We start from the raw sequence: 71,877 nt of genomic DNA, 5'->3' as shown, positions 1-71,877 counted from the left end.
GGGAAAGTCTGACAGGAAGAGGTCTGGAAGACCCAAAGCCACAACAGAATCAGAAGACAAGTTTCTGAGAGTCAGCAGCTTGGTGAGAGACGACTCACAGGACAACAGCTTCAATCACAGCTTTATAGTGGTCGTAGTAAGAAGTCTCAATTTCAACTGTGAGGAGAAGATTTGGAGCTGCAGGTTTGACAAGTCCAGTTGCAGCAAGATAGGCATTGCTGAGATGTTAGAATAAGAAAAAGAGGCTTGCCTTGGTCAAGAAACACCACCAATGGACTACTGAAGACTGGAAGAAGGTATTATGGACTGATGAATCAAAATTTGAAATCTTTGGTTCATCATGCAGGATTTATGGACGCTGTCGAGTAGGAGAAAGGATGGTTCCTCAGTGTGTGATATCAACTGTCAAACATGGAGGAGGAAGTGTGATGGTCTGGGGCTGTTTTTCTGGATCCAGGGTCGGTGACTTGTACAGAGTGAGAGGAACCCTGAACCAAAACGGCTACGACAGCATTCTGCAGCGCCATGCAGTAACCTCTGGTATGTTCCTAGTTGGTCAGGAGTTCATTCTACAGCAAGATAATGACCCAAAACATAGCTATGCCAGAACTACCTTAGGAAAAAAGAACAAGATGATGAGCTTGAAAACATGGAGTAGCAGCACAGTCTCCAGATTTAAACCCCATGGAGCTGGTTTGGATGAACTGGACAGAAGAGTGAAAACAAAGTAATCTATAAGTGTCACACATTTATGGGAACTTCTGCAACAGAGTTGGGAAGAACTTTCTGAATAATACTTGATTTCCATTGTGGAAAGAATGCCACGAGTGCATTCAGCTGTTATATCTGCCAAAGGTGGCTACTTTGATCAGTGCAAAGTTTAGAATACATTTTGGTTTCTAAATTGACTTTTTTTTAAACTTAATTTGTTTATTTGTTCTATGCTTTCATTTCACAGTACAATGAGACATTAACATGCAGAATTTCTAATCAAAAACTGGAAAAATTGGGATGTTCTAAAACTTGACTGGCAGTGTACATAGAGAGAAACTTTCCCCCTTCAGAAACCTTCCAGTGTTAAACTCTGCACATATTCATTCTGCACAGTGAAGCTCAAAGATACAGGAGAGTAAAAATAACACATTTTAGAGTGGAGGGTCAGATGTGGGCGTCATTCACCTTCTTACAACTAGATGGCAGTGTGTAACAATCCCACGAGATCAGGAGAAGGTTCAAGCCTGTATTAGCCAAGGAAAAACAAATATTTTTCCATCTGTTTCCTCTTGTATTTGTATAAATTATGACTATAATTCTCGAAAGACAACATCCAAATCATTTCTTTGATGCTTCTGTGTGAGTTGAACACTCTCTAGTCTTGTTTCTCCTTATTCCTCTTCTTTTATATGACCTGTGCATGTATGTTGACCTGCTCTCCATCCAGACCTCCTTCCTCCTTTACAACCTACTCTCAGTGTATCGCCTGTTAACACACACACACAGAGTCACACATCAGCCCGACTGTGTCTGCTCCCCAGATTGAGACGACACGCAGTGTAGGGCCTGTGACCTTCATGGTGGCTCAGATCTGCGGCTGGCACTGATTTCTGATTTAGTGTCGATCCGCCGCGCTTGTCAGGGGCTGCGAGGTGCTTTCCATGCGGTAATAGAAAAGCTCAAGGGCGGCTAGAGAGAGGAGGAGGGTTAGGGAGAGGGATTGGTTGAGGTGCACTGAATGGGTTTCTGATGTGAGAATGGGCTAGGCTCTGTTTGTTTAACTACAGTTGTCTGTCAGGGGTCTGAATGGATAGGTCAGATATGTAGATTCCACAGGAGTGTGTAGACGCTGTAAAATAAATACAGAAGATGTGAAGATATGTGATCCAAGCACAGGCATTGTTAGGCCTTAGCATTCAAGACTATAGACCTGAATGTTTTATCAGGAGCCCCAAAAACACTGAGATATTATTTTACTTTGAGTAGAAATCTGATCTGTTAACTAAAGTAAAACTATTTTTCTGTCTAATCAAATGTTTGTAGATTTGTGGATGTTTCCATAACTACATGCAGAATGTGGACTATCTGATCATTTAAGTAACGATATATGGTAACAGCAACAGTAACTGAGTATAAACGCTTTTTTGTTATATATTAAGTTTCTGTAGTTAGATATGTTATCGTTAGGCTTATAGAGTGAATTTTCAGTGTTTTTTCTTGGTGACCCAGACAGCAGATTTGGTCTGATAATTGTTGGTTATTTTCTTGGTGTATTGTGTTTTTGTATTTCCCTAAACCAGCCCCCCCTCAAAAAAATCAATGTCATGAGACCATTTTCCACTGCAAGAACTAGATTTTAGAGTGGCTCGACTCTTTGTGCATGTTATGGGTAGAAAACAGTACCTATTCCAGGATAAGTACTTCCGAGCAACCCTGAAAACTGCTGTGCAAGTCTCGACACTGTTAACACGGTCAGAAAAGACAAATGCTGTTTGGTTGAACTCAGATGAGACAACACGTACCATTTTTTCTGTACTCTCGTTAAATAGCAGTCATCCCTAGCATCGCTATCAACAATGGAAACTTCACCATACAGGCTAACATAAGAAACCTCCCTTGTTGCATCTCCCACGTGTCTAGAGCCCTGCAGTTCTGTCCAGTAACTAGTGTTTGTTGTTGCTTCGGTGCATTCAGATTTAACATGGTCAAAGCTATCAGAGCCCACACCGTAATGGAAACAGAAAGGCTGAAAGGGCTGAATACGCCATCGCTCCTGCTGTGATCATGGAGTGGAAAGTCACCAGTAGCTATCACAAAAGTCATCAAGACTGTGTGGGAACCAAATGTGTCTGTACAAAAAAAAAAATGTCGCCAGACCATAGTAGATCTTGAGATATTTCAACACATTTTGTTGAAATAAAAGAGAAAATGAACCAAAATCTGTAGTTTTCATTCTTCGGGGACCACGAATAGCTTAACCAAATTGCATAGCATTCCATCTGGCATTTCTCAAAGTATTTCAGGTTGGACCAAATTGCACCAACTGACAGACCACCCCTATAGTCATTGCAGTAGCATGGTTTAAAAGGACATTGAAAATTCAAGAAATCTGAAAAGTACAGCAAAGGAGGAAGGTAGAGAGAGCACAAAATAATTTAGGCAAGAGATTCAGGAGTCTAAAGGAAAAGAAATGCCAGAAAAGGAAGGAGGCTGCTGAGTGCAGTGACCTTGGTGTGGTGTAGAGGAGGTGTCAGATATGACCAATGGCAGGAATCAGCTATGAGGTGAAGTCATGATGCGACGGCCACCGAAACACTCACAGCACTAAAGACCAACCCAGAGCCAGAGAGAGAAAAGTCTGGCTGCTCCTTCTTCCTCCACTGTAGCGGCTGATCTCATCCCCGCTATCTCCAGCCTGTAAGGAAAACAAATGGTTATGATGATGGAAGAGGAATTAAGTTGTAATTTAACAATGGGCCAACAGCACTTTTCAATAACAGGCTCCCTCCCTTGCTGTTCAGAGGGGTCTTGTAGCAGAGAGGCTCATTCCTGACCAACACACTTCACTGTCCCTCTTCATCAGACTTTCACTGTGTTCTGCTTTACCTGCGGTTGCCTCTGCCTCCACTCAGGCCTCAGCACCACACCAGCACCTTTAAAGGTCCACAGCTACCCGCAGAGTTAGTCCGTAATTCCTGTTTCTTTATAACACCAGTATACTCAATGTATTCCTGTTCCCCTTTACTGTTTGAGACACTCAACCTGAAGTCTGTTTAGTCCATGGAAATCTTTAAACTCATAGTAGAGTTTTACTTTTAAAAATTTCACATCTGGGCTCAGTGGTTTTCCACTAATGTTACTCCAAGTGGAGAAAATAGTGTATTTATTGTGTTTTTTGTGTTTTCAAAAATAACTTTTTCAAAAGTATTAATATAAAATAATGACATAAATATGTTTAAAAATACTGTTATGTTCAAAAATGCTCAAAAACTGTAAACACCACAGAGTAAAGCAAATATTTGTAAAATAATGACATTTTTAATGATTTAAATACAGTAAGAGTGTTGCATTTTTTGCGTTTTTTTTTTTTTTACCATCACACACTGTAATAACTATTTCTAAAAATACATTTTTGGGACAGTTTTTGCTTGTTTGTTTTACAGTAAATATGTAAAATAATACCTTTGTTCTGCAATTTTTCTAGATATTATTTACCAAAAGAAGGAAATCTGCAAAATAGCAGTAAACTGTTCTAAAAACTATAATTGAAAAAAAGTTAAATATTTTATTTTTTTACAGTGTGGTAAGTATTTGCTGCAGCAGGACACTGTAGACTGTACTGATTTAAAAAAACTACAATGTGCTTGTCTGGTAATTAAGAAACACTTCACACAGTGTAGCAGTGACATGTTTTTAATAGCTTTTGGACAACAATGGAGATGAATAAATTACAATATGCTAGGCTTTCATAGACAATACTAGGACAGTTTTGGTCTTTGCATTTCATTTTTCTGACAGTGAAAGTTAGATTATAGTCTATATTTAGCATAATTATTAGTAACTGTTAGAATTCTTCTTTTCTATATTGGCTAATAAGGGATACAGACAGGTGACAATTAAAAGGAAGAAAACAATATGAAATGACTTGGTAAGGTGTTGGGCTGTGGAGATACATCTGGCTTTGTGAGACACCTGAACAGTGTAAATGTTCAAAGCTGAAAATTCACTCACTGATTAATATTCTCTATGCTTTTGTTGTCCTTGTACGATAATGACTATAAGGTGTCGGGCCACCATGTGCTGCCAGAACAATATCAATGCATCTTGGTATTAGTTCTCCAGGTCTCTGAACTTTATTTATTTTCTTTATTTAATCTTTATTTAACCAGGTAAGCTAGTTGAGAACTGATTCTCATTTTCAGTAACGACCTGGACAAGAAGACCTTGTATAAAATATGTTGATGGGGGGAAAAAGAATCTGCACCAGAGTTGAGGGAGTTTAGGGGAGCGATTCTCATTTACATATTGACATTGATTTGGTCGACTTTACTAACGAGATAAATACCATTCTTTCAAAAATATTCCCTAGTTTCGATGACACTGGTAGAAATTGCCATTGAACATATCAGTCCAAACTGGGTTGAGATCTTGTGACTGTGAGGGTAATAGCTTATGATTCACATCATTGTCATGTTTTCCCCTTCATTTGTTACCCCTGTCTATCTTTGAAGTCCCTCTGCAGTCATTCATTTACATCCAAAACACCTCCTCACTCATGGCAGCTCAAGCACACCAGCTCACCTACAACTCTGCTCACACACTGTAAAACTACTCTGTGCTACACGCTGGCAAGTTGCACTATTGGAGTAATTCAGTCAAACATGTTCAAACCAGAAACTGATTCTGTACAATAATGACAGAACGCTGCACCCTGCAAGTCGACAGGATTATTTCCTCAGGTTTGTTCCATATGAAACCCCAAGTCTGAATCTGTTTTTTTTTTTTTTTTTAAGACTACCATTGATATAATTCAGTTGTAAGGTGGAAATGCTCAGCTACGATCAGTGGCGTGCACAGATAGACACCAGGTGGTGCTACAGCACCTGCCCCTTGCCCCCAGTATCAAGCAGGGGCCCTCCGCGTCTTAACTTTTTTAAAAATTTAAACATTAAACACATACACACACACACACACACACACACACACACACACACACACACGACCCGTGCCTTGCCGTGCCACGACTCACCCCGCCCCATCTCGTAACGTGAACATGAGGAGCGGACACGCACATGGCAGCAGCTGCACAGCCCACAGGCATCTCCACCCTGACTGTAGCCACCAACCAGGTAACACTAAATGAATCCAGTTTATTGTTCATCAGCCTCACTTGCCACACGGTGCATTTATTGTCACTGTTGTGAAGTAGCCTGTCTCATGCAGCTCTAAACAACCGTGCCTAAATTAGCCAACTGCCCGCCTGCTTAACAAGCTTGACGCTACCCATAATAATAATCAATTAATCGACATAACGTGATGACAATGACCACACAACCAATGTTATTTGGTGAATCGGTACAGCATATGATCAGTATACTATAACTGAATATTTAGTTTGTGTAGGTTTATTATTAGCCTACATTAGGTAGAGGCAACACTTGCTGTGACTTATTTGGTAAATGACAAAAAGAAAAAGTAGCTTTCTGCCTTGTTGTAGCCTAATGTCAGGAATCAGTCTTGATGTTGTCGATCTCTTTAAATTTACCAATTGTTACGGTACAATGTTTTATTGACCCTTTATGTGTTGTTATTAAGATGTTAAAATAAATGCCATTACAGAAAATGTGTTCCTGATTTTTTTTTTTTTTTTCAAATCTCACACTGTTATATTAAGGCAGCCAGTGGTTCTACACCACACAAGGTGCCCTTTTTTTTTCCCACTGAGCACCTGCCCCCCAAAATGTTTGTGCACGCCACTGGCTATGATGTTGTTTTGGACATGATGTGTCTTCCAGCATATAAAAAAGCATATAGACATGATGACAAGTTTAAAAAAAACTGGTTGGAATCTTTCAGTGCGACACCAATGTAGGACAAGGGGACAAGATCCACAATCCTTGTTCTGTAAAAAAAAAAAAAAAAAAAGTGCTTCCCAAAGTTTAGCTGGAGCTTCAGCAGTCCAGTCTGATTTACACAGATTAAATTGGTATTTTCCATATTTGCAGCCTTTCCAGGACAAACTTTTCTTTCAGCAGCAAGGTGTTCTCCTCGAAGGAGTTCGTGGCGCTTTATTAAAAGGGACGGATGTGGAGAGGTTACGAGATAAATTTAGATCTGGCCTTCGCACAGCTGGACAATTTCTGAAGAAAAGAAGTAGATGTTAGTTTCAGAAAGCAGTGACAATTTATAGACACAGCCTCCTCTTTCGTCATCCTGATGTTAAAGAGAGAGGGTTTTAGACTTCACTCTGGGCACTGTCCCTCAACATATAGAGATATTTAGCCACGCAGACATGTGGACAGATTTTGCAGATGGGTCTTATTTGCAGGTTCACTGTATTTTCTCTGTATTTTTGTTGCCCACTGCAATACAAACTTCACCACAGCTTCTTTAACCTAAATCTTTGTCCTTGTTTTTCAAGAAACCGACTCACTGTCTGCAGATTTCATAATGAGAATAGAAAGTAATTCCAATGAAAAATGTGCTTTTGTTTGTTTTCCTTTAAATTTGCATGGTGCTATAAGACCTGATTAAAACAATATGAGGATGTGCATTTGATTAGAATATATCTGGCGCGTAATGATGGTCTGAAGCTGACCAGGAAGGAGGAGTGTATTCCAGCTTCTGTCACTTTGATTTGTCACATGAGCATGACTGTAATTGCTGTGTTTCAGTCATCATGGGTTAATTATGAGCCTTGACCTACAGTATTACATGCACACATATAGACACAGTTTAAACACAGGGATGGAAGGATTATTTCTACACTACACCCAAACTTAGGAGGCATTAAAGCTGCCAGTCCTCTTTTACTCTGCATTATCTTCTTCTCTGTTCAGCTGATCATCGCTGTCTCCGTCTCTCACCCCTCCTCCCCTCCCCGTCTCCCATCTCTCTCCCTTCCTCCCTCATTTGGTGACCCGCTAATGTTCTGTTCATTTTCTCTTATGAATAGATAATGGGCAAAAATCAAATCTCTTCATTTGCATGTAATACAATTAAGACCTTTTCAAACAATGACAAATGGAGGGAGCAACGAGATGTCAGTCAGCCTCGTCAGCGAGAAAGCAGAGACAGCATCGGCGAACCTCTCCATTTTAACGAAAATTAATAAAACCTTCAAATGGAATTTTCTCTCCACCATCTGGAATAACAATCACCAAGACACTGCTAGACTCGGCCTGTCAAATAAAATTAAAGATCCCATGAATTTGGATTCATAACGTGGATGTGAAGCCACCAATGTACCTCCACCCCTAAAACCCAAAGGATACCACGCTTTTCTAAAAAAAACAAAAAAAAAAAAAACCAACAAAAAAAACCCCAATAGTAATAATGTGTGGCCTGAATTTTCCTCCTTTTCTCACTGGTTGATTTAAGGACAAACATTGGAAACATGCACTTTTACTCTAATTACTGATGGTGTGCAGTTTTAATCATACAAGTAGAATGATCAGCTCCAGATCATGTGAGCCCTATGACTGACGACTTTTTAGGAAACATACACTACCGTTCAAAGGTTTGGGGTAACTTAGAAATGTCCTTATTTTTGAAAGAAAAGCAGTTTTTTCAATGACAATAACATTAAATTCACATCATTGTTCATGTGGTAAATGACTATTCTAGCTGGAAACTGCTGATTTTTAATGGAATATCTACATAGAGGTACAGAGGAACATTTCCAGCAACCGTCACTCCTGTGTTCTAATGCTACATTGTGTTAGCTAATGGTGTTGAAAGACTAACTGATGACTGGAAAACCCTTGTGCAATTATGTTAACACATGAATAAAAATATGAGTTTTCATGGAAATCATGAAATTGTCTGGGTGACCCCAAACTTTTGAACGGTAGTGTACACTTTTACTCTAATCATTGATAATGTAGTTTTAATCATACAAGTAGAATAATCAGCTCCAGATCATGTAAGCCCTATAACTGACGACCTTTTAGGAAACATATTCTTCACTTTCTAGTTGCATATATAACATTAAAACAGCCAGATGGTCTAAATTGAACCAAGTGGGCTTCCTGCAATTTTTGCCTTTGCACACCGTGAAAAGAAAATGTAATTAATAAAAAATGATAAAATGGTAATGATGTAATATTTTTCTTTTAATTTATTTGATATTTATTTTTGATATACATAAAAATATCAATATAATTCTATGTGTATGGTATGAAAAGAACTAGGGCTGTCAGAGTTAATGCAGATAAATCCATCATCATGATTAATTAGATACAAAATAATTTAATGCAGTTAACCTATCTGCAGTGCAGAATGACTCAAAATCCCCAAAAAGTGTCTGGCAACGCATTTCGGGCAGTTTGTCCAAGTAGACTTACTGTAACACCTGCTGCCGCACATGCACAAATGGGCAGTTGATGGTAGTGGCAGAACCAAGCAACTCCACATGGAAGACACTGAACAGCACATTGGCTATCTGGTAGGAAATGTGAATGCTACATATTTATATATATGTGAGAAACACAATCAATATAGATTAAAAATGAATTATATTTAATTGTGATTAATCTAAATTAATCCACATCAACCCTGTGATTAATCTGGTTACAGATTGTAATTGTTTGATAAGCACTAAAAATAACTTTAAAAACCTGTAACAGAATCCCCCCCAAAATCTGTTTTTCACATCATTATAAGTCTATAATACCTAAAAGCATTGGCAATCAATCCAAATACAGTTTATATACAGTAGATATCATTTATTATCATAAATGACAAGTGAAAATAAGTTTAAAGTGGCATGAAATGTAAATACACAAGTACTTCTGAAGTAAATGATCTTTACCAACCTGATAACCTTGAAAAGTGCAATGAAAGTGACCTAAAAGAGCTGCAACACCGATGCAGGCCAGAAAAAACAAAAAAGATTTATTTTTTGAATGAAGTTATCCATCCTCAATGCAGCCTTTTTCTATCATGAGGCTGTTTTTTTTAATTATGGGAACTTGCCAGCCGTTTTAAAGCAGCCTGAACCTTTGTGCATGTCCCAACTTCAACAACTTCCCCTCAGGTTTACCTGAGCTTATGGTAAAGACTGAAAATAGGCCAAACAGCTGGTCTGGCAGCATCTGTAAAGCTTAGTAATTACATCTAATTTTGCTCTGTACAAAACCTTAAATGTACAAACAAGAAGTCATGGACTATTTCACGGCCAGCACAGTGACATCCCAGAGTCTCATCATCACAAGAGGCTTTTTGTCCAGGTTAATTAAATAAGATAAAACAAATTAATCAAACAGCTTTACAGTTTTAACCTCAGACATGGCTGGGCTCACTGGTTCCCTCTGTTATCAGGCTTTAAGCTAAGCTAACTGCTGGTAACTTCATTGTTAATGAGTAAGTATGAGGTTTGTGGGCAGAAATGTGCCACTGGAAATAGAATTTGAATCATTTATGTTTGGATTTTAATTTCTCAGCTTGAAAATGTGTTTTTAAAAATCTCATTATTTTAATTTGAAATGCTCAATTGAAATACTTTATTTAAAATTTTTAATTGGAACCTCATCAAGCTGTAACTGATGTTCACTGAAAATCCAACTCTTTGTATAGCTCCATATCAGTTTTCAGAATTCAAATGCAGTTCATGTGATTCAAATTCAGTCTTTAAACACAATGGATTTCACCAGCAGTGAATGTAGCCAAGAGTTTGTCTCATGGTCAGTCAAAACGTTCTGCCTATTTCTGTGTAAATACTATTTTTACAGATAAAAAATGTAACATGCAATAATTCGGGCTGAGCAATTTAAATTCAATTACAAATAATTCACATTCAGTTACTAGTGGCACATGTTTCTTCCCGTGGAGTTGTATTGGTTTTCTCATCTAGATCTCTGTAAGAAAGCAAAGCAGCATATTTCCCAGAATGTCAAACTATTACTGTTGTTTTGTTTGGATAATTGCAAAAATGTGGACCTTTGCATGTAATTGTTTTGATTTGCTTAACAGCAGCCCGATTCATAAATATGAATGCAAATAATTTGATTCTGATATCCGTTTCTCATATACAAACACAAACATGCGGACGTAGACACAAGCACACCTAAACATACAAAACACACACACAAACCGTCTCTCTCTTGCACACACACACACACACACACACACACACACACACACACACACACACACAGGAAAATTAATGAGCTCTCATTCATAATCCAGGACAGAGAGAGCCATATTCACCCTTGAATGGTTTATTGACTGATTTCATTTATTTGTGTGGAATAATAGGAGGTAAACATTGGCTCACGCTCAGATTTTCCGCGACACACTCGCTGCACAGCATTCTGGGAGAAATGATCCCACCAGCAGCAGGGTCACTGATTGGCTACCTCGTCAGTGTGTGACAAATTACCCAATGAGAAATAGGTTACCCATTTCCACAAACTAATTAACCTGGGTGATAGTGAAACAAATTATTACATTTATGTAATATTATTTCACATCTGTCGCTAGACTGCAAAAATCTTTATCCCCGTGGCTCCCTGCCCTCTGATCGCTTCTTTGTGTTTCAAAAACACATGCAGACATCATGAAGGCTTTACACAGATTGTATGCATCTATAGAACACGTTATATGAGGAGGATTTAACTTTAAGTCAAAGCTTTGAAAATAAATTTGCAGTCTGACAAAATCTGCTAATTTTTAATTTTTTTTTTTCCAGCATGCACTGGTTTTCAACATGACGCTGAAGGCCCTATCCAGGGTCACAACATGAATCTAAGGGCTCACAACATCACTGCTACAACATTGCTACAAAAGAAAGTGAATGGAGAAATATTTAATACTGTTAACATCTCAAGTCTCTGAACAAGATTAAGACATGACAGTTATAGAGGGAAACCTGATTCTTTGGCTTAATTATTAACAATTTGGGTACATACTACAAACCACTTCTTGAGAATCTTATTCATGGGCTAAAACAGAAAGATAACTAGATAAAGGTAACCTAAACAGATTAAAAAGATGACATGAACATGTTAGTCCGCTGTCACAGACAGTCTTTTTAAAAATAGGTTATTAGTTGAGAAAATGTAGATTCTCAGTACAGCATACATTTAATGTGATGGCTGATAAAATGGTTGAACTATCCAGTTTCTTCCTCTCCAAATGGTTATATTAAGACAACATGAGTTTTCAACATGACCATCACATTCAAACTTAGTGTTTCCTTTGGTTTTTATAATAATAAATATTTTCTTATTTCATTCCAACTAGTTAACTATTCCCAACCAGAGGTGCATGTAACCTCAGAGGGTATTTCTGTAATTATCAGTGGGTGGTAGAAACATGGTGGAGTCGTTTGATTGGATGAAAAAATATACAGTATCCACACATTTGTGTTAGGGAGGAAAATCCACCCATTCATTATCTATACAATGCTTAATCATCATTAAGGTCATGGGGGGAGGGGAGGCTGGATTGTATTCCAGCTGATTTAGGGTGAAGGCATGGGACACCCTGGACAGGTCACAGTCTACCACAGAGCACCATGAAGAGACCAACAATCACACTCACATTCACACTTATTAATTAATAATAAACCTCAGCAGGTTTTTCAACTGTGGGAAGAAGCCGGAGAACCTGGAGAAAACACGGAGAACATGCAAACTCTCCAGATCCCAGGAAGACAGGGACGCAAACCAGGGATCTTCTAGCTGCAAGGCGACGGTGCTAACCACTGAGTCACTGTGCACACTGCTAAAAACAAGCAGCTATGATTAAACAGTTGCAGAAGACATGTCTTCTCCAAACTGAGTTAGTTGCAAACACCTTAACAACACACGATTCAGTTTAAACTGGAGGAATTTGCACATTGGATACAACCAAAAAAGCAAAACTCATACATTACTGCAGATTGGTCCTGTTGAGATATAATGACCTCTTTGTCAAGGGAAGCCTGGCCAAGACAGCAGCCTGAGAAACATTAAAATTGCAACAATTAAAAACAGACAACACCTACTTGCACAGCAAAAGAAATGCTAGATAAAAGCACAGGATTATGAATTTACAATAAAACAAGTGTGATAAGTAGCTGCTGCAAAATCTTTCATACGTTTTTTAAAAGTTCCAATGGTGTTGAGTTCCTTTAGATTCAGTGTCTTCTGTAGTGAGTTCCAGGCAACAGGTGCAGAGTACTTAAAACAGTGTTTCCCAAATTCAGAATGAACCTTTGGCCCGTTTCATAAGTACAAACCATTGGAACGTTGACAGTTGACAACGACACACTACCGTTCAAAAGTTTGGAGTCACCCAGACAATTTCATGTTTTCCATGAAAACTCACACTTTTATTCATGCTCTAACATAATTGCACAAGGGTTTTCTAATCATCAGTTAGCCTTTCAACACCATTAGCTAACACAATGTAGCATTAGAACACAGGAGTGATGGTTGCTGGAAATGTTCCTCTGTACCCCTATGGAGATATTCCATTAAATATCAGCCGTTTCCTAGAATAATCATTTACCACTTTATCAATGTCTAGTCTGCATTTCTGATTAATTTAATGTTATTCTCATTGAAAAAAAATTGCTTTTCTTTCAAAAACAAGGACATTTTAAGTGGTCCCAAACTTTTGAAAGGTAGTGTAGTTTCTGAAGCTCTGACCATTGTACTTCTTTAACTGTAGCCAGTGATAATAGGAGGTTTTGTATGGTCAGAAATATGTACCGCTAGAAACTGGATTGGAATCATTATTCTGAATGTGAATTGCTCAACTTGAATAATTGTAGTAGAAAATTGAATAACCCTAAGATAACTTCTTGTTAAGAAAAACAAGTCCATTACAAATTGAGCAAACTGAGTTTGAATTTTGAAAAACTGAAATGGAATTCTACAGGAAATAAAATTTTCAATGAGCATCAAAAACAGTCAAATAGATAGACTGATACTGAAGATGCACTTTTTTGTTTACAACATAATTCCATATGTAATCTTTTTGAGTTCTGATGTCTTCAGTATTATTCTACAATGTAGAAAATAATTAAATAAAAACCGTTGCATGAGAAGGTGTGTCCAAACTTTTGACTGGTACTGTAATTCAAAGTCGTGTTTGAATGCATCTTTTGAAGTTGAACAATTGAAATTCAAATTTCAAGACTCAAATTCATTTTTCAAATGTCATTATCCAATTCAACTAAACCCGATTCAAATATAAATTATTCAAATTCCGTTTCAAGTGGTACAAATTTGTACCCATAGCTTTGGCAGAAATGAGTTGACTGGTGATTGCTAAGAGGCCAACTAAATATCATTAACATCCTCCAACACCGATTTTAAAACAGATACTATACGTCCACACTGGTGCAAACGGGTCAAGCTCACAAATTGCGAACAAGAAACAGTGCCAGGTTGTCAAATGTGGAATTATTGCAAAAAAAAAAAGGGGCTTTCATCTTTCATTTTCTGCCATAAATCCTTGACTTTGTGTCTTTTTTATCAGAGTCAGTGCAGCTTTCATAGGACTATTCTCCTCATAAAACCAAGAGAGGATGTGTTGGTAAGCGTAGTAGTGCTGTTGTTGTCTCCTTTTCCCCATATTATACTGTTGTTTCCACATATTTGGACAGCTGAACAAAAACAGCGTGAGGTTTAATGATTAAAAATAAGTGAATTCTCTGTATCAGCCCAAAGTAAAATGTACCACTTATGTCAAGATCACACTGAAGAAGCTGAAGAATGTGCCTCACCTCGATAACAAAACTGAAACTAAATCTGAAAGTCAAAGCAAAAGATTCAGAAAATATAGTATAGTTTAATTAATTTAAAACCCCAACATTATGAATGATAAATCTATACATTTGCTGCTACTGTCCATGTCCTAAATCTCTTACTGTATTTGCTTCCTGCCAAAATAGTAACAGTAATCTGACACAGCAAACCTCACCATTATTTGGATTCAACCTGAAAAGAAGAAATCAGCAGGACGATTTACCAAATTTGTGTGAGGAAATACATGCATGAGCAGCTTGTAGGCAAGTATTCATGTTTGGCCTGTTTGCTGTTGTTTTATCAGTAATACATGTAAAGAAGTAGAAATATATTTTCAAATCTATGATTCATTGCTTCAGATGTCACATTTAAAAATATTCATTAAGAATACTGAACCTCCTGTAGTTCATGTTTTTGGTGATATAAAGGATGATTACTTTATATTAAGGTCTAGTATTAAGCCATTTTAGCCCGATATACATTTAATGAATGTACAATGATGTTGTGAGCAGATGCATCTATTTTGGAAGAAGTTTTGTCCTGCCTTGTACCTCGTTTTTATGAGGTGAGCATGGATGCAATATGTGGACATAACAAGAATTTTCTCGATCTGCTGGACAGGGTGTCACATGGAACTGTGGGCACTTACATCAAAATAATACAAAGCTAAAATGTCATTTTAATAAATTAATGGGTGTACAGTGGTAATAATAGAAAACATGTCTTCATAGGAGAAGTTATAACTAATAGCAATACTATACACTATTGTATTATAGAGTGCCAAAGCCAATTTATTGCACGTTTATGTACTGCATTTAAATGCCACGTAGGGAGATATACGTGTTAGCCTGTCATGCTAGCTGCACAGCTGTTGACTTGTCATCTTATTTGGGGTTTTTACAGTATATTAAGCAGGTCATTATTTTGTATTTTCTCTAAAAACTAATACAAGGAAGAAACGCACCTTTGGCCCTCTGCTAATTTGTCAGTTTGGTCCTTACTGAGATTGAGTTTGACACCCCTGATCCTGCCTAAATTACTCATTTGGATTTGAGCATTTAGTGGTGAGGTACTCCTCCAGGACTCAGTGTATACAGTACTTTTTTAAAAAATATATAATATGGCTGCTTTCCAGCTTTTTGAGGAGACTTTCGCCCACCTAAAAAAGAAAACTTAGGAGAGGGACAATTTTTTTTTTTAGTAGTTGTTCTTGTTTGTATGCATATTTTGGGTTTAAATCTATATGCTATAAGCTAAACATGCAGCTGTTTCATTGAGTCAACACACGATGTTCTCTTTTAAAGAGGATCAGATGGGCAGTCTGAGACTGCAGAGTGTAAAGCTACACCTTTACATGTAAAAGTCATGCATTTGTTGAAAGAACACAAGTATTATCAGCAAAATGATATCAAGAGTAAAAGTAGTAATGATACATAATGAATCCTTTTAGAGAGTTCACTGATTATCACTGAAATATTATTAATTAATGTACACAACCAGTCAAAAGTTTGGGCACACCTTCTCATTCAATGTTTTTTATTTAATTACTTTCTACATTGCAGATTAATGCTGAAGACATTAAAACTATAAAACAATAAATATGGAATTATGTTGTAAACACAAAAGTGTTAATCTTTAGTATTAATCTACAATGTAGAAAATGATACAAATAAATAAAAAACGCTGAATGAGAAGATGTGTCCAAACATTTGACTGGTAGTGTACATATACACTGTATTTCAGTGTTGAGGTGGGTCTGATTTTGACCACTTCAGAGGTTTCATTTTTAACAATGCACATTTTATTACTGTATAATAGGCTTTGTAGGAAAGTTATGACAAACGTATGCAGACTCTATGCAGTAAAGTATTATTAAGTACGCTATAATACTCAATAAAATAGTTCAAACATGCATTTCAGTAAATGTACTTTTCTGGAGAACATCATATGTTCGCTGCTAAAATTAATCTTATTATTGCTGTTTACTTTTCACAGATGATGTCATTCAAAGTCCTCATCTGACCCATAATATCATCAACTGAACAGAAAATTATCACCTGGTATTAAACATCAGGCACAGATACACATTAAAATAATATAGCATGAATTTGAGTAATTAACTCCACAACAGTGTGGTTTAAATTAAAGCTGCAAGCAATATTTTGTATAGCGTCACTTTCTAGTAAAAACTGACTCCCATTATTATTTACTTATTTACCAAAAAACTGACAGATTAAACTGTTAAACTGCTTCAAGAAAGGAGGGTTGATTCATGATGTGACATAATTGAAAATGATTTTTATTTGACCATTTACATTTAATTGATATAAACATGTCCATGAAACAAAAATGATTCAAACATTTAAGAAAGTCATATTTGAGAATAAGCACAGACATAATTTTGGAAACAGAAGTTATCACAAACTGACCAAATGGGAACAAGAGTGCTTCCGCTACACAAAACATCCTATATAACAGATTATAGTTAAGTCAGTTTCCATGTCTTAATTTATAGTATTTCCCCCGTTTTTTGCTTTGGACAGCACATGCATTCAAGTCTTTTTTCCTCTTTGTCCTGATTCCTGTCAAATCCTTCTCTCTCCTGGTGAATCTTTCATCTTCTCACTCTTTTAAACCTCCAGGTGTCTTGTTTCTGCACGTCCACTGTGCTTCCCTTTGGCCCTTTAGAGCTGCATGCTGTGCAGCAGAGGGGGACAATCTGGAGCCTAAGCTTGTATTTCAAAGTATCCACAGAGTTTGTCTTCAAAAACCGTCAGTCACCAAGCAAATGTCACTGAAAGCCCTGTAAAGGCAGGGCTGCCTGTGCCAAATAAATAAATAAATACTGAACAAACTCATTTTAAATAGACAAATAAATAGTTGACATAGGCTACATGCGAAATAATAAATTATAGCTTAAACAGAACCAGCCCTATGGTTAATAGAGGCCACACGGCCTGATGGATGACTCCCTCTGGTCTGCGGGTTGGGAGGGAAAGTGCCAGGTGTAGCTGCGATTTGTGGTTTGAACAAGAATCCTGGTTGTATTTCTCCCGGTGCACCGTTTGGATGGACTGGATGGATAAGAACTGAATGCAGAAGATCTCTGTGTGAGTGGAAGAAAAGCTCTTCGGCTCACTAAGTGAAACTCATGGATACTGTGTGCTCCAGCGCTTTGCGGCGCAGCGACGCGATGCTTGTCCCTCTCCAGACGTCACTGTCCGGGGAGCTACACAGCTGAGGCGAGCCGGTCACGTTGGTGGGGCCGGACAGGGACGCGGGTACCATTCCGGGGAAAGTGGGCTGGTAGAGATGCGACTGCAGCCCGGAGCCGTTCGACGACATGTTGGATAGACCCATGGAGTTGGGCGGCGGCCCGGCGCCGAGGCTGCACTGAGACAGGGACTGTGCCATGGCCTGCTGGCGGCCCAGAGCCGGCGGTAGCTGCAGCTGAGACACGCCGGGCATCCCTGCCGTGGCCCAGCGGGTGTCGTTGGAGTGGAAGGAGCAGAGGCTGTCGCCCATGGCCGCCGCTGCCGCCGCGGCGGACGGAAACTGGTGCAGACCGTGGTGCGTCGGCAGCAGCGTCCCCGGAGCGCGGAACACATTGGTGGTCTTCTTGCGCTTCTTCCACTTGGCGCGTCGGTTCTGGAACCAGACCTGCAGACAGAGAGGAGGTGAGGAGGAGCTGCACTGTATTGACAGGACTGTTAGCAGAGCTGAAGCGCACATAAAGAGGTTATGACACCAGGCTCCGATCACTGCTACCATAACGCCAACCATAAATCAGAGAAGAAAAACACTGACTTATGTGTTTTTCAAGCTCCCTGCAGCTACCACAGCAACTATTTACATTATAAAACGCTTCCAAATAACAAAAAATAAATGTCATGTTGGCTATTGTGTCCTTCTTGGTCATTATAGCACAACAAATTCCTCAATGCCTGCTATAATAAATATGTATTTTGATGCCAAACTGTGGCACAGTTTGTTACATTGAGGGTGAATTTGACAAAGTTTATTTCAGATCAGAAGCATTTCCATTGAAATATATCTGGCAGCATCAATATATTTATTTGTAATTATTTCAACTTTGAAAAGGTGCAAAAAATGGCCTGTATTTATTTTTTATTTTTGTGCGTAAAATAAAATATTTTTCTAATCATTTCACTGCTTTGGAGGGAAACCACGCGCTGACATAATAAAGATAATGTTACTGCTGAGATCAATACAGAGCGCTCTTTATTCCGGGAGTCCTTGAGCTTCAATAGGTTTGTTTGTTGTCTATGATTAATGTGGAGATTTGCTTGAGAAAGTGGCGCGCAGTAATAAGAACGGGACAATCTCACTCTCTTCCACCGGCCGGCGTAGCCAGCCGTGAAATCCGGCCTGAAATGCATTACACTTCAAAGGAAAGAAAACGCAATTTCTCATTCCCCTCTTTTTAAAAAAAAAGAAAGAAAGAAAGAAAGAAAAGACAGAGTGCACTGTGAGCGCGGGCGGCATTAAGATGCGCAGAGCGGTGACAGCAGCATCGCTAAACCCGAGGCCGGACCTGCTTCTTATTTCCAGTCCTATCATAATATCAGATGAGCGTCATTTCGCTAATTCTCATTTTATGTAAATGGTGTAGAAGCTGAATTGAGCCATGCCATAATAATAATGACTGTCAGGGTATTATTTCACATGTGAGCGGAGCCAAGCGCAATTGGCACCGCTGGCTAATAAGGCGCCACCGTCCCTGTGATGTGGCTGATATTTTTCATATTTTGAATTTGTGCAGAGTGGAAGCGAAATTTAGTGAAGCACACTCACTTTTCCCATCAGTGTTAATTCAGGACTGTTAAAGAGCAAATTAAATGAGTGTAATAATCAGCATTTGGTTCCCAAGACTGTGCGTAAAACAAAACAATTGATTTGTATCATAAAATACTTTTTATGTATAATCTCCCAAGGCGAGAGAATGAAAATAAGAGAAGGTGTCAGTATATCATTAAAGATGCTGCTTGCTGGAACAAATAAACTGTAAAGAGTTGGTGTAATGGGTTATAATAATGATTCCTGTCATATTATGTACAATATGAGGATGAACTATAATCCACAAGGTCGCCGATGTGAATCCGAGTGATGCATTAAATCTACACAAACCTGCGTTTGTAATACTGTAATATTTATATTAATAACAGTAATAATAATAATAATAATAATAATAATAATAATAATAATATAACACGAAACCAACAAAATAGACTCATTTCTGGTGTTTGTTGTCATTAAAAGGTCTTAATGGAAATTAATTTACAATATATCTTATTATTTTACTCCATATCTTGCAATTTATTTTCATTTGTTGAAAAAACAATTAACACTGAATCATAGCACGAACACATTTTGTTGTTGTTGTTTTTACACATTTATTTTAATATAGCGATATAACATCAACGCTATGAAACGATAAAAAAACAAATAATTTGGATTGTTTGTCATCATTCCATGATTTTAACGCGGACGGTTTTAATCATCTTTACATAAAAAATAAATTGCAATTTTCTTGAAATATTTTTTATAGTAATTTATAATAATTTCTTTAATAGAAATTGGCCAGCTGCGTTTTGCTCGATGGCACGTTTCAAGCTGCAAATTAATCTGAATGATCTCATGCACTGGATGCAATATTTGATCTAGAGAAAGATCTATGTTATTGTCTTTTTGGAGACGTTGCAGATTTGAAGGTAATAAACAGAAAACTAAGGTTTGGTTATTTAAAATACGCGAACTTATTCTTGAACTGTATAAATGTGAGACTGCGCCTGAGTCGGTGTTCAGTTCTAACCAGTAAATTCCCTCCACTGCTGTCCCACCTGCACTCTGGACTCCGTCAGGCCGATCCTCAGCGCCAGCTCCTCCCGCATGAAGATGTCCGGGTAGTGCGTCTTGGCGAAGCTCCTCTCCAGCTCGTTGAGCTGCGCCGGAGTGAAGCGAGTTCGGTGCCGCTTCTGTTTCTGGCTCTGCTGCCCTCCGGACTGGTTCGGGTTGCTGCTGTTCTGCTGCTGCTGCTGCTGCTGCTGCTGCTTCTCCTGCTCCTTGCTGTTCACCTGCACCGGGTTGGATCCCCCGCCGCTGCTGATATCGTCGCCCGGGAGCATCGTGGCCCCTTCCACGCCGTCCGGGCCCGGGCCGAGCTCCCCGGAGTGTCCCGGGTCAGGACCCCCGCCGCTGAGCCTGCACTTCAAAGCCTCCCTGTGGCCCAGGAGCTCCGCCGCGGCATCCTTCATCCCTGCACAGACAACCAGAGCAGGTGAGTTTTGCACAGTGAACAGAGTCTCTATGGGAGGAAAGGGCACATGGTTAGACAAATGCAGCGAGATCTGAAAGTGCAGCTGATACTTTACAGGCGAAAAGCTGCAACCCGGAACAGTTGAGACATTATTTGCAACACAAAACCACGAGACAAAAAGCAGCATGCACTAAACACAAACACAAATGCAGGAATTAAAACAAGCTGTGAGTGCAGTTCTTTTAGACAGACAACATGCGCATTCCAATCTGCTCCTTAAATACTCTTCATTCAATTCGATCGCACTGATATCTTAGAAAATTGTTAAATCAAATTACGCAGTAATATAATAATAATAATTACTTTTCCAATGAATTAGGCGAGTTTAGTTCACTTCAGTCACATTAAGATAATATAAGAAGCAAATTGACAATTTTCTGAGCTTGATTTAAGATTAGAAGTTCCTCCAGCTTACAGTAGAGTTGAAGACCGGAGTTTGGTGATGTTAACTCACCGAGGCGAGCATCCAGGAGGTCGGCATGAGATAGCATTGCGCACCGCTCCAGGGCGAAATGCTATTCCAAAAAAATCTCTATGACTTTAACCTATTTAAGAAATATATATGGCCTAAATGAAAGCAAATTCGGTTTGTGGTTAAAAGGGAGGTTCGTTGCATTATAATGTAGTTTAGAGAAATGGGGAGGCGCTTAACAACGGAATGAACCCATGAGCTTCTCCAAACGAGGACCAATCAGAGTTGAAGCCTGAGGTATGTCAGCTTTAGCCCGAGACCCCGGCGGCACCCTCTCTCCTCCCCCCTCCTCCCCCCTCCTCCCCCTCCATCCTCTTACATCCACAAGTTCATTCCTCCTCATTCCTGTAATTGGCTTTGATTTCTTCTCCAAATTACATCCAATAAAATAACCTGATTTAATATCTGAGCGAAAGCTTCGACCCGTTCAAGAAATGTTGGATCACCACAATATTTGTTTAATTGTGCATGCTGCCTGTGCGCTTGTTTTTATAGGGAGCCACTCGGACAGGAATTGGAGTTATTCATATGAAGAAGAGCCACATGGCTGCATAAAGAGACGCCGCATAATACACTCTGAGAGCGTGATGTGAAAGCACATCATTGTTGCTTCTTTTTAATGACATTTTTAATGCGTCTTGGAGAGCAGGTGGACCTCTCCTAATATCCTCACACAAACTTTATCATTCTAACCAGGCTCGTTTTCAAGGCCATTACGCGTTTATGCAATTAGCGTGGAATCTTTCAGTGCAAATATGAGAGTAAAGGCAATATAAATTAGCGGTAATTTACTAGTGTTTAGCCCCAACTGTCACGATGGGAGGAGATTCGGTGTAAATGATGTGCGCGCAAATTAATTCGGCAAACAGTGGAGGGAGTTTAACATGAAGTGTGGCTGCTTTGATAAAGGGACACAGTTAATAAAGACGCCTGAACAGATAAATGCACCGGCAAAAGCATGGCCATGTTTAGGGGAGGCTAGTTTCTTTCTGTTTTCTTATAATCTGTTAAAAAAGTTCTTTCACAAATTATACTTTTTAAAAAACGCGCTGCATTTGTCACTGAATAAACCACCATTAGACCCAATTAGCACAAGAACCTTTTATTTATGCCACACACCAGTCAGTCTGCTACATATTTAAGGACAACAACAAGAAAATCAGACATGCTGTAGACAGATGTCGGGACGTTTTTTTTTTTGTTTTTTTTTTTTTTTAAAGAGAGAGCAGGTTTATTTATTATGTGCTGCAAAACGCGGCACAAAGGAGGCGTCCGAGCGTGAACCTTTTCCCTTTTCTTCATCCGTGCAGCCTCCAGCCGCCGCTGCTCGTCTTTTATTCGTCTGCAATCTGGTGGTACCGCCGACAGACTGGGAGGGATGGAAGGATGGATGGAGATGGAGAGGAGAGGAGTGCGGGAGTCTGTTTGGGTCAGACGTGGAGGAGATTTTGCGCTGCGTCTTTCTCCAGAAGAGGAACAGAAGAAGATGCGCACTTGGAGATATTTCTCATCCTTTATTTCTTTAGAAGCCGGACTTGAGGTAGACTTAAGAAGGTTTAAGAACCAATCCATCCAAAGCTCCTATTTTCTTTTGTGTTTTTGCGAGTAACATAACAGGTTTGTTTATTTTTTCACAGAAATATACAGAAAATACGGAACGTTTCTGCGATTACACGGTGTCTTAATAATTAACGCGCAAAATTCAGTGTTTCTCCTCTGCTTGCCTGTTTAATAGAACTTTTTGTGGCGCGCCCAGAGCTGTAAGGATAATTTAAAATCATCGCACATAGCGGGATGATGGATTGCGCGCTTCATTTTACGACTTTTCAATGGCTCCACGCTTTTATAGCCGCACAAACACAAGTGAATGACTCCTCTGGTTGCAGCGGGTCATATTTAACCCAAACAAGGAGAGAGGAGATCATGAGATGTCAGCAGGCATGACATACTGGCGCTAAAGAAGGGCCTCAAAAATAGAGGAATAAATAGTAACTGTTTTTTTTTTTTTTTAATAGCAATTTTAACTCAAAAGGTGGGTTGTTTTTTCCCCAAATATGTACCTGCAACACTATTGATTTAGCTGATTTAATTCCTTTAGATTCTGCAAGATATCATGGTTTACTTAAAAAATGTGACAAAAACACAAACATATTTAGTTTTAAGCATCAGTTGTTGCTATTAATAATATTATTTGTTATTTAAATGCAGTTGGTTTGTCATGTAAATTTGCTGTTTGACACTCTGCTCTCCCTGGAAATTGTTATTTCTGTCAGATGCTAATCCAAAGGCATCTTTTCACTCAATAGTGCCAATAGATTGTGTGTGTGTGTGTGTGTGTGTGTGTGTGCGTGTGTGTGTGTGTGTGTGTGTGTGTGTGTGTGTGTGTGTGTGTGTGTGTGTGTGTGTGTGTGTGTGATGAAGGTCTCGGTTTTGCTGCCTTCATAAAGGCTCTAATTAGGGTAAACAAGGACCTGAGCACAGTCGGAGCAGCATCTCTCCTCCCGCAGATTCCACTAACATGCTCGCATCAATCTTACACATGATATAAATAAAAATAGACAAACAAACAAATCCGCCTCCTGCAAGTTAATGTTGCGCATCTGAGTGGAAAGTAGACGTTTTCACGCGCCGTGGAGATGAGGAGAAGGAGGAACTTTTAATAAAACAGCAGAAATCATCATAAAAAAGGCTGCTTTGTTTGTGTGTTGAGTTTCAGAGCGCAGATCCGCCGCTGCTGATGGACGCATGTGTTGGGGGTGGCGGGTCTCGAACCCATGACCTTCTGATTACAGTGCAGGATCTCCAAAAACATGTTCAGCCCAGGTATTGTTTTTTGTTCCAGCTTTCTCGCAGGTTCGCCTTTGCAGTCACTCAATTAGAGATTTCTGCGGGGAAAAACAATCGATCTTCCATCTGCAGGAGCTCCCAGTTTAACAAATGAGATTCTTGTTTCATGCAGCTGATTTGGTGACAGTCTGTGGGATGAGGAGTAATAAGTTGGTGTGCACGGTGAGGAAGAGGAGAGCCGCTGATGCTGATGCTGCAGCGCTCTGCTCTGCGTCTAGCAGCCAGGAACAAAAGTTTGTCAAACATCAGAAGCACAAAACTACATCACCTGTTCGTGCGTATTTGGTTTGTAGCCTCGGTGTTTAAAAAAAATCGAATCTATAATCTAAATCTAATCGAAATATCGTCTGCAATGAAAATTATCAACAAGAAGTAGCCTAAAGTGACAACAGGACAACAGCAGGCCACATGGATGCAGGTTTGAAGCTTTAAACACTTGCATTCCCGTAGTCTAGTTCATTTTTCGGCACCGAACTGTTCATTTTATGCATTAATTTACGGCAGAAATGTCTTTATTTGTGTTAAAGAAAACACGGAATTCAAAATATAATGGAATACAATACAACGAGGCTCGTTCTCAACATCCTGTGTTAGTTGATTAAACTCCAACTCTGTGCTCTTTTGTGTCTTTTGTTTGGGGCCTCTTTTGATGCTCATATGGCACATTTCTAACCAATCAATTATGAATTAATTCATTTAAATACATTAATAAACCCCACGACTTTAGAGACCATATGCGTTTGAGCAAAGATTTCTACTCCAAGTTTTCTGCACATCCAGGATGTATATTTGACTTAGCTGAAGAAAAAGGCCCTTCCCTGTTGGAGGCAGAGTAAATGTTTCTGTTGCCCGGCATCCCTCTTGAACTCTAGCAAAGGTAGTATCAGGAAAATGTACCTATTTCTACAAATGAATTGATGTATTAACATGCACGTAGGAGTCTAATGTCGTAGCTGGTCGAAATACTGCGCGTTGGAACAATTTCATATCCTTTCATAACTGCACTCGTGTCTAAATATGTCTATTTCTAAATGTAAAATATCTATTTTCCTCTTAATTGTATTGGAGGAGATGCAAAATATTGAAATACTACAGCAATGTACCTCAGATAGTTCCTTTCCATGGCTGAATAAAATAGGCGTTTGTGCTGTGATCTCTTTAGTCTGTCTCATTATCATGTTGGAGATGGAGGGTGAGCTCTGGGGTGAGACAGGGGGCAGTTCCTTCATTTAGGGTTCATTTTAGGAGGCTATTTCCTGATCATCCACACAGTGAATAAAGGGCAAAAATCTGGCAAAAAGGGTGTCCAAAAAATACTTTTAAAATGATAGAATTCTGTTATGTCCCAAAAATTTTAAAAATGAAGTCAGATATATCTAAAATGATTCTATTTCTTTTGATAAATACAGAAAAAAATATGTGATTTTAAAGTCACGAACTGTAAAAGAACAAAATACTATTTGCAAAAATACTGATTTTTAATGTCTTTTTATTAACAGTTTTGACCTGCTTGTTTTACAGCTAATATGCAAATTATAACCCTTTTTCTGTGATTTTACTGGATATTATTTGTAATTTAACAAAATAGGGAAAACCTGTAAAATACAGTTTAGAATTTTGTTGATCATTTTTCAATCTTTTAAATAATAATGTTTTAAAATACCAGAAAATGTGTTTAAAAAAACAGCATATTTTTTTAATGATTTAATTAAAAAATGTGTCATTTCCCCAGTAATTTCAATTTGTACTATTTATTTTGTTAAGGTTAGCATGTAAAGGAACACTTCGTTGACTATAGGTGTTATCTGTCAACACATTTGTTTATTTTTTATTTTATTTTATTTTTTATTTTTTACAGTGCACCACATACACTACCATTCAAAAGTTTGGAGTCAACCAGGCAATTTCATGTTTTCCATGAAAACTCACACTTCTTTTCATGTGCTAACATAATTGGACAAGGGTTTTCTAATCATCAGTTAGCCATTTCATCATTAGCTAAACAATGACAATGTAGCATTAGAACACTGGAGTGATGGTTGCTGGAAATGTTCCTCTGTAATGGTAGCTTCATTGAAAAAACTGCTTTTCTTTCAAAAATAAGGACATTTCTAAGTGACCCCAAACTTTTGAACAGTAGTGTCTGTGCATGTAACCTTGGGTGGAAAGTGGTCCAATCTTCTTATTTGTTGTGGAAACTGTTTCACAGCCTGCATATGTTATTTATTAATCAAATGCTGAGGAATGTATCGTAATGTTGTAATAAGTAACTACACTCCAATCTTGTATTTAAGTGGGGACTTTATGATACTCATACTTTATTTTTTATTTTATCATTTTATAGGTCCTTCCAGAATTGGAGGACATTTTTCATCCCACCTACCAAATTTCAAATAATCCATGTACAAAATACTAAAACATGCAGTTGTGTAAATTTACTTCTCTTAAGACCAAATCTAAAAAAAAAAAAGAAAAGAATGTTTGAAAATATTTTTTAAAATACCAAATAAGTCTGGAGTTCCCCCTAAAATGCAGTTTTTCTTTTGTCCCACCTGCCTGATGACCAAATTGAATCCCAAATAAAACAGTTAAAATGAAATTTAAATCTCCTTTTTTGTATTTTTTTTAATTGATGTCTCTTGTGATTGTGGGAACACTTATTAAGATCAACATATTTTAAATACTAATTATTATGCACAGAACGTGTGCACCACAACCACCCTCTGAGCATAACTTTTTTAGCTGGTAGAAGAAGAAGAAAACAGTGAATCACATGAAACACTGGAATTAACATCATCAGTTTTCCAAAAGAATGGGTAGAGCAAAGCTATGTCCTCTCTTCTATTTTTCCCAACATTGTCAGCCTTGATTGAATGTCTCACTCTACCTCATATGATCAGAATAAGACAAATTCTTTTTACTTTTTCCCATCAGTAAGTTTGTCCTCTTGGTCAGCAATAACAGCTACCTAAATATCTAGCTGTTATTGCTGAAAAAAAGCTAGCATTAGCTTGGATTAGCAACGTTGTTACTGTGGAGAGTAGGGTTAGCAAACAACAAATTAAACATTTAGAATGGAATAAAAATGGTACTACTAGTGTGTAAGCAAAGCCAATCAAGCCTTTGATAGTTTATTACCTTTTATTGATCAATATGGAGTAGAAAATTGTAAAAGAGAAGGTTTATTTTTCAAAAGTTTTAAAGCCCAAATGTCGTCCAATTCCGGAATGAACCATTATCCAACTTTAACTCCTCAGCAGCCAAGCTGGGAATAAACCCCACTACATTTGTTTGACACTTTATTAATCATATTAAGAATTTTCAACATCAAATAAACTGTATTTCGATTTTACTGGCCTTCAATTGTGTGTAAGTGATGTGAACACAAGTCGCCATTCCGCTGCTGTGGTTTGGTTCGTTCTGCGGATGTTTCCGGTGTTGCTGGGATGCAGACTGTTCACATCAGCGGTCATACAGCAGGTGGATCGGCCCGCCGCCGCATCTCATGCCTCAATTAGCGCCGCTGCCCTCTGCATGGACTCGATTAGGCCGTGATTTATCCGAAAGAAATATAATTATACCTCCAAATAAAATAATCAGCATTGAAGAGCGATTTCCTTAACGAGATGGAGCGGGGTAGATGTCACGGAGTAGCAGCGCCTCATTAGGGCGGTAATGAGACTTTGGGGTGATCCCGATAATTATCGAAATCTGTAAAATAAGGATCAAGTCAAATGTAACCTTAATTTGTCTGGCAATTGAGTTCATTTATTAGTACGACTATTTAGGAAGGACTCCCTCAGCCTTAATATAAGGTGTCGTTATTTTAGGCCATTTGGATAATAGATGGAGCTGCTGCAGGGACATTAGACAGGCCTGTTTTGTCATTCAGGGCCAGAAGCAACATTCGTCATTTGACTGACACGGTTGCCCAAAGTGCTCTTGTCTTTATTGTAAGGTATCAATTTATTTCACTGCTGTTGACAGGAATAGCAGCACAGGAACACACTGAGCAATTAAATCCATCAGTGATTGGCTGATTAATCGATTAGTCCGCCAGATATTCAAGTGTTTTAAGTCTAATTTAAAGCAATAAATATCAGGAATTCAAGTGTTTTAAGGCAAATTTAAAGCAATAAATGCCAGAAATTCACCAAATAGTTTGTCAGATCCTAAAATGTAATGCTTTCAGTTATTTAAATACAACTTATACTGGATTTTGTTTCTGACTTATGACTTTGTATTTGTCACCTTTTAGTTTAATTCTAAACAACTGAATAACAAACTTATCAACACTGGAAATATTTAATAATGGCAGTTTTAGTTAGTATTCTGGTATATACCAAGATAAGGAGTTTGGGCTGGTTTAGCAGCTGCAAACTTACACTAACTCAGACAGATATGAAAGGAAAGTAAAATTCATTGGGAAATGGGTTTTAAAGAAAAAGAAGTCAAAAATTATCATTGATATTCTCTTTCTTTCTCCCTCCATGACAGTAAACTAAAAAATCTTTGGGTTATAAAGACATTTAGGAATGTCAGCTAAACAAATGATGGATTAATTAACATAATTATTAACTGCAGCTCTGGTTAGTGTTCTGGACTATATCAGTTAAGCTTTTGTGAGTTTATCTAACTCAAAGATATGAAATGAAAGTGAAAATTATTAGGTTTGAGTAATGTTTTTAAATAATATAGTCTAAATTCTCTGATTTCAACAACTTAAATTTGGCATTTTCAGTTTTTTTCCTTGTCTATAACAGTAAACTGATTATATTTGGGTAATAAGACATATCGACTTTGGAAAACACTGATAAACAATTGATTTTCTGACATTTTGCAGATGAAACAGCTAATCAATGAATTAAGAAAATAATAAAATCAACATTGTGACAATGAAATTAGTTGTTCCTCCCACAGCAATACATATGAAATGTTAGAAATTTGATTTTTAACCTTCACTCATAACCATGACTTGTGATTTTGTGTATGTCATCATCTTCTGTTGTTTTATTGACTAACCAAAAAATCAACTCAACATATTAATCAACATTTATAATATTGTCAGTTAAGCTCCTGCAAGTTTATCCAACTCACAAAGATATGAAAGGAAAAGCAAAATTCACTGAAAGATCATAAAAGCGTCAATTACAAAAGCAATCAAAGTAAAATACTTCAAACTAACTCTAAAGCAGCCAAAATGGATGGTTTTTACAGCAGAAAAAAAGTTCACAAATGTTTATTTAATCATATGAAGTCCAGGTTGTGTATTGCTTAGCGCCGCAACTATTAAATCAATCGCCAACTATTTGGATAATTAAGCAATTTTTTTTTCAAGAAGCTTCTGAAATGTGACTATTTTCTGGTTTCCTTCCTCCTCTATGACACTAAACTGAAGTAAAACCAAACAACTAATTAGTTAACTGAGAAATATCAAACAGACTAATTAACAATGAAAACAATGGTTACGTGCAACTTCAGTATTAGTATGATAAATGAAACTCTCCACTCCTGTGCTGTATTAAACTGAACGTTTTATCATTTTCTTGTGGGTTGTACACACAGGAGAAGCGTGGTCCAACGTGGTGGCACGTTATTAGTAAACAGTAGAAATAATTACATCAAGAACAGAGACTTTGAATGGATTCAGTTGGCCTCGGCAGCTCCAAACAAGGTCTGACGAAAGGAATGGACATTTAAGCAAGTGAATCTCACAGTGAGAACAGAAACACATCAGAAATCATCCTTCAAGCTTCACTGAGTCCAATACGTTTCTAGCCTCTTTGTACTCCTCTGATTCAGCCAAATCCTCCTCCGTTTCCTGAAAAGACACAAATACACACACACACACACACACACACACACACACACACACACACAGACACACACAGACACACACAGGTTTTGTTTGATTGCCATCTACTGCGCTGAAAAATGAGAGATTATAACTCTTTAACTTTCTGATGAAACTGTCTCGATAAAAATATGAAGTGAACTGTCACACAAAACTTCTAAATTTAGCAGTGGAGGGTTGAACTGAAGGATAACGTGACAGTAAGGCGTACGTGTCCTTTTATCGAGTGTTTTTTGAGCTCCTGTGGTGTTCGCTGCGGTGACGGCGCTGCTAATGAACTGTGATGAGCGTGTGCGTATGCGCAAGTCTGTCTAAGGGAAGAAAGGAGTGAGGAGGAGTTGTAGGGAAGGGGACATGTGGCTAATTCCAGGTTAGCTCCCTGTGCCTCCCTCCCAGCTCTCATGTGAGTGACTCACACCTCCAGCTGCCTGACTGCTGCTCTGCATTAATTGAGATGACCCTGAGACATGCATGCTTATGTTTGCTTCTCACCATATCAACTTCAGTCCTGAAGGCTTTGGCATGCCCTGTGGTTGTAAATATAGACTGAAATGCAGCTAATAGGGGTGAAACTTGAGCATATTCAAATGTTTAGGTCACTGAAAAACCATCTGGAAGTACATCTCCAAGCAGACAGTTTTGGAAAATTTTCCACTAAGATTTACGCTCCCTCGATCAATTCACAGATTAGTCGAAATTATTTGATTTAAGCTTCCTGAATGTGAATATTTTCTGATTTCTTTCCTTCTCTGTGACAGCAAACTGAATATCTTTGAGAAGATATTTGTCATCTAGGGCATGAGGAAACATTGATCAACACTGTTCACAATTCTCTGACATTTTATGGACCAAACAACTAATCAATTAATCTGGGAAATAATCAAATTTTTTGACAATGAAATACAAAAACAAATGATAAAGATTTTTCCACTCATTTCATCAGCATACCAACAGGCTACATCCATGCTAGCAGCTCTAGCACACTAGCGCTTTCAGCTACATGTTCGCATGCTAACAATGACGACGGTGAGCAGGTTTGTTCATCATAACATTTGCTAATACACTGAAGACAAGCTGAGGCCAATAAAATACGATCAATTTTGGTGCAATTTGGTCATAAATCAAAGTAGATTCATTTAAATTGACAGATAATGATGACACATAAGTTAACAATAAAGAATTACAATATTATTACACTTTAACATGTCAGGGATATGAAGATGAGAACCAAATTTCAAGGCAGACCATCCAATAGTTATATATGTATTACTCTTGTGATGGCACTAGATGACACCAAAATCATTATGATTCATCCTCTGACGACCAGAAATGTCTTCATAACATTTCATGGCAATTTATCCAGTAGTTTTGAGATTTCACCAAAGCAGCAATTTCTTTTGAATGACAAATGACGTATCTCTAGTTTCTACATGCAGATTTATAGACAGGAAAAGGAAAAAAACAGGTGGCAATCAGTTTGAGGACATTGTTTTAAGGAAAAAAGTCATTTTTCTTGGCCTTTAGAAAGCACTGATTAACACTTTGCTACATTTTCTGAAATCAACTGATCAATTAATCAAGAAATTAATAGATTGATCAACAGTAGAAATAATGGTTAGTTGCAGCTTATTAAAAAATAAAATAACATGAGGGGTGTTCAATTGGTTATGTTTTTCTGCACCATAATGGCCACAATTCTTAATTAACACAACTTTACTTAGAAATACATTTTAATTTTCTTAAATTTCCATTTAAATCAAGGCACATGCAGTTAGTTGTTGTCTCTCTGAAGACATACGATAAGAAAACAAAAGACTAGAGATATGCTTCTTGTTGGCAAAGGGCAATCAATTCTATAATCTATAAGTGGTGTTGTAATGTAAAACTCAAACTGAGTCTGGGGTGAATGGAAGGTTTAAAAAAACTACTTGAGTGACCAGGGGTTTTAACACCATACAAGTACAATTACATCATGTTTTTGTTTTTAACCAAGGCTATAAATTTGTAAAAGTAATAGTAAACTACAGAAATGGATCGATAGCTTCGGTGCAGTTTTGTTCTGTTGTGAGATGAAAAACATTTTGTACACTTCACGGTATTACTTACTAGTAACTGAAGCAGATCTGCGTGTGCTACGGCCAGACGGCGATGACAGTCTGGAATCATCATTCTGGACTCCTGCAACACCTCCATCTGAAACCACACAGAGACCACATCAGTGCATCTTTATTAATCAGAATACCTCTGTCACTGCTCCCATTACCATCTCTTATTACCTGTCTTCACAAAAATCAACACATTATCGAACATGCATTTTCCCAGTTCAGAGCATTATTTTAAACAGCCAGACACAGGCGTGTTTATTCGCTGGATGTCACTGCAGCCTTGTTCCTGACAATGACATGCAGGGTGTCCCACATACACTCTGCTGCGGTTAACATCTCCCAACAAGCCGGCAGTATGAAAAATGTTATTGAGTTATCGATCGGACCGGGAGTTGGGCAGCGGGGGACCACCTCGATCTGGCTGCACACCTGGATGAATGAAGAAACCCTGAGCCGAGGGCACCTGTGATCAGGCGTAAAGAGGTATTACTACGCCTGTAGCGAAACTGTGTTACAGCCTGGGGAACTTTCACAGCCGCAGCTAATGTGGAATTCCCCCAGCTGGCACCCTAAAGAGCAGAGAAGAGCTGGCTAACGCTGTCAGACACACTCACTCATGACAGATGCTTCCTCTCCGAGCCCTCTGCCGAGCTGGAAAGTCAAAACACGGGTGCGGCTACACACATGTACATTACACGGCTGTGCACACTAACAGTCAGCCTGCCTGGATGTGTATGAGTTCATCTGAGCGCCTAACTGACATACTGAAAGACACTAGACAACTAGTCGAGTTGGTTGCCATGTTGACGTGACAAGGTGAGCTAACCTAAGCAGAGGAGTGGTGAAACAGAGAAAAGTCATGGTGCCCCCCCAGTGCAGTGGAATGATCCCATCAGCGCTGGATAAAGATGACACTTACAGCGTATTGATTCCATTAAAATAAAAACCTCTAATCCATCCTGCCTCAGACCTCTCATCTCCAACCATAATCCATCTGGCCTCCCAATCTCCCCATTTAACACCAACCAAGCCTACTGCTCAGCCTGAGCCGCCGCTCTATGAATGAACAAACAAAACAAAACACACACAGAATTTTAATGTTAGCCGTAAACATAATCAGATGTGGTGTCCATGGTGCAGCTCCTCCCTGCCTGAAACATGAAGAGGTGCAGTCAAAATGTACTGGGATCTACTACTCTTGCTAGGGTTTGGAACTGCATCGGTGAAGCATGGTGGCCTGAAATATATAGAAAGGTTATATGACAACCTCCTACTTTTCCAGCATCTGTTCTTGAGAAAAAGATTATTTCAAGATAAGAAGTGCATGTCCTGTTGTACAGTTTCCTAGAGACAATGTTAATCCAAAGAGAAGATAAACTACTTCATATGAAACAGGTAATACATAAAACCCGCATTTTGTATCTTGTCCAGATACTGTCTCTTGAAACATCAGAAAAATGTTCTGATCTTAAGTATTTTTTAGACTAGCTTTTGAAGTTCATTATTTGTGACAGCTTAAATTCCAGCCACATTTTATTTCTGTGTTCATTTCTGCAGTTAAGTGATATGCTATGAACTACTTTTCAGTTGTTAGTTTACAGCCTTTGTGACAGAAATAACACAATAAGCAAACCATTAGAAATTCCTGCAGGGTAAACTTGGCTCACAAAACATTTAAAGCTGACTTAAAGCTAACTCAAAAAGACTGAATGCCTTTACTAACCCAACAACATTAAAGCTACATACACTACAGTTCAAACATTTGGGGTCACTTAGAAATGTCCTTACTTTTGAAAGAAAAGCAGTTTTTTTCAATGAAGAGAGAATAAATCAATCAGAAATACAGTGTAGACATTGTTAATGTGGGAAATGATTATTGTAGCTAGACACAGCTGATTTTTAATGGAATATCTACATAGGGGTACAGAGGCTAATTGATGATTAGAAAACCCTTGTGCAATGATGTTAGCACATGAATAAACGTGAGAGTTTTCATGGAAAACACAAAATTGTCTGGGTGACCCCAAACTTTTGAACAGTAGTGTACATGTCCTTAAAGGTTTTGGGGTGCAATGGGACATTTATTGTCAGTGATTTAATACTGATGTTTTCATTCTTTGTCTTTAAAGACAAGCCTAAAATGTTTGTGCAATATTTACACTTTTATTGTTGTAAGTGAAAAAAAAACGCTACAAAATGCATACCTCAGAAAGACAACATACTACTTTACACCCTACTTCACTTAAACAACGATCTATGAAGAAAATAGTAGAATAAGACCTTACTTCATCCATACTAGCAGCTGTGACTCGTCAAAAGGCCAATCCTAACAAGTAAATGTCTAGCATGTTGCTTTGTCACAATCTTAACAATCTTGCTGCATGAAGTGAAGCTGAGACGGACAGAACTTAAACAAATGGCTTTTACATGTATTTCCAATAATGTCTGCACCCAATTTCATCCAGTCTATCCCCAATAGTTGTTTTTGTAACATTTCATTAAAAAACCTGATTTTCATTCAGACAGTGGCTGTTCGAGGAAAGATCACAGGGCCAAAAAAAGTAGATTTGCAAGCTAAAGAGTGTGTGGTCGACTTTTAATCATCTGGGAGGAACAAATGTTTGTACAAAATTCTCTAACAATGCATCCAATGATTGAGATATTTTCAATCAGCAGCTAGTATGACTTTGCATAAAAAAGTGTGAAATGGTATTGTTACTCCCAGGAAAGAGAAACATACAAAAACACTTTATTTAACATCCTTTATAAACCGTCATTTTTGGCCAAATTCCCTGCGTAATGAATTGCAGCTATTTATCTGTGTTAGTTTATGATCCCATCCTCATGTTTGTTCTTAATTTCAGATTTTCTGTTACATATTTGAAAATGCTAAAAGAAAAAAGGAACATGTTGAGTGTACAAAGTCTCCATAAACAATGTACAGCTAAATGATGGGGGGACGCAGACACAGTGAGAATGTAGAGCAGGATATGGGCCAGTGATCCGTTAGGGACACTAAATTACCAGCATGTGTCACTAATTATCAAACTCCTATAAAGTTACATGATATAATTACATCTGCATCAAGCAAATTACAAAATCACTAATGATTCTCCTCTCAAAACCTAATTCTTCATTATCACTGTGGACTGACCTCATTACATGAACGAGGGGCCACTCAAATCATCGAGATACAATTCACTCCCTAACTATGGGAGAGAAAAAAATGCTTCACTTACACAGGCAGCACTGATAACTGGATAATGCAAAGGTCCACAAATTGAGCCACATAATTGTTGTACAGCATTAAAGAAGCAGCTCATATACCTGTTTCTTGATGACATAATCATCTCCCGCCTCTGCTTTCAGGCGCTCAATCTTCTCCTCCTGCTGCTTTGCCTCGGTTATGTATGCGATCTCTTCTTTCGCCAGCCTGCAAAGAAACAAGAGGAGAGGAAAAGACGTGGTCAAAAGCAGCAATACAACGCTGTTCCATCAAACACGAAGCATAAATGCATCAAATGTCCCCCAGACAGATAATATAAGTTGAAGCATGAAAAGGTGGCCTGTGATGGTCACTTTTTACAGACAAGGCCATCGATCCTCATTCTCTCCAACATTCCTCTGACTGAGGGGGACACAGTGACATCATCTCCCACTGGATGGTAAGATACACACCTCAATAACAACCACCAAATACATCAGTCCTCCTCACTGCTGCCAGGTGGAGATCAGCCTTACACTACACTTTGAAATTCAACTGATCACTTAAACTGTGATCTAAAAGCAACCTAAAATAGGGCACATTTGCATGAAAGATATTTTATTTCTGGAACAAGCCTTCGCTTTATACTAAAATTAAAATGCTGCAGCTTGACAGCTGCTTTGCACAGACATTCTGCATACTGATCACAAAATACAAGTTCAATCAACAGCACTTGTACTATGTCGTAAAAACTAGAAATTACTGTGCCAACTGAGTCAAGCAACAAACTGTAACAGGCCATAGGTACAGATTTTTTGGGGGCCATGGAGGACACAGCAAACAGTTGCTTATTTACACATCAACAGTTACAGAACAACATTAGCATTCATTTAGAGTCAGATTTGACAGATGGAAAGAACCACAAGTTCAGTATTTACTCTCTTTTAGCTCTGTATTGGGTCTCTACCCACTCCTGAGGGAAATATCTGTCTCTTAAGCGTCTAAATACTCTACAATGTTCAGCAGCTTGTCTTCCGTTTAGTGCTGAGCAGTTAACGTGCAGTGGGGTTTTTTAGAGCTTTTTTTGCTGAAAACAGCTGCATTGTTTGGCAGACAAAACCTCTATGAAAGCTATATGAGTGAGCCAAAACAGCAAGTTGTAGGCAAAACAACTAAACAACAAGCTCAACGTGACTATAAAGCTCTGCAAAGCTGAGGGGAGCTGACAACTAATAAATTAATTAGCAACTATTTTTCTAATTCAGTTAGTTTATGTTTTTTTTTAATCCAAAAAAGTAAATTCTCTGACTTCAGCATCTTAAATTGAAGTACTTTCAAGGTATTTTCTCCACTATGACAGTAAATGGAATATTCGCTTAGGCTTTGGGAAACACCAAAGACAAAACATCAAACCAAGAAAAGCACACAGAGAGCGCAGTACTCCGTCCAAGGCTGGTCATTAATTGCATGTGTTATGCATGTGTACGTTATGTGCAGATACCGAATGCGTGACCTAAATATGTAGCAGGCAGCCGGAAATGATGGGACTTGGAAACACCCACACAATTTAATCAGTTGTTCCTTGTATGATTTCCGACGGATGAGTCCCGATAAGTCTGCAACGGTGGATTTGTAGTAGGATCACAACCATGTGATTGTCAGCAGGCAGCTGATGTAGTGTTCACTTGTTGTCATAGTTACAGTGACACCATACCGCTATCTGGCAATGATATAGAAATCTTTAACAAATCCATGTAACCAGACTATATGTCGCATCATTGTCAAAATCTAATCAATTGGACCTTGTGTCATTTTTGACCTTCCCTGAAATTTTCATCCAAATCTGTTAGTCTGTTTATGAGTAATGTTGCTAACAGACAGACAAACAGACAGACAAATGTATGCCAATTGTCACATAACTCTGCCATTCCTTGGCGGCGTAACAATTAATCAAGAAAACACTCGACACATTGATATGACACATTCATAACTATTCCATCTATGCATATATAAAAGTAGATATAGAAAATGTAGCTTTTTTCAAGTGAAGCCCTAAGAGAGGAAGGACATAGAAATATAATACAATATACAGTATACTAGAATTACAAACAAAATATATTTGATGTAAACAAGATAAAAACATTTGTTCTAAGCAGGACATGGGACAAATAAATTGTCAAATCTTAAGAAGATTAAGATTTTCTGTGAAAATATTATAGAGACGACCTTATATGTAGTTAAATTTCCCTCTTATCTGTCTTAATACTCAAGGTGAGTTCAGATCCAGATGGCTTTTCCAACAAAACCAATCATTGTAATTTATGCTTCATTCTGATAGTCATTTTCCTAAACATTTAAACACTGAATCTTCTTCCTCATGCCTACAGCAAACAGAATTTTGATTAAACGTACTGCTTTTTAAATAAATGCATTTCAGAATTTCTTCACTGAGTGCAATCAAATTACAACTTAAACTTAAATCATGTGCCCCACGACAGTTTCTGCTTTTTCAGTGTTTAATCAACATGCTGTATGCAGACAGAACAAAACGTTTTGCTGTCCTTGTTAACTGTATCATGCCTTCCAGCTCACACCTTATCAGTGTGATTATCTGACTCCTTTATCCACCTTTATTGCTTCCAACACACACACTCCCCACACACTACTAGTTCTTTTTAGAGATTAATTGATCATCAATTCAATCCCTAATTTGGACCAAGTCAGGTGGTAAATGGGCCTCTTTTCCTTGATTGTTAGTGAAAATGGGCTGGGAGTACATTGATAAATTTTGATTATTTATCAATTACGGGCCAAATGGAACTAAATCTATTAAGCAGATTCCAACCCTGATTGACATAATGGAGTTTGAAAATATCGCTATTGATAATGATTTCCGACTAATAGTCTTTTTCCGGCTGTGCCTGCTTGTTGGAATGACAACACAAATTTCATTTTTCATAAAATCAGCTGTGTGTGTGTAAGTGAGTAATCCTTCATTAGTCACATTACTGGAGACCCCTTCCCTCCTTGTTGCACTGCTCCTTGCTTAGCCAAGGAAGCCAACAGCACTCTGTCATATTTTACATCAATTACCACTCATTCTAATACAGTTCCATCAAGAAGCTTTTAAACAGGCACCATATGCAATCGCAGCTCCTGTCTCCACTCTCGTGCTTGATGCAGAATGAGTGATGTCACCTGTTTGGAGTCAAAGAAGGTGGCAAAGAGAGGAGAAAAGATGGAGGAAGGAAGGCTGGAATAATTTGAATAAAACTGAAGGACAGTCTAATAACAAAATGTCCATTCCTCCCCTTCCAGTCCTGATGTTAATTTCTTATTTCTCCCAGACTTGGAGCGCTGTGTGAATGAGGGGTGGGGTCGTGGCTGGTTTTAAATAGACCTGCCACCTCAGGCTTAATGGAAAAGGCAGCTCTGTGGAAAATAGAAAAAAAGGGAATTAGAGCCAGCCGACACACACATTCGGCCGCCTTCTCTAGCACTGTATTTTTGAGCCACGATGTAGTCTGTGCTGGGACCGGAATGACAAAGGCAAATTACTGTTGTCATTTTATTAAGGGCATCCGCCTCGCTAGGGCAGAAAGGCACTGACTGGAATGTGCAAAAGCCACTGGAAATAGGCCTGGCTAAAAGAGCAGGCAGGTTTCCTCTAAACTCCAATATAGAAAAGGGAGGAGGGAGTGAGGAAAGCAAAAGGAGAGGAAAAAGGAGACAGACTGGGAGGGACACAGGATTATGAAGAGACAGAAAGCAATGACACTTTGTACATTTAAACCTAACAGCTTGATTAAGGGTTCATGTCAAAGTTTTGGTCTAGAGGGGTGAGATGTAATATCTCTTGTCTTATGTTCAAATAGTATACTCAACCTCAAAAACCTCAGTACAGTAGGACAGGATAGTACAGACTGATGAGGTACACTACTGTACAACTGCACTGCTGTTTTTCCTATACTGACCACTCTGTGATATCATGCTCTATGGGAAATCCAGCCTCCATCATTACCACCTCAGGGAGTCTATTAGTAATCTGACCCTCATCAAAACACAATCGATAGCACATTACACAAACGCCATTGACAGGAGTGAATTAGAGGTCTGCCTGATCGACGAGAGATACACTCAGACCATCACACAGACTACTATACTGAGCCCATTATCTTCCTGCACCTTATAATGTCTATAATATTTTCTATTCCAGCATGGTAAATTTGGTCATAGTATGAATTTAGAGCTAAGCTCAGAATGGATGCCAATTTTATTAGTAGCCTGGCTTAAACTAGCTGATAAGTTCACAAGTCCTAAACCAGAAAGCCTATGTTTGGTCCAATATCAAACCATTCTCTAGTACATATAATATGGAAACTTAACCATGATAGACGAAGAGTGTATCAGTTTGTATTACAAAAGAATCTTCCCGTTTTGCAAGAGACAAAGAATTAAGCCTCTCAAACCCAATATCCCATGGATGGCTTTAAAAGGCATGTTATCTTCAGAAGAAACTGTATTAATCTTTTTAAAGTATTGCCAAAATGACACAATTTGTCAGAACCACAAACGGTAAAATGAAAAAAATGTTGGATTTTCAACTTTCCAACAATCTTTAAACTACTCATCTATGACATGCTGTTTCATCGGACACATTAACCAAATCCAAGCTAAAAAAATTATGACATCCTGGTGAAATACCCTTACTATAATTGCTTCATTAAAACATTTTCCAAAAATAAAATGCTTACTCTAATCAGATTCTGTTAAAAAAAAAATAATCTATAGGTATAGGGAGGGCATGGCGATAAATCGATTTTATCGATTAATTCGAGTTTGTACTCAATGTCGATTTGTTTTTATGAAAATCGATTTTCTCATCAACATCCGCCACCAACGCCTTCCCGCTGGGCTCCCGTAGTTCAGAGTGCGCCCCCCTCCCCCCCGCGCTTGATACACAAACAACATGGCGGCGAGCGGTGCAGATCTAAAGGCTCGTGTCCACTAGATGCTATTTTCCCGCACGGCAACGCACCACATCTGAAAATGGCATGGACGGCGGTCACGAGCGGACCACATGGTCACATGACAGCGCTGAGCAACAGCAGGCCGCTACGTGGTCACGTCACTGAGCTTTCAGCTGGACAGTCCGGCAGACAAGTCGGAAAAACAGCGGCTCGGCCGCAAAATTTCCCTTTTATTTCAAAAAACACGTCAACGAAAAGTATTTCTGAAAGCATTCGAAGCGAGAAATAATCTGCAGCAGCTAAATCTGTCCTTGTTTTAGGTCACCGACGCCTAGTTTAGAAGTTTGAGGACAGTTTCACGATGTGTGGAATCTCCGCACGCAGCATCCAATTTGCATAAAGTAGAAGTCAGTCTACTTTATGCAAATGAGCTGCAGCCCTCTCCAGGTAAACACACCGGATCACAGCTGGAAACGCACTGCAACCAGACCAGCATGCGACATGCAGCGCATTTCCAGCTGCCATCCGGTGTGTTTACCCAAAGAGGGCTGCAGCTCAGTTGCATAAAGTAGACTGGACTCCACGTGCAGAGATTAGGTAGGGGGCAAAAAAAAAAAAAAAAAAAAATTGGATAAATCGTGAATCGGGATTTTTTGTGGAAAAAAATCGGAGATTTTTTTTTTAGGCCATATCGCCCAGCCCTAGGTATAGGGTGTACTGAACAAAGTACAATTAAGTGGTGCTAGTTTACTATTCATCCCAAGAACACCATTTAAGTCAAGTGGCCCAGAAAACAGTTCATCCTTTTGCAACTTAACGTTGCTACACACATTTTCAGTTCTGGTCTACATCTTAGACAGCATGCTTTTTGATGAAACAGCTAAAAAGGCAGGTTCAAAGAAAAGCAGAGTACAAGCATTGCGGGGCAAAGTGCTCCTAAAGGACAAGCCTGAGTATGAGAGATGAAGCAGGCCATTTCAAATGTGCTCTTACTGAAATCTCTACACTTGCTGCCTTTTTACAGTAAAAGCCCAGGGAAATATGTATTGCTTTTATTGAGCCGTCATCACCGTACATCCTAAGTGAAGCTACTTGTGTAACGTAGTTTGTAGTATTTAAGAGTTTAACTAGGTTTGGCCTTACTCTATATCTGCACACTTTTAACCTAGCAGTGTAACTGCATGTGCATTCATCAAAACCTTTCAGTAAGAGATGGTGGGTTCTACGGTCCTGTGATCAAAAATTCAATTCTTGAACAAAAATCCTACAGTGCGAGTTCCCCTTGGAACATTTTGGCACTGCACCAGTTGCTGTTTATCAGCTATGGCATGCTAGTACAGTTAGCCTCGAAAGCTGAACCAAAAATGAATAACTATTATTAATCCATAATTCATATATTTGTGAGTCTTATGATAAATCATTACAGAGATTTGTATTTCTTTTAGATATTTACTTATTTTATTGATAAAATGCCAGTATTTAATTGGTGTAACAGAAAAATGCGTGCTCAAAAAAGCATTTTAACCACTCTTTTTTAGTTTTATTACTCCAATCTGGTGCTAACAAGAGTGAAATTCAGATTTCTTGAGCATGAGCTATTACCAGCCCCACTGTAGATTTTAGTCAAACTAAACCCGCAGAAACAGACTGCGCAATATTAAACTTACACTGCACTACATATATATTACAGAGACAACATTAACTGCAATTTTTGAAAAAAAATACTTACGATTTTAAATTTGTCCTCTGTACTGCCAAAACTTTAATAAATTTTTTTTATGTATATATTTTACACATTTCCAAGGCAAGTAGATAACTTAACCTTCTTCCTTAACAGTGTGTCAGTTCAGGTGGTCTGGATTACTACACAGATGTGGAAATGAATGGAAACTTAAAATAATTTCTAGATCTTAATAAGTAATTTTGATAATAAAGTAAAATAGTATATTGTTCAGTTCCAGATACCTGTGACTAAATGTTTTGTGCCTTTGTAGATACACTGATCTGTAAATTGTAATGCACAAATGAGGCATAATATTATTTACTTATTTGTCTTACGAAATTATAGGTTGTGCATAATGTTTTGTAAAATATAGTTCATTAAATGTGAATATTTTCAGAATGTACTTTATTGCACTAAAACAGAGGGAAAAATTTTAAGTTGTCGTTATTTATAGGTTATTATGCTGGGATTTTAATGGTCCGGCCCACTTGAGATCAAATTGGACTACATATCGCCCCTGAACTAAAATTAGTTTGACACCCTAGACCAGAGGCATTACAGGTAGGAAGGGAAATATTGCTATGTGACATGAGAATAACCCCCTTGTGCTGTCACATGATCCCTTATTTACTGTAATATGACCTGATGAGACAACAAGATTATTGTTTCCACTCCGACCTAAGTAAAGTTGCACCCTTCTCAATTACTGTATCCATTTACTATTTGACTTTCCCTTTTATAAACACTGACATTTTTCTTATATTCATCATACATCATCTGATACTATTGGTGTGCTGCAAAAAGGGTTATAAAAAAATCACTACTGGCAGCCAGGCCCAGCAGTTGACTTCATTCACTTAAGACTGTATTGCAGTCCAATAAAACAGTTCTTTGAGAAAGCCTGTTTGGAACTGTAGTTTAGTTTGTTTGTATTTTTTTGGACTCCCCATGTTTGCGTCTAAATATGCAAAACATGTTAACATACTGAGTTAAACAACACAGCAAGAACTACTGTATTGCATTACACCAACTCTGACAGGCTTTTAAGTTTTCTGGTCAGTGTGAGTTGAACAAAGGCTTCCTGTAATCTTCCAATACCACCCTATAAAACTTCTAGAGTAAAAAGTTTTGTTTTTTTTTTTAAAGGAAGGAGCATCATATTATGGCAGTGCCACTGTTAAGACTGCCTGTATGAAACTATAACCCTGAATGCTTTATCCATTCTTTAGTCCTTCTGATCAGGCACTAAACCCCTCAAAAATTAGATAATATCATTGATCAAAACCACAAGCAGTCTTTGTTTAGTGGGTTTTTCAAGCAGCATATCAACTTCAACCTACTTGGGACCTGCATATTTTGTATGAGCATGCAAGACAGTGCACCGGTTACAGAGGTTGTCATTGTTGACATTTGGTGGTAACCAGTCGACTAATTCACCAAAGAAAGACAGAAAAGCTGTGGACATAAAAAGTTTCTTCAAAAATAAAAAAGTATGATGAGCTACAGTTGAGACTAGAGAAGGTGGATGCTAAGCTATCTCCAGCTTCTGTATTTAGATGAGCTATCAGTCAGCTAAAGCTGTGCAGATTGACATTAATTATTACATATTAGGAGTATTATGTTATGAGAATTGATGGCAAAATTTTCCCAGCACCTGCATCTCTTCCCCTTAGCTACTTAAAGGATTGGTCACCCTAATTAATGCCAGAGTAATTAAAAAACTACTGAGTATTAATAGCCTATAAGATATACTAATCTAAATCAAGCTGGTAGACAGAACTGCCAACTTTGTTCTAGTTCAGTGGTTCACAAAGATGTTTGCAACGAGGCACGCATATCTGAAAACAAACATTTCAGTGGAACACCTCTCCATATGATCACAGCTGTAAGTAATCACGTAAAAGACTAATTTGAAGACACACAGTTTGAGAACCAATGCTCAAACCTGCCATCACTGTGACAGCAGTGCTGGTTTATGGACTAAACATGGAAATAAAGCAAGATGTCCTTACTTTTCCTAGAGCATAGTATCTGATATTGAAAATGGGCCAGTTATCACGTTAAATCTTAAGATTTGTGGACCTCAATGTGCCAGGATCCGAACATCATCTCTAAAATCCGTGATAATAAATTTGTAGGCCTTAGAGCCATGTGACACCACTGACAGTAAGAGTACATGATGGAGATTTCCTTATTGCTGTATCGTGACCTTGCAGGTTCTTCCTTCATTACTACAAATGTCGACTTTCAGTTTATAATGAGTGGAGAAAAGTTTTACAGTATAGAAATAACAACATAATGCTGAACTGAGCTGTACTGGATATAGTTATGGTTCGATCGGGCGGCTTTTAGCAAGAACAGTTTATTTATATCAACAAATAGTCAGATGAACACGACTTGTTACCTGGGAATGCAGGACAGTTAGAGTGAAAATGTAGCGAGCGCTAGCTCAAACAGGCAGTTTGCTCCTTACAATGTGTCAGCTACGTAGCTAACAACTAGCACAAGTCAACCAACGCTTCAAGTTCAACAAAATACACCATTATTACAATAAAACGTTATCTTCGAGAGTACAGTGAGCTGTTAATAACACACTAGACGTGGAGAAAAATAGCCACCGCGAACAAAAAACAACTGCTTTCCTATGTAGGCTCCGACAGAAGGCCGCGCTCCAACCCCGGGGTACAGTTACGATTTCGCGGGCAGACGATCTTTCACTCACGGTGAAGTTTTCGTTGAGTCAGCCTGTCCGCCCGGCTAGGCTAGTTAGCTCATTAGCATTAGCCTGACGTTAGTTACTGTAAGTAGCATAAATCTCACACCTCGTTCACTGGAACGAGACGCAGGCCTTACCTCTTGACGATGCCGGTTTTTATCTTCACTTGCCGTATTCTTGGATCTGCCATGGTTGTGGAGAATGTGTAGTGCTCGGTGGTAGCCTGTTGCCGACAGCTAACTGTAAGAACCGGCGGTGTGCAGATGGAAGTCAGTGATGACAAGCTGCTCGCAGATAAATCGATCTTTGAAGTAGATCACGATCGAGTGGCTGGGTCTGAATGACAGGTCCAGTAGGAAAAAACACTCGTCTGGTCCGGTTGATCACTTTTATCTTCATTTACCCCGAGATTACATTTAAAGAGAACGAAAATGTAAGATGTTTAAAAGAAATAAACAATGAAAGTAACTCACCCTCACTCACTCAGTCATGGGTTATTATGGAGCACAAGGTAGGTCTCAGCTAGATACAAGCTTATAATTATGAGCAAGTTTATGATCCCATCTTTCTCGTAATAATAAGATCATAAACGTAATTCAATTGCTTTCTGTTTCTCATAATAATGGGGTACTCATAAATTTCTCATACATATAAGATAGTATTTTAGAGCCTTATTTATAGCCTATAAAAGAGACTGTTTCAAAGTTGTTCCAAAATTATGAGATTTTATGATCATTATGTCTACCTGACTATTTTAGAATGGTCTTGGTCCTACTTATTTACCAGATTTGCTTTTATCCTATAGACTTTCTAGAATCCTCGGGTCTTCTGTGAGTGGTGGTTATTATTCTTAACTGATGATTTTTATTTATTTGTCAATGTATTTGTGCATTATAGTCTGTTTTATCTATCTTTTATCTTTCATTATTATTGTTATTATTATTGTCTTGTTTTGCTCTTCTAAATTTTGACTGATTTTACCTCAGGGGTCTTCACATTATAATGATTTCTCATTTCCTGTTTTTAGGTTATGATTATTTAGCATAATTTCGAGCAATGATATCTGTTGCTGGTATTATTTGCTTATATTACTACAAAAATATGTGCAAAAACAATGCAGAAAACAGGCTAAAATTTGCACAATCATTAAATATAAAATAATAAAAACGATGAACAGGATATTCTGTAAAATCACTTTCAAAAACAAAATAAATATAAGAACTAAAATATTTGAACCACTAAGAGCAATCAACAACCATGGGCTGCTTTCATGTGCGGTTTTGGATACCTGTGAGGATTTGGATACAGACTGGCAAATTTCCACCACTGGCCTATGCTGTGTTGGCTGCTGGAGTTCACCTCCTGCCAGTACATTCAGTTCAGCAACTGTCTGACCATTTATGCCAAGTAAAGCTGCTGAAGGCTCCTGGTTGACAGCGAGTTCATTCTTTTTCTCAGTGGTATGAGTTTAATATATAAAGAAAAAATCAGCTCAATAATTTCTGTAAATGTTTAGTCACAGGAACTCTGTGTCAAAGCCACATGATATGATGCTCACTGTAGTCCTGATTCTGATCCTGAAGTGAAGAACCTGTCCAAGGTACTGAATCATGCCTTAGGCAGGTTCTACCCAACCTCTGTCTATGTCCAATCACTGATTTCACCTGTTTGTGAGATTATGTGCCCCTTGCTAATTTTGCCTGCTGAATTTCCTCCCTATAACTTCAACATGATGCCATACTGAAACTATGCAACAAACTGAGTTTGGCTGTGGATAAAAAGTCCAGCTGATAGAGTCTGTTGTGTCTGTTGTTTCACTATGTTAAATACACTCTGTCACTTTCAAATGAAAACCATGAAAGTGTTGAGTTTTTTGTATATTTTCAACAATATTATCCAATTACTTACTGCCTATTATCCTTTTTTTTTTACAGATTTATATTAAGAGTATATAATCAAAGTAAGTAAACCCTGTCATTTGACTTACTTGGAAGTCAAATGATTCTGTATCTGTCTGCATATCAGTATCTGAGCTCCACATGGAAAAGAACTGCCAAAGATACCAAAAATTCTGATTGGGAGGTTTCACAAAAATGAAAAACGTGACGGGAAACAATCAAAATCAATGGAAACACAGATGTAGCAGTGATCAGGAGATATAGCACGAGCCATAGTACCACTAATCAGAGCCGCAGTGGTTGCCCTCCTAAAATGATGCTACAGATAGTGGGCTACCTGCAAAGTCTTACTCTGGAAAACAAAAGGGTAAGTGCTTCAGAGTTGACACAAAGGTTTTCAATGGAAATCAGAGTTTCTATGACAGCTCAGACAGTGTGAAGTATATTGTATAATGTCAACCTCTATGGATGGTGTCTATGAAAAAGAAACAAATCTTGCTTGTACTTCAACACAAACCTACAAAACTAAATTTGCTCAAGTAAGCCTATTGTCTATCTGGATCACATTCTTTGGTTAGATGAGCCCAAGATAAAATTGCTTAACTTATATGGGGCCCAGCATATTTACCACAAACCTGGTCATGATTGCCACAGTGAATGTGTAGTCCTGACAGTGAAGCACAGAGATGGGAGTGTGACGATTTGGGGCTACATGAGTGCAAAAGGTGTTGGAGAGGTAGCATTTGTAGATGCACCACAAATGCTTGTGAACATTCCAAAAAATTGACTCACAAGATTATTCTCAGTCTGCAGAAGCTTCGAGGAAGAGGATGACTCCATCACGATAACATCCAAGGCACACTGTCAAAACCACGCAAGAAAACAATGACCTGGTCAAACATGCTGTGTGACATGAATCTAAATCATTTCTCTTTTTATAAGGAAAGGTAAAGCAACACAACCCCTCCAGCAAAGAGCAAAAAATAGTCTAGAAGAATAACAGAACATCTCAGAAATTTGGTATCCTCCATGTTGAAGACCACTGAGTCTGATCATCAAAAAAGTGCACATGTTAAGTATTGAAAAAATAGCAGATTTTAGACTCAACAATAGAAAATTTACTGACTTTTCTTGCATTTACTTCCTATTGTTGGGTTTGTACTTTTTGTATATTAAATCTTAGTTGTCAGTTTTTGATTTTGCATAAGAGCAACTTAGAAGTGATGTGATTACTGTAAGGTGATACAATTTGAAAACATTTGACATTTCAGTGATATTGCACAGAGCCATACTTACTTCTATTGTATGTTGTATGTACCACTGGACAATAATGCAGTTGCAATGATGAACGCAACACAATATGCATCATAGACTACAAATGCATAGACAGTTCTCAGGTGGTGTTGTATATTTTTACAGTTAGTGTGTGGTCCCAGTTTTTCATGTTAATTCAGCTTTTAGTTATGATTTTGACGATCTCTATTTTGTTGAAATCAGAATCAATCTCAAGAATGCATACGAGTCCCTTCAGCATAAACGGTAACTTTTAGGATAAATACCTATATGGCTGCAGTAAATCTATTGAGGTCTTTGTTGCCTGTCTGGATTGAAAGAGAACACTTATGAAATACTTAAATATAATCCTCTTCATCAGTTTGATCCAAGCTGAGATCTTTGTTTTACAGCATTCCTCAAAATCAAAATACGTGAGTTTTTATCATATTGTTCATTGTAATATATCAAAACATAATGTAGATTTATTTGAAGGCAAGTGTAGCTACTCTTTTGCATTCACTTGACTGTTCACATTTAGTTTCAATAAGAATTAAACTCCATATACAGAAATATTTGACACCATGCGTGAGTTAAGGTTGATAAGCCTCAAAATAAGCCAATTTCTTTATTTACACACTATATCACTTAAGCTAAACAATTGACATGCCTTATAAAGCTGTGTTGCAACGACAGCACATTCAATATCATTTGAATCTTTGTGCATTTGATATTGATTTGTGCAATCTATGAAAAAAGAATCAATTTCATAGTATTTTACAAGGCCGCCTCTGTCAAATATATATATATATATATATATATATATATATATATATATATATATATATATATATATATATATATATATATATATATATATATATATATATATATATATATATATATATATATATATATATATATATATAAATAAATATAAAAATTACAATCCAGACTTCAGCCTACCAATAACACTAAAAGTTTACTACATTTCAGCACATCAACAGCTTTTTGCATAACAACAGAAAACTAATTATATACAGGATGTTTAAAAAATCAACTTAAATGTCTTAATCAATCATCACAGCTGTTCATAACAACTAAACCTGTGATTGACGAGCAAGCAGTTGTCAAGTCAGTATTGGAGGGAAGAAACACAGCTTCTGTTACTCGACAGAAGGAGGAAATTTACACCTTTCCTCATTGTATTAAAACCACCTCAAGCAAAATACAGTGTAGCCTATTATCTCCAGAAAAAAAAATTCTGCTAATTGTCTTCAGTATTCATGTTTTTCCATGTGTCAAAATGAATCAATTTTTAGCTTGTCACTGTCAGAATGATGAACATGATCAAAGTTTGAGTAAATAAAATCTAATCTAGTTGTGCAGCAATGATAAACAGTGCATAAAATAAAATGACCAAAGTGGGATAAAACACAAATAAGACAAACAGATTGTTGTAAGTCGCAGGTCAAGTAGCATTAGAGGCAGTAATCATGTTGCAGTGGCGGAGCTGTTTCTTGTAACACAATTCCACTTTAACTGTTCTTGCTCATTTCTTACACATTCAGCCTCACATTATGCAAATATCTCCTGCACATGTTGTGATCAGTTTCAGCAATACAAATAAAAAACTTGTTGTATTTTCATGTGAATGCATTCATTATTCCACCACCACAATTTCGGATTTTCCTTCAAATGTCAAAATTTTAAGCTCTGGCACATTGAAAGTAATTCATTAAATGTTGAATCTGCTTGTGTAAAATGCTAATTCAGTTCCAATAAATTCATCTTTTTTCCACCTAATGTAGAGTCCTCAACAGTTTTTGTAAAACTGGACATAGAGTAATCACAGTTATTACTGTAAATAGACATTATATATGGAGTTATAAATATGTAACTAGAGTTATATCTATGGGGCAATGATCAAAGGTAAAATTCTCTTCTGCTCAATAAGAGGTAAACATTCTGAATATTTCACATTTATTAGAGCGAAATAGTTTATTATTTAGTATAGGAATGTACATATTTGGCATATATTAAGAAGAGGTCATAAAAATGTATTACAACAAGTGTGATAAGTAGCTGCTGCAAAATCTTTCATATGGTTTTTAAAAGTTCCAATGGTGATGAATTCCTTTAGATTCAGTGTCTTCTGCAGTGAGTTCCAGGCAGCAGGCACAGAGTACTTTAAACAGTGTTTCCCAAATTCAGAATGAACCTTTGGCTCGTTTCATAAGTACAAACCATTGGAACGTTAACAGTCATGGCTGTGGGTTTTAGAAAGATACACTGCTGTTCAAACGTTAGGGGTCATCCAGACAATTTCATGTTTTCCATGAAAACTCACACTTAAATTCATGTGCTAACATAATTGCACATCAGTTTTTTAATCATCAATTAGCCTTTCAACACCATTGGCTAACACAATGTAGCATTAGAACACAGGAGTGATGGTTGCTGGAAATGTTCCTCTGTACCTCTATGGAGATATTCCATTAAAAATCAGCTGTTTCCAACTAGAATAGTCATTTACCACAGTAGCAATGTCTAGACAGCATTTCTGATTCAGTTAATGTTATCTTCATTGAAAAAACTGCCTTTCTTTCAAAAATAAGGACATTTCTTGACCCCAAATTTTTGAACGGAAGTGTAAAGACTTGATAAATATAAAAACAAGTTCAACTAGCCAACAGTTATTAGAATGAAGAGATTTACACATTTACAATATTGAAATGCCGCTTCATATAGTGCTAATGCTTGAGTATAAATATTCCTGCAATCTTATAGACAGGTCCCAGTTTCTGCATAATGATGTTTTCTTATTTAACATTTTTTAAAAGTGGAAACTGAATGAGTTTTAGTTGTATGTATAGTTGTGTGTAAATGTCCCTTATTAGCTGTTAAGATATTTTTACCTTGACCTTTCTCTTCTTTTGCTTAAATAAAGGTTACTTTTTCCACTGGCGGTGTTGCTTCACTGACTGTAGTGGGTTAAATTTTCAGCCACATATCATAGAAACAGGTCGAAGCGGGATTCCCTTCTCATGCAAAATAATCCTAATGAGTTGCTATTAATTTATATCATACCAGACCTAAATAGTTTAACATGAGAGAGTAGAAACCAGTTCATCCTCTCTGCAGCTGGAACTGTCTAATGCTGTTAGATCAGAGATTTGCATGCATTAATGCAAGTCATTATTTCAAAATATTTCTCCAACACGGAAGCTTGTCTAATATACATCTTCCTCTCCTGCAGCAGACATGAATGAAGGATGGTTTAAAGCAGGTCTGTGTGCTGGAGTCCTGCATACACAGCAGCAGCACAGAAATCCTATAGCTGCTGTGATTGCATCTGAGTGGTGGGAAAACCCCGGGCTCTTTCCCTGCAGCTTCATGGCCGTTGATTATTGGTATTTTCCGAGTTTTCCAAACTAATAAGTGGCACTATCAAGCATTTGGAAGCGCCGTGAGACTACAGACGGGCTGCTACACTTAATTGATATTGAGCGAGGCGCTGGTAGGCGCGGACGGGGCCGCTGCTGGGTAATTTGCAGTTTAATCAGCGTTTGTAATGAGAGCCGCTGATTAGCGCGGGGTGGAAATAAAAGAGAGTTACAAGGAACGTCTGTCAGAGTCCGGTGATAATTCACGACTAATTGTAATGATTAGAGCAAACTGGATGACTTTGGAGTTTTCTAATGCGCTGCCTCGCCCGCGTGCGCGTCTCTGTGCGCACTTGGAGTCTTTACCATGGTGGATGAGAGCAGGCACGCGCCTGTGTGTGTGTGTGTGTGTGTGTGTGTGTGTGTGTGTGTGTGTGTGTGTGTGTGTGTGTGTGTGTGTGTGTGTGTGTGTGTGTGTCTGCAGGCAAATTTCATTCCAAAAAATATCACATTTCAATCCATTTTGGCAATTTTCTCCATCAGAAATAGCTTCTGTGCGTGTGTGAGAGATAACAAGGCAGAATCGAAGAGATTTGATTATCAAACAAAACAACTAATTTATAAGTGGGGAGGGGAATGGATGGGTGGATGGAAGGAGGGATGGAGGGAGGGAGGGAGGGATGAGGGGGCCACGGCTGATGGACTCCGCAGCAGTGAGGGCGAGATGTATTCCTCGAGACGTGCCTCGGCCACTGCTGGAATAGCAAATGTGAAATTAGTGAGAAATGTGTGCATGAACGCTGTCGGTCAATTAGCGAGAAGCGAGAGGAAGAGGAGGCAGGAGGCGAGAAAATCAGCTGGTCCTCTCAGAGTGCAGATCTGCCTGGAGAGCACAGAAGCCCACTGACAACCCCCCAGCCTTCTGTCTGGCCTCTCTCTCCCGCAGCTTTATGTGATTTCCTCTGAGTCATAATAAAGTTGGGAAATAACATCTCTGACTGTGGTGACGACTATAGACAGGACTGCTGTATTGGCTGTTTGTGTCCTAAACCCACACAAGAGGCTTTTTTTTTAATCGCACGTTGTAAAATGAACGTTTTTTTTTTTTTTTTTTTAAACATATTTTGAATTCACTCACTTCTTTACTTGCTTTACTGATTTAACCTGTTTTGTATAATCACAGAAAAAATACACTGCAAATACTGTAAATATTGTAAATACTGTAAAATATGCAACGTAATTCTAAAAGTAGTGTTGTTTCTCAAAAATACAGTGATAATTGGAAAATGTGTTTTTTTAAGCCAATTAACAAGAATGACTGTTAATAAATTGCAAAATTGACACAAAACAGCACGAACAAGGCATAAAACAACAAAAACCAGTCACAAAATAAAAATTAAACATAACTATAGTGAGACCAAAACAACAGGACAGAGATGTGATAAATTTGTTGCAAAGAGACAAACCAAACTTGACAAACACGACTCAGAAGAAGAGTATGATGCACAGAAACACAAATGCAAATGTTAAAACAAAACTAATCCCCCGTCACTATTTTGCAGGTCCACCACTGCTGCATCCTGGACTCAGCACTGTCCCAGAAGAATGCGGTTGGAAATAGAAACAAGCCTGAGCATTTTTCACATGGCTGAATAGTAACAAGGTGCAGTACTGTGGAGATATGTCTGCTTATATAAGACTAGTCCACCTACCAGCAATATAGCTCACTAATTAACATGTTATCTCTTGTTTGTGTACTCCGGTTATATAATAAAAGCATGCGCCTTTTTCAGAACCAGACTAAGCTAAGCTAATAGTCTCCTGGCAGTATGATTGTTGTGGTAGTTCAGTGATGTCAATAGAGCATGCAGACACAGAGAGACACACTGGAGACTCAGATGACTTAAGTTGGGAGTAAAGGTTTACTGATATTTGGAGAAGTGACACCGACAGAGCAGCAGTACATGCAAGCAATGCCAGCATCAGTTCTGAGGATTCTCGCTGATCTTTGGGTATATATTGTAGTTGGGAGAAGGTCAAATTTAGATTACACACCAATATGGAAGACAACTAGTCAGCTTAGTTATGTGAGAATAGATAATAGCTAATCTGCAGCGTCTACCTGTCTAAATTATTAGATTATGACTGTGGAAAGGAAAAGAGTCATTCTTCCTTCACAAGCATAATTCCTAAAATGTAGATCTGTTCCTTTTAATCTAGTTTAAAGTCCCTCTTTGGTCACTAACTCCTAAAAACAAAGAATAAAGAATGATAGATAAATCCCACTGTGTATGTATAAAAATTTGAGAATCTGAATGTGTTTCTATACAATGAAGTTAAAAGGCTGAAATGCCTCGCCACGGTGTTAACTGCTTATATTGCTCATGGCATTTTCCAGCATATAGAGCACCACCATATGGACGTGTTAACAAGGTCAAAAACTCTGTTTTACCAGAGGGAGTCCTTAAAATTTGGAGGACAGCATGTCTGAATTAATTTGTTTACACAGCTTTTCATTGCATTGTCTCACGGGACTTTAAGAAGATCTTTTAAAGTATGACACGCAGGAAAAAATAAAGCTTTACATGTACAGCTCACATTGGCACCTTTGTATTGGCATTCAGTTTCATTTTAGACTTTTAAATTACACATTTACATGCGAGGAACGTTAATGCAAACTGATGAACACACTACCTATTTACAGCTAAAACACATTGTGTTGCCACTTTTATAACCACCTATCTCAACCACACACACACACACACACACACACACACACACACACACACACACACACACACACACACACACACACACACACACACACACACACACACACACACACACACACACACACACGGGCTGCAGCGTTGGACCCTCATGGAGAATGATTTTGGGAGTGAATAGAGATGAAGGAGAGGATATTAAGTCACTCTATATAACATCCAGGACACAATGCTGCAGTGATTTATGGGGACAAAGGGGGAACAGCAGGACAGAGGGGGGAGTTGGTGGGGGTGGGGATGGGGTCCTGGGAGACGGCAGAGGGGAGTAAATATGGGAGAGGGAAGGAGAGAAAAAGGAAAAGGAGAGGAGGTGAACAGAGAGAAAACACATTTTGGGAGGGAACCAGGCAGAGTTTGGAGTCTATTTGTATGAGTAATCAGCCGCCCATCAACCCCCCCCCCCCCCACACACACACACACACACACACACACACACACACCCCTACACACACACACACACACAGCTCTCTCTCTCTCTCTGTCAGCCGTGTTTACTCACTGATTTTCTCAACAAGACAGCCATTGACACTGGATGGATGGGGCTAATCCGGCACAGAGAGGAACAGCTCTGCCGGGGTTACAGGTCTGAGATGGAGCGCCCCAGACACACTCCCCTCACCTAATCTTCCGGCAAATATTTATCACTATCAATTTGGCCTGACTCTGTGACATTAAAATACCACGTATAGATAACCTCTTGCTGGGGAATCGATCGTGGGCTCCTGCTGGCTCGTCCGGCCTCGTCTCCCTGTGTAGTCGACCAGAGGATCAGATGGAGAAGGTCACTTTGGTGGCACATTGCACCTGATACCAAACAGGTCATCTCTGCTGCTGCTGCTGTGCCCAGGGAGGCCCAATGCATTTTAATAGGAGGTTCAGGAGCCAACGGGGTCCCTGAGAAGAGGGGGGCACCAAGAACCCGCTGGCAACACACTGTGGAACTAATTCATTTCACTGCATATAAAGAAATACAGTGGTTTCTTCATCCAGGTTCCATTTCTATTCATTGATATCTGTTTTGTCTGAAACATTTGAACTGTCCTTACATAATTTCCTGCACAAACTCAACTTTAAATCCGACTTCACATTTTGCTAGTTTAACCAACATTCAACATAGATGAAACAGGTGTCTACGGAGCTTCACAAATCTTATTATACAAAATTAAATTACAATTCAGTTCACTATTTCATTGCAGTTCAGTATTTATAAATTCAAATACTGCAGGTGGAACTATAACACAGAATATTTATATGTCCAGTGATGCATGTTGTCCATTCGTTCAGGACAAACTCAGTTGTGAGTCTGACTTGAGCATAAAACTGCACTGTAAAAAAAGAAAAACGAAAAAAAGAAACAATCATTAGCTGAGTTTTTCTGTATTTTTGAAATATACACACAGAGAAATCAAAAAGTTCCAAAAATAAACAATATATTTATATTTATAATATATTTATTCACAATGTAAATTTTAAAAAAAACACCATAAAAACAAATAACTATAAAATTTCATGGTTTAAAGAATATGTAGTTTATTTAACATGAAAAGCACAAATGTTTCCTTTGCATTTAATAGATGAAACTGTTAAACTTAGATACTATTAATGACAATTAATAGAAAAAGAAGCATTGCTTTTATACTTTTACATAGCTTTGATTATTAAATAAGAGATAGCTTGTGTACTTACATTAGTTTTCACAACAAAATGTTGAATAAATGTGTTTTCATCAATGAATATCATCTACAATCATGGTAATCTATCAAGATGCAGTTCTTATAATTTTATATATGCACTACTGTTCAAAAGTTTGGGGTCACCCAGACAATTTCATGTTTTCCATGAAAACTCACACTTTTATTCATGTGCTAACATAACCGCACAAGGGTTTTCTAATCATCAATTAACCTTTCAGCACCATTAGCTAACACAATGTAGCATTAGAATACAGGAGTGATGGTTGCTGGAAATGTTCCTCTGTACCTCTATGTAGATATTCTACTAAAAGATAACTTTTGACAGTATAATCTTCACCTGGACCTCTACAGCACAGTATTTTGCAGCTCACATCCATCCCATAATAATCAATGACAGGCAGGAACCAACTGGTTAATGTGATATCCTGGGATTGTGTATAAATATCAACAAAACTACATCAAGTCTGCATGATAGGTCAGTATTTATACAAATATCAATGTCTTCTTTCCCAATGTGAATATATTTTTGTCAATATTTCCACAGTTGATTGTTTAGTTTTGTTTACAGTTTTTCAATGTTGCAGAATTCTGTCATATTTAAAGTAGGTTAAGTAGTTTTTCTGGCACACTTGCTGCCAGATTTTTGGTTTTTTTTACAGAATTCTTTTTTAAACAGTATTTTGTTTACAGTGTAACTGATATAGAAAGATTTAATCATATCATAAAGTCTGTAGTCCAAACAGTTAAAATTAAAATAACTAAAAAATTAATGTCTGTACACAATAAATAAAGTTAATCTAGGCTGGGTTCATGTTTGTATACTGATCATTTTATGTGTCCCTCAGTAAAAGAGCACTATAAAACATCATGGCAAAGAATTCTAACAAATTACCAGATTAGCCAAAATGCTGAAGTTCGCTTGGAAAAATAAACTAATTTTGGTAACAAACATGAAAAGAAAATCATTCCTTTTTGTGTGATTGTTAACTAATTAGCTTTGATTGATATAGTCTAAAAAATAATCTAACAACATAATTAGCTTGAAAATGCTTTTATTCCACCCACTGGCTGAGTTTGTTTCTCTGCTCCTACAATGAGCTGAAAATCCCCTCTTGTTGAATTCGCTGGAATCGTCTTTGAGTCTTTTTGCCCTCTGTGTAAAATGAAGACATCACATCTCCGGCACCATCCTCGTATTTTATGAAGGGTCCCTGACAAATAGGGCCTCCCCGCTACGCTTGGGTGGCCACCTTCATTCCGCACTTGGCTTGTTTACATAGCACCAGGACCATTTCCACGGATTAAACAAATCACTGCCCGAGGGGGACATCCATAATCCACTAACTGTTCACCAGCAAGACAGTTATAAATGCCTGTGTCTAGCACTGGGGGTAGAATAGATGTCCATGTCCAAAGATGACCTTCCCTGAATGCAGCACCCACAGCTCCCTGCAGTTCATTATAGGAGAGAAAGAAAAAAGAAATAGAAGAAAGAACGGCTTTGTCACTAAATGTTTTATTATATTGTTATTAATTGGCTCAATTTAACTCCCCAAAAAAACAGATATTTCTGAAAACAGCTTCAGTGCAGAAGGAGGGCCGAGGCTTGCTGATGAGAGTCTATTTATTTATCAGCTGCTATCTCTGTCTCAAAGATTTCGTGACACCTACAGTAATAGCAGGAGACATTTTTCACACAAATGGAGGCGGCCAGTGAGAAAGATCTGTAAAATACTGTGTGGATCTCGAACCAATTTACTTCATCATTCCACATTACGGCCTTATGAATTGTTCAAATTTGATAACAAGCACTCAATTCGGTTTATTATGTAAGTTAAATTAGACTTTGCAAGAAAAAAAGTTGCAGTGGCATTTGGTGGCTCCTTGAATAAAATGCAATTTGTGCGAGAATTTGTTGTATCTGTCACAAATATTCACAATTAGCGGCGGTAATTATTTGATAGTTTCTGCAATTATGGCTTAAACGGTTAAATTTGGAACTGTGTGGAGCCCTAATTGGCCTAAATGCGATATTTTGCATATTTGCATAATGAGGAAATTGGTAGAAAATTGTGTTCATTCATTTGTGAAAAATCCTATGAATTTTATGAATTTGAAAGGCCTGTTCCTGCAGTCTGTGACTTTGCAGGCTGCTCCCTGAGGAGAAGAGTGGAAAGTGGGGCACCGGCATGCAGGCCAAATGGAGGTGATTGAAAAGAGAAAGGGAAAGGGATTTTACACAACTTTATGTCTGCAGTCCAGTGACAATTTAAGTTAGCCTGATTTTGCTAACAAAAAGAGCTGTTTGATTGTAGTGTGTGTATATATATATATATATATATATATATATATATTATATATATACATATTATAGAGGAGTCCATGCTGACACCATTGCTCACATTGCAGTGGCGCAATGTCAGTTTTGAAACAATTTTTATGAATACAAGACTGCAATAGCAACGTACATGAGAGTTCATATGAAGTGCAATATGTTTTCTCTTGTAGCCCTCAGCCAAATAAAAATCTGGAGCAACTGTTAAAGTTCTGCTCATTTAAATTGCTGATATAAACTCAAAAGATAATTAGTACTTGAGTAACTCTTGTGGATCATTCCAGAATTGAAGGATATTTTACATCCCACTCATCAAATTTCAAGTAATATATGTACAAAATACTAAAACACACAGTTGTTTTGTAAATTTACTTGTCCTGAGACCAAATCTAAAAAAAGATGAGGAGAAAAGAATGTTTGAAGATATTTTTTAAAATAAGAAATAAGTCTGGAGTTCCCCCTAAAATGCCATTTTTTTCTTGCCCCACCCCCCTGATGACCAAATTGAATCTCAAATAAAACAATTAAAATGAAATTTAAACCTCCTTCTTTTGTTATTGTTTTTTCATTGATGTCTCTTGTAATTGTGGGAACATTTTTTTTTTAATCAACATAATTATTTTGCATGGAATGTGTGTCCTACAACATGCACCAAACCCTGTTAGCATAACCTTTTTAGCTGGTAGTAAACAGTGAATTTCATGATATGCTGGAATTAACATCATCAAACTGTTTTCCAAAAGAATGGGTAGAGCAAAGCTATGTCCTCTCAGGATAAGGCAAATTCTTTTTACTTTTTTCTTTACTTTTTTCCATCAGTAAGTTTGTCCTCTTGGTCAGCAGTAACAGCTAGCTAAATATCTAGCTTCTACTCCTGAGAAAAGCTAACATTAGCATGGATTAGCAACCCTGCTACTGTGATTAGAGTAGGGTTAACAAACAACAAATAAAACATGGAATAAAAATGGTACCATTGATGTGTAAGCTGAGCCAATCAAGCCTTTGGTAGTTTATTACCTATTATTGATGAATATATAGCAGAAAATTGTAAATGAAAAGGTTTAATTTTCAAAAATTTTAAAGCCCAAATGTCCTCTAATTCTGGAATGACTCTTATGTCCAAAGTGTCCTTGTTGTGCTCAGGACATCCACCTAGTTGAGACATCTCACAGTTTCCTTCCATCCTTTAGTTTCTTTCCCTTGGCTACAGCTTCTGGATCAGTCTTTTTTGTTCAGCAGCTAGTACTACTCATTTCTAAGAATCTTCCAAGTAAGTTTCATCCCTACAGTTTTAAGTCTGTATTAGAACTTTAATATACACTACCGTTCAAAAGTTTGGAGTCATGCAGACAATTTTGTGTTTTCCATGAAAACTCACACTTTTATTCATGTGCTAACATAACTGCACAAGGGTTTTCTAATCATCAATGAGCCTTTCAACACCATTAGCTAACACAATGTAGCATTAGAACACAGGAGTGATGGTTGCTAGAAATGTTCCTCTGTATCCCTATGGAGATATTCCATTAGAAATCAGTCGTTTCCTGCTAGAATAGTCATTTACCACATTAACAATGTCTAGACTGTATTTCTGATTCATTTAATGTGATCTTCATTGGGGAAAAAATGCTTTTCTTTAAAAAAAAAAATAAGGACATTTCTGAGTGACCTCAAACTCATGAACAGTAGTGTACAGGTACAAAAATAGTTTCTTTATGCACACATAAAAACAGGTGTATTTTGATACTGTCTATACAATCTCTGGTTTGTCAGAACCACTTGGTTGTGTGTGGTTGAATGGGGGGTTGGTTGTGCTGTTAAGTGCTTCTATATGAGAACAACAGCAGTAGAGCGATGGTTCTGTAAGACAGTTCTGCCTGAAAAATAGTTGTTACTGGATGTAGCTCCGGTTCTATATGTCTAGCCTTCTAACAAGCTTCACAGTTGGTTGTGTGGGGTGAGCAGACTTGTGAGAAATATTTTTAGATTGTTTGTTTTTTAAGTATATGTTATGAGCAGCAATATTACCATAATTGTTGACACAAGTCACTCACTGATTCAGATTTCACTCAATTAAATCTAAAACATGGTTTCATTTCACACCTTTAATTAACATAATACATGTCAGTATGTCAGGTTTTCTACAGGTACTGCAGCTTCCTCCCACAGTCCGAAAACATGCTGAGGTAAATTGGTAAACCCCCCCCAATGAGGATTAAGTGATATATAGATAATGGAAGGATGAATGTCAGTGAAGATCAGGAACAGTAGCTCAGGTCACCTTTTTAATATGCTGGTACGTGCTGTTCTTTCTTTCTTTCAGTGCTGTTCTTTGTTTCTTTCAGTGAAGTTTAGTTTATTTTTCCTGAATAATGAGTTTTTTTTCCCCATCTATCCATCCATTAGTTGCATTTATCTTGCAGAGGGGCTGGAGTCTCACCCAGCTGACACTGTTTGTGAGGCAGGATTCACCCTGGACAGGTCAGCAGTTCATCACAGGGCTAACACAAAGAGACAACCAATCATACTCACACCTACAGCCAATTTAGAAGCACTGGTTAACCTACCACGCAGTCCTCAGACTGTGGGAGAAGAAAATCCATACAGGCACATACAACATGCAAACTCCTCACAGAAGGGTTCAAACCCAGAACCTTGATGCTGTGAGGCAACAGTGCTAATCACTGCCCCACCATCCCACCCATATTTACTATTTTGTTAAGTAGAATAACACAGGTTGTGCTCTTCATTTTTCTTATTGTCAAAGAAACACTAAACTAATAATAACTGTACCCCTTTAACTAGTATCGTCTGTGTATCCAAACCGTGATATGCTGTGTTCCTTGGTACCACAAAGCTCCATTCTTGTCCAAATAAATGTATGAACTATTTTTAAAAATCTTCTGCTGAAACCAAGAGGATGAGACATGATATGCTAGGGAAGTACTGACAGGTGGGCTAACACATTGCTGGTTTTTATTTATTTGTTGGAGAAGTTCCCTATAGCTCTTTAGACATGAGAATGATGTGCAAAGTTAACAGTCTTTTAATGAGCTTAAAATGCTAAATATCAGGTGAGTTTTGGAGCACCTAGGCTGATTGGAACAACCTAACAGCACTGCCGATAAGAGGGTTAACTCTATTACATATTATCACAAACATTCATTTTAATCAGAATTTTTGATCTCTTTTTTGTACATAATAAGAAATTTTTACTGTATGTACATGCAGGTTTATTGCAGTCAAAGTGTCGCTGTATTATGAAGAGAAAAAATTATCACAACAGTACAAAACATGATGACTTTTTCAAGCATTTTTAACAAGAAACTGAAGTAACTCCATATAAACTCTCCAACTCAGGGACCATCACTTTATCAGCTGCAAAAACACTAACATTGTTTTTTTTTTGCTATCATACAATATTTATTTATATCCCAGTTATGATAGTAAATTCAGCTTAGAAATTCGCACACAATTAACATTGTCTGAAGTTGTGAGTTATGTAAAAGTAAAATTCATTATTTATCATTTATGTATCTGTTAATCATCTGTCAGTTGTTTCCAGGTGAGGCTGACCAGTGCTACAGTAATGTTAGATGTGTCTGCTGCACAACAAGAGTAAGAAAGTAAGTAAAAAATAGTCACCTGAGGCCTCTTGGTTTGGGGTTTCACACTGAAGAAGGAATGCAGGACTTAATCTTTCTTCCATGGTAATGAAACTGAACCATCAGAGGCCATTCGGAAAGAGCAAATGGGTGAAGAGTTTGTGTTCACTGTCATGTTATAAATCAGCTCTCATTCTTGTTCTTCTCTGGCAGAGAGAGGGAGAGGTGATAGACAAATGGTCTCTCTGTCCATTGCAATAGAATAAACTTACCAGCAAACAAAGTGTTTGTTTTATTATTTAGGGTAAGAAGAGTCATAGCAGTATTTCCACAGCATTTATCTACAGTATTAAAAACTCTATTATGTAGTAGCGAGTAGATATAAGGCAGTTCTACAATGAGACATATTGTATATTGTTAGCATTGTGAAGGTGTGTCAAACATGCGACTCGTGGGCCAAAATCGGCCCGCCAGAGGGTCCAATCCGGCTTGCAGGATGATTATAAAGTAAAACACTATATTGCTCATTGTTCTTTTGCATCTCATTTTTGTAATATTTTGTCTTGTTTTTTGTCTGACTTCTGTCGTTTGTCGCATGTTTTTGTCATTTTGTTTCCTTTTTGTCTCGCCTGTGCTCTTTGTCCTACTTTTTGTCATCTTGTGTTTGCTTTATTCCTTGTTTTGTGTACTGGTTTTTACCTTTTTTTGTCTCGTTTTTGTCGTGTGTTCATTTTTTTTACCGCTTTGTAACATTTTTGTCTAATTTGTTGTCTCTTTTTGTTTTGTTTCGTGTCATTTGTCACTTTTTTTGTCATTTTGTTTCTCACTTTTGTCATTTTGTGTCTTATTTTTCTCGTTTTGTGTCTCATTTTTGTAATAATTTGTCTTGCTTTTGTTGGGTTTTTTTGCTCTTTTTTTTCTTTTGTCATTTTGATCATAAAGTAAAATACTACATTGTTCAGTTCCAGGTACCTGAGACTAAATGTTTTGTGCCTTTGTAGATATTCTGTAAGTTGTAATGTGTAAATGATAGGCATAATGTTTTTGAAATTGAACTTATTTTTCTTAAGAAATTTCAGGTTGTTCATAGCGTTTTATGAAAAGATAATTTCTTAAATGTGAACATTTTCTGAACGTACTTTGTGCACTGAAACAATGGAAAAATTTGGAGTTGTCATTATTTATAGGTTTTTATGTTATGATTTTACTGGTCCACCCCACTTGAGATCAAATTGGGCTGAATGTGGCCCCTGAGCTAAAATGAGTTTAACACCCCTGCCATTGTTCAGAACTAAATTGTTGTGTATTATCTGACATTATGTGTGCCGACAATTTGTACGTACACAAGGATTAAAACTGAAATCAGCTACTTTATTGTGTGTTATATGCCATTTATCAAATGTTTATATATTGTTTAGAAATGCTAAATGAGGGGTGAAATCCAGTGTCAGCAACAAATCTACTCCTGTGAAGCATTAGCAGTATGTTCTGCCTATACCACTAGCCTGTCTGCTGATATGAAAAAAAAGAGCCTCTCCAAACTCAGATTGCATTATTTTCAACTTAATGAGAATCTGGTTGTTTATGTTTTGTGTTTTGAGGATCATCCACATCAATTAGAATTTGACAGATCCAATTAAAACTGTAGGCCCATAATGATGTGACGGGGTTGCCACCGGGGGAGACACCTCAAAACAAACAGCACTAGTTTAATGTAAAGGTTGAGAGGCTGGATCACAAAGCCTACAACGTGGCGAGTTGTGTGCAAGCGTACGTGCACGCCAGCCTATTTTCCCATATTGTGCTTCTCTGCCATTCCCCAGAACCTCATAAAGCTCATAGACAATAATGATCCCGCCATAGACTGTAATGATCCCACCATTTCATGGGGTATTACACTATAATGATGATAGTCCTCAGCATTTGCATCCCATCCGGCCTTTAGCGGCCCGAGTTGCACCTCCATCTTACCTGGCACGGGTAATTTATAGAGCAAAGGCGTGAATAAGCCGCTCTGGAATAATACAAGCTGCACTTAGAGTCAACCGCAAAGATTTATTACCGCAGTGTAAACCCAAAAGGCAAATAGAGATCGGCCTGCTGCTGCTGTGTGTGTGTGTGTGTGTGTGTGTGTGTGTGTGTGTGTGTGGGTGTGTGTGTGTGTGTGTGTGTGTGTGTGTTTGTGGTTGGTGTTGGAGAATAAAGACATCCATGAAAAGCCGCCAATGACAGCACATAAAGGATGATGGGGAGGTGGGTGTGAGACCTGGGAGGGGAGGGGGTGAGGTGGGTGGGGATGTGGGTGTGGTCAAATGATAAAAATATGTGTCTCCAAATAAATAAAAGAGAGAGAGAGAGAGAGAGAGAGAGAGAGAGAGAGGGAGAGAAAGTAAGCAAAGAGAGTGAAGAAAGGGGGGAAAACTCCACCATAAATATGTTCTTTGCCAGAGAAATTCTTCACCACTATTCTTTACAAACAGAGAGACACATGCAACACAAAGACGACACACACAATCACTGGAAGGAGGGGGAAAAAAACAACAACCCTGTGCGTATTTTACTCTGAGAGTTAATGGGAATAAAATACCTTGGTGGATGAGTGCAGATGTGTTTGATACAAATAGTCATTTTCCTATTTGCTGCCTCATTGAGCATGATGAATGATGGGAGTCAGGGAGGCGGCGTGATGAATGGCAGCACCTTGGCTCCATTGCATGCCCTATTGATTCTCCTTCTTTATTACTCCTACAACCCAGCTGGCTGCTCCTGCCCTCCCTACACTCTCTCCTCTCCACTGAGGGGGAGCAGAGGAGGGACGATGGGGGCGGCGGGGCTCTTCTTCCTACTGTAAAGACCCGCCTCTTACAGCAACGACACAGCAACGTGTGTGTGTGTGTGTGTGTGTGTGTGTGTGGTGTGTGTCTGTGCAAACATGCAAGTGAACAAGCATAATGGGTGTGTGTTTGTGGCAGTCTGCTGGGAGTTCATGGATGGGGGAAAAATGAGTTTTCTGATTAGCAGATTAGAGGCCAGCAGTCTCTAATAGGGACTTGTCTGGGAGCTGCTTAGTTAGAGGGAACTCTCAGATGACAGTAAGGTGTGTGTGTGTGTGTGTGTGGGGGGGGGGGCTTTAAGAAGGGTGAATCATGGGAATTTACAAACTTGTAAAGTCCACATTCACTGTAACAAATGTTCCTGTAAAATACTGTCAGCAGTGGTCATCAGTATTTTACAGTGTTTCTATTACTTCTACTATTATTGAACATGAAGTTTACTGTTTAATATTGTAACTAGACTTTACAACTATCTACTGTATGTATGTACTATAATCAACATGAACTATAACTGTAGTTTTGTGTCTGTTTTTTGTTGTTTTGTGTCTAGTATTGGTTGTTTTGTATCATTTAATGTCATGTTTGTGTGTTTTGTGTCTAGTATTGGTTGTTTTGTGTTGTTTAATGTCATGTTTGTGTGTTTTGTGTGTAGTATTGGTTGTTTTGTGTCGTTTAATGTCATATTTGTGTTGTTTTGTGTCTAGTATTGGTGGTTTTGTGTTGTTTAATGTCATATTTGTGTTGTTTTGTGTCTTGTTTTTTGTCATTTAGTTTTTTCATTTGTGTCATTTCATTTCTCTTATTTGTTGTTTTGTGATTCATTTGTGTTGATTTGTGTGTCCTATTTGTTGTTTTGTGTCAATTTGTATTCGCTTGTGTAATTTTCTTGTCTTGTTTATGTCATTTTGTGTCTCGTTTTTGTTATTAAATTTTTTTGTTTGTGTCGTTTCATGTGTCGTATTTGTTGCTTTGTGGTGTTTTGTGTCCTGTATTGGACATCATGTGTCATTTTGTGTTTGTTTATGTCTTGTTTATGTCGCTTTGCATCTGTTTTTTCATTTGTTGTTTTTTTACAGTGTATAAATCACAGAAGCCCTAGCAGCTCATTGTGTACTCTGAAAGATCATTCTCAAGGTAATATCAGTATAATTCACACACCTTGTGAAAATATGCATTGTGGAACCATTTGCTGAATCATCCCAGTGCCTCAGCTCCACCTTGACACATTAACTCTGTGAGTGTACAAGTTGTCAATTAGAACACAGAGACCTCATGTGGAGCCATTTGTTTTACATTAAAGTCCCATTTTAACTCAGTTACTTTCAGTTCCCACTCATTGTGTAGGGTTAGTTTAGGTGCCAAACCTGTTCGATTAGTTTTACAACATGTTATGCTTTAGCTGACACTTCCAGAACAACAACTATTTGTCAGAAATATGGTAACGTTTAGGCACCAAAATTATGTGGTTAGATTCAGGAAAATGTCACAATTTTGTTTAAAATAGGAAACTTTCACATGTATGAAGCGTCTCCTCCATTTTCTGGGTTACCAGGGCAACAGGTCCCACCCCATCTAATATATGATTGGTCGACTGAAAAGGAGCAACAGTACAGCAGTCAAATAAATGGCAAAGACATGTTGACTAAAATGCATTACAAAACATGATAAATAAATATAATCCTGTAGAAAATTTCCCTAGAAAAAAATAAGTGAGAATGTAGTTTAGGAATCAAGGCCAAAAAAAACTAAAACATCAAATACATCTCATTTTGAAAATAATTTTGAACAAATGCAGTACTTACCAATATGAGCAATATTTAGCTAATAATCTAGCTCTTTTGAAAAAATAGGTTCAAATTTTCATAAAACTAAATGATCTAGTGCCACAGATTGTAGTGAAGTTAGAAGGTACTGAGAGATGATGACTGGTAATATAGAACAATATGCTATCATTTCATTATCATGGACACAAAAACTGTAATTTATTGCCCCCAAACCCTTAAATCTAAAGGTTTGTTTCATATTCACTGATAATTATATGTAAATGGAGGGACTGGTTTTTATATTTACATAGGATTAGTTGAAAATTACAAAAAGATAGAACAACATTTTTTCCTTCATTGCCCATAAACACACACAATGGAGTTTATTTCACTCCAGCTGATGCATGAAACACTCACTGGAGTTATGTGTTATAATCCAGTCCCAAACAAATGTCTTTTGTTAGTCCTGCTGCTATAAGCTACAGAGCCCAGCTTTTAGGAAACTGCTGGACTTTTGGTTTTTGAACTTTCTTTTAAAAATTCCAGAATCATGCTGTCTTATCCTTTGAAGACCAAAATATCAACATAAACTTTATACATCTGATTGTGCTTCAGTACCTTTTAAGTATCTATTTTTTAAACACACTTCACCTGTAGGTGAGTACAGGCTTTGAGGTGTGTTAAGTGAGCGGTAAAACGTGTCATACATACAGCCAGGTGACTGACAGCTCTGTGTTTCCTCTCAGAGAAAAGATTTTAAAAGATCAGAAAACACATCTTGCGTCGGGGACTGTAACCTCAGTCCCATCGGCTCTGTCAAAACAAAAGCCCTGTTCAATCATCCGTCCTCTCATCTGAGTCCACATCTGAGAGGCCGGGTCTGGCTGGAGGGATTGTCACTGGTCTGTCTGGTGAGAAGAGCTCGCTGCTGGCCAGCAGGGTGACACAGAGGAAGACTAGCTGGAGGTCATAACAGGGAGGACGTGGAACTCAGAGACATAGTTGTTCCAGTCCGACTCCATTTCCAGACTATACAGCTCAAGTCAAGCATGAAGAAGGCCTGTCAAGATTTGCTCCATTTCCTTAAGTACTGGCTGCAGAACCGCTAAAAATAACACAACATTGTGCAGACAGTATATTTCCATATGCATTGTGTGTACTGAAGAAAATCCAATCCCAGTTTTGAAAAACAATACTCATTGAAAATAATGGGCAATCTCTGCAGCTGATGAATTAAATTTCAATTCATTTCCTAAATGGGCCAGGTAGAGATAGAAATGATCCCAACCAATAATATGCATACACATATTACCCTCTGAGGCACACCATCACGCATACATGGCTGCTCTCTCACACACACACACATACACACACACACACACACACACACACTCACCGGCGTCTACACACAACCATCTCGCTCTCAGCATGGCCTGCGCGAAGCTTCCCAGACTAAATTACAAATGTTTCAGTGGATTGGAGTTGCAGGACATAATGAAGCAGTGCAGCACGCTGAGAGGTAATTACCCAGCAGCACTCCTGCCGTTCTGCAGCCCTGCGAGGTGAGAGAGAAGATGAATAGCCAAAGTACAAAACCACTGACCCCTCAAAAGTTTCATTTACCATCTCCCCCTTCTATCTCCCTCCCCCTGGTTTTGGGGAGCTTGGAAGAGGTAATCATCTAGGGACAGTTTTGGTAGGTTGATGAATGGTGTGTGTGGCTTTGGTGCTCGTACACACAAGCACACCTATTTATCTGCCCCGGCCTAAACCCAGCCGAGCAGGGCTGGAGATGTGGAGCATGCTGAGCCTTATTGAGTCACCAGGGCTGGCTGAGTGGAGAGACAGGCCAAAAGAGGAGGAGGAGGAGAAAGAGGAGGAGGTACAGGAGGACTGGGGGGAGTTTGGAGGGATGGAGCGATGGAAAGAGGACAGACCGCCTGGCTGGGAGACGTGGAGCCGATCAATTTTCCCCTCCAGCCTATCAGTCATGTCCTCTCACTCTGTCCGTTTCTGCTGATGACACACTTTCTCTGCCCATCGGCCCATTTCCAGGCCAAGAGTGAGAAAAGAAAGTCTGGCTGTGTGTGTTTGTCTCGCATGTGTGTGTGTGTGTGTGTGTGTGTGTGTGTGTGTGTGTGTGTGTGTGTGTGTGTGTGTGTGTGTGCGTGTGTGTGTGTGTGTGTGGAGAGAAAGTCAGAGCACACCTGGTGGGTCGTCCGAGGGGGAAAGAGGGGGGTGGCGAAGACGGCGGCGGGGGCTGATTTCTGTCAAAGTTTCCTCTCTCCTGAGAGGCAGGGAGGGGAGAGAGGAGGAGCGGCGGCCCCTCAGGTGAGCCCGACTCAGCCTCCTCTCCCAGGCGTGCCAGCGGAGGTGGCAGGATCCAAAGCCTTGTCAATGCATAATGCATTAGAGGCCTCCTTCTACTGACAGCCCCCTCTGCCGCCTTCCACTCCAGAAGTCTGCCCGCTAATCAAAAACGACACTTCCGAATGTCCGGACATACACACATGCACACGCCTGCACACCCAAAACAGACACACACACGGGCAGAAATTTACTAATCAAAAAGTGTATTTCCTAGAGGCTGACTCCCAAGAGAAATCCAGCTGGAAGAAATTGGAATAATTTATTAGCTTACAAGTTTTCGTTGACAGTTAGCCCGAGGCTATTTATCTCAGTAATAGAGAACGTCTCCAATGTGGCAAAATTGACCAAATCAAACAGCTTTGATCAGAAAATGAATCTGGCAAGGCTGTCTGTCTCTGGGTGTCCCATGAGGCGAGCGGGAAACAAACAAAACAGAGAGACAGAGAATAAGACTGAGAGAGAAAGAGAGAGATTGTTTAACAAGTGACCACGGGGAGCAGGCAAAAAAAAAGGCGGGAGTGAAGGATCGGCTCACATTGCAAGTGAAATCTCTCACTATAAATTATTATTAATCCAACAAAAGGCAGCAGGCGATGTTTAAAAGGGAGGATATTGCTGGATAAATAATGTGACAACGGCAGAACATCATAGCAATTTGTAGAGTTTACAGTCTCTCTTCATCGAGTTTGAGACGGCAGAAATTGTCCTGCTTTTTCATATTACAGCAGCAGAATAGCTAATTCACTTTGTCAGCTGCAAAAAACAGCAAAATAGGAAAAAACAAAGACAGACAGAATCAGCACTGTACTGCCACTTTTTTTTTCATGTATGTGGATTGGTTTCAGTTGAGTTAGACACAACACACAATTCTCATGCGCAATCTCCAAACTCCTGCTGGGATTTGGAGACACTTCTGAGCCAAATCTATTTCCACTCCGGCACAGTATATCTCTGTCACTCCGTCTCAGTGACAAAGACACTGAGGCAAGCTGTAAAACACGCTTTTGACACGATCCCCAGGCATGCCTCTCACCGTGAGGGACACATTCATTTGTCGGGGAGACTGACAGACAGTTCAAAGGGTCATCAAGCTGACACTGAGAGGGGGACAGCAAACACACCACAACCGTCTCAATTAGCAGCTGCAGCTTTGATTCATAGCTGTCACGCACACTTCCTCAGTATAGGTCTCATTATGTTAAATGCACGTCAATCACAAGGCCTTGAGGCAAACACAGCTACATAGAGAGAGTCCTGATGGTGGAAAACTGAGGCCTGAATCGCATATTTGCAGCATTTGAGAGCATCTAATAAGTTTCTCTCAGTCTGACCGTGTGGCTGAGTGGAGAAGTTTACAGAGCAACAACAAATTCTATTCCATAAGTGGCGAGCTGCGGCGTAAAGAAACAATGATTGGATCACGGTGGGAAATTTCTCCATAGACTGGCATTAGCATTGACCCCCATCCTCCCTCCTCCTCCCCCCACCTCCACCTGTTCTGCTCCTCGCCTCCTCCCTCCCCTCCCCCCTCGTCCTCTCCAATCTATCCGCCTAATGAATTTTTACCTGGCACAGACTGTTTTAAACTCCATTTGGACTTGTGCCTACAATTACCTCCTCAGAGTCTCCAAAGTAACTGCGCACAGCCTAATTAGTATGCATTATCAATTAACAAACTTAATAGCTGGCAGATTGATTGGATCCTCTGTAGAAGGGGGCAGAGCTGAAGCGAAACACAAAATGAAAAATCATCTCCCTCCGCACTTCTCATTTCTCTTGCACACAGATTCATGTGTGCATGTGCGTGCGTGTGCGTTTTAATGTGTGCTACAGCCACAGATTAGTATACATGTGAGCTGCTGGTGTGGAAATTTCCATAAAACATTGAACATAATAACATATTTATACTAAATCTGGTCTACATTTAAATCATACTGCATCGCTCATTAAAAATGCAGCAACAGAATATGTTATCTACGTAGAAGTATCAATTCCACAATGTTAAAATACTATTTCACAACTAAATATGCATCATAAATTTAAAAGACATTATAGCTAAATATTATGCAGAAAAATAGCTCCAGTCAGTGTGATATTATATTATATTATTGTAAACTTTGATGAATATTATAATTACCACTGACACAATTTGCATTTAAGTGCAGCACTTGAGTAAATATAAAGGTTTGCATGCAGCATTTAAAAAAAACATGTACATCATTTCACTTATAAGTCATATAAAATAGAACACAATACACATTATGTATCCAGGGGTGGAGGATATATTTAGATACTTCATGAAGTAAACATAACAGTAATTAAACATAAACATATTCCACTACAGGAATTAGAAGTTTTACTTTAGAAAATGACTAAAATGTAAAGTGTAATATGATATACGCCTACACCTAAAAACATCTTATTATTGTCACTGATTATTGGTGTATAAGTAGCATTATTGTAGATAGATAGATAGATAGATAGATAGATAGATAGATAGATAGATAGATACTTTATTAATCCCTGTGTAGTATTTAATTGTTGCGCGCTAGTCTTTACTTCAATAGTCAATAAAAAGCAGTGGAAGAAGTATTTAGATTATTCAGTTAAGTAAAAGTATGATGCAGCACTATAAAAAATATTTCATTACAATTCAAATTTTTACAATTAAAGTTCACTTTTGGCAGACAAGTGGCCTCTGTATCAGTATTTATAGTGGAGTACAGTGACATTGAAGCACCCTAAAATGGTGCTCAAGTGCTTTAAAATTTGAACTAAGTACTGTACTTGAGTAAATGTACTGAATTGCTTTCTACCGTTGTAAAAAATATTAACATAATTTCACTTCAGACATACACGTTATGTAGGAGGAGGACATATTCATAAACACTGCACTACATTTATATTGTGTCATATCTTGTGAGCAAATTTTGTGAAATTTTGACAATAATACAAATAATTGTAGTAGAGTTTAGGCAGAAATATGATGTAGCAGAAATGTGAAGTTGCTTAAAATGGAAATAGAAATAAAGTACAACATGCTGTGTGTGTGAAAGTGGCAATACTGCAATATAAAAATCACCCATTTAAAGTAAAATTGAGCTTAAAAATCTTAAATAATCAAATTAAACAAGTGCTATAGTATAAAATAGACACAATTTCCCTGTGAAGTGTATAAAGTACCAAGAAAGTACCTCAAATTAGTACCTAAATACAGTATTTCTGCATCTATGATCAATTTTTGTCATATAT

General features: G+C 38.2%; 2 protein-coding genes across 4 annotated transcripts; both read right to left on the bottom strand.

Moving 5' to 3' along the window:
* Nucleotides 1–16,731: 16,731 nt before the first annotated feature.
* otpa (orthopedia homeobox a) lies at nt 16,732–21,399 on the bottom strand. Of its 3 annotated transcripts, none has more exons than XM_023276402.3 (3): nt 21,245–21,399; nt 20,315–20,730; nt 16,732–18,113 (listed from the first exon to the last, which is right to left on the bottom strand). In XM_023276402.3, the coding sequence occupies exons 1-3, from the start codon at nt 21,279–21,281 to the stop codon at nt 17,592–17,594; spliced, it is 975 nt and encodes a 324-aa protein (XP_023132170.2). In that variant the 5' UTR covers nt 21,282–21,399; the 3' UTR covers nt 16,732–17,591. The 3 variants fall into 3 exon arrangements, with proteins under 3 accessions (XP_023132170.2, XP_035806949.2, XP_035806951.2); XM_035951056.2 differs by having other exon boundaries at nt 21,206–21,375; XM_035951058.2 differs by lacking the exon at nt 21,245–21,399 and adding an exon at nt 20,846–20,993.
* Nucleotides 21,400–29,332: 7,933 nt separating this feature from the next.
* On the bottom strand, nt 29,333–44,980 carry tbca (tubulin cofactor a). The gene is made up of 4 exons (XM_023276392.3): nt 44,820–44,980; nt 35,396–35,501; nt 32,070–32,156; nt 29,333–29,930 (listed from the first exon to the last, which is right to left on the bottom strand). The coding sequence occupies exons 1-4, from the start codon at nt 44,870–44,872 to the stop codon at nt 29,850–29,852; spliced, it is 327 nt and encodes a 108-aa protein (XP_023132160.1). The 5' UTR covers nt 44,873–44,980; the 3' UTR covers nt 29,333–29,849.
* Nucleotides 44,981–71,877: the final 26,897 nt, after the last annotated feature.

The sequence above is a fragment of the Amphiprion ocellaris genome, chromosome 17, assembly GCF_022539595.1.
Source record: "Amphiprion ocellaris isolate individual 3 ecotype Okinawa chromosome 17, ASM2253959v1, whole genome shotgun sequence".
NCBI lineage: Eukaryota > Metazoa > Chordata > Actinopteri > Pomacentridae > Amphiprion > Amphiprion ocellaris.
Note: the sequence above shows the minus strand (reverse complement) of the source record. Positions and strands in the feature narration are given on the sequence as shown.

What these genes read in the sequence shown, in the direction of transcription:
- otpa (XM_035951056.2), bottom strand. Translation starts at nt 21,281, where the DNA reads ATGCTATCTCATGCCGACCTCCTGGATGCTCGCCTCGGTGAGTTAACA. An exon ending in CTCCGGTCTTCAACTCTACT is followed by an intron (nt 20,731 to 21,205) that starts GTAAGCTGGAGG and finishes TTGTCTGTGCAG; the next exon opens with GGATGAAGGATGCCGCGGCG. An exon ending in TGACGGAGTCCAGAGTGCAG is followed by an intron (nt 18,114 to 20,314) that starts GTGGGACAGCAG and finishes CTCTGTCTGCAG; the next exon opens with GTCTGGTTCCAGAACCGACG.
- tbca (XM_023276392.3), bottom strand. Translation starts at nt 44,872, where the DNA reads ATGGCAGATCCAAGAATACGGCAAGTGAAGATAAAAACCGGCATCGTC. An exon ending in AAAACCGGCATCGTCAAGAG is followed by an intron (nt 35,502 to 44,819) that starts GTAAGGCCTGCG and finishes GTTTCTTTGCAG; the next exon opens with GCTGGCGAAAGAAGAGATCG. An exon ending in CAGATCTGCTTCAGTTACTA is followed by an intron (nt 29,931 to 32,069) that starts GTAAGTAATACC and finishes GTGTCTTTTCAG; the next exon opens with GAAACGGAGGAGGATTTGGC.